The sequence below is a fragment of the Diceros bicornis genome, chromosome X (assembly GCF_020826845.1).
Source record: "Diceros bicornis minor isolate mBicDic1 chromosome X, mDicBic1.mat.cur, whole genome shotgun sequence".
NCBI lineage: Eukaryota > Metazoa > Chordata > Mammalia > Perissodactyla > Rhinocerotidae > Diceros > Diceros bicornis.
Genome location: NC_080781.1, coordinates 138,631,957 through 138,697,928, shown reverse-complemented (window position 1 = coordinate 138,697,928; position 65,972 = coordinate 138,631,957). Strand labels below are relative to the sequence as shown.

General features: G+C 42.5%; 1 pseudogene; it reads right to left on the bottom strand.

The window, feature by feature from the left end:
- Window positions 1-6,287: 6,287 nt before the first annotated feature.
- On the bottom strand, window positions 6,288-63,249 carry LOC131400417 (uncharacterized; annotated as a pseudogene).
- Between the last annotated feature and the right edge of the window lie 2,723 nt (window positions 63,250-65,972).

The following is a 65,972-nucleotide window of genomic DNA, read 5'->3' as shown; positions in this document are numbered from 1 at the left end:
TTTGTGAGGAAGATCAGCCCTGAGCTAACATCTGTGCTAATCCTCCTTTTTGTGCTGAGGAAGACCAACTCTTGAGCTAACATCTATTGCCAATTCTCCTCCTTTGTTTTTTTTTCCCCCAAAGCCCCAGTAGATAGTTGTATGTCATAGTTGCACATCCTTCTAGTTGCTGTATGTGGGATGCTGCCTCAGCATGGCCAGAGGAGCGGTGCGTTGGTGCGCGCCCTGGATCCGAACTCGGGCCGCCAGTAGCGGAGCGTGCGCACTTAACCTCTAAGCCACGGGGCTGGCCCCAGAATAGCAGTTTTATAATTGAAATCACTGGGGAAGAAAAGCAGAATAATAAAACAATGGAACAGAACTAATATTTAAAAGATTTAAAACTATAATCCAAGAAAATTTTCCAAAGTTAAAGACCTCAGTCTACACATTGCAAGGTCCCACTGGGTTCTTGGGAAAATTAACCAAAATGATCAACTCCAAGATATATCCTAGTGAAACTATTACACATGAAAGGTAAAGAAAATATATCCTCAAGTCCTCTAGGCAAAAAAAAAAAATCAAAAAATTTATGAAGGCAGATGAATTAATCTGGCATCAGCCTTTCCAAAAACTACATACAAAGCAAGACAACAATGATGCAGTATTTTCAAGAAATTCAAGGAAAGAAAGTGTGAACCAAGGATTTTATATACTGTGAAGCTGGTCTTCAAATATCAATGTTATAGAAAAAGAAAAAGTTTTAAACACACCAGAACTTAGAAAATTCTGGACCAGTGTGCCCAAAAGCAATTTTAAAAAGGTATAAGTACAATAGTTATGTAAACATTACTGCTGGGGGAAGCTATGTGATGGTTTTGTACCTGCTTGTACAATTTTCGAAACTTCTTTTGATTTTAAAATTACTTCAAAATAAAAAGTTTCAAAAAGGTATAAGTACAAAGGTAACCACTAGAAAAAAATCTTTCTGAAAGCACATCTTGTAGAGAAGGAAATATATAATATACATAATTATAAGATATTGTGACTAAATTGAGGCAAACATATCAGTTAGATCAATAAATGTGAATGGGCTTAATTCATCTATTAAAAGAAGATTTTCAATTTGACTCACAAAGAAAGACCCAATCATATGCTGCATGCAAGAGACCACAGAAAACAAAATGATTCAGAAAAGCCAAAAATAAAAGAAGGGATAAAGATGAGAGGATGGTGTAAAAAGACCAGGCAGAGTTTCACTCTGCTGTACACAGGATTGCTAGGAGTAGGAATCCACTCAATGGTATTAACAACAAAAAGATATACTAGGCTAATGGAAACAATAAGAAATCAGGGGTAGTGATTTTTATACCAGACAAAGTAGAATTCAAGCCAAAAAGCATTGACTGTGACAAAAAAGGGTGCTTTTTGATACTGAAATCCACAATTCAAAATGAATCAAATAATACAGCAACCAGTTTTATGAAGCAGAAAATACAGGAGATGCATTGAGTCATAGATAAAAACACACTAATGATATGAGACTTTAATATACCACTCTCAGTATAAGCAAGCATAAAAAATAAGTAATAATATAGAGGACCTACACAATATAATAATGTTGATCTTATGCATTTCACACTAATATTAAAGAATACATTTTCTCAGATGCCCACGAAACAGTCACAAATTTGATCATATGTTAGATCACAAAGGAACGATCAGTAACTTCCATAAAGTACAAATATTACAAACGATACTGTCTGATCATAATGCAATAAAACTAGAAAGTATTAACAAAATATAAAAAAGGGCCTTCTGGGGCCAGCCTGGTGGCATAGTGGTTAAGTTTGTGTGCTCTGCTTTGGCCGCCTGGGGTTCACAGGTTCGGATCCCAGGTGCGGACCTACACACCACTTATCAACCCATGCTGCGGTGGCATCCCTCATACAAAACAGAGTAAGATGGGCACGGGTGTTAGCTTAGGGCCAATCTTCCTCAGTAAAAAGAGGAGGGTTGGCAACAGACGTTAGCTCAGGGCCAATCTTCCTCACCAAAAAAAAATGGTAAAGATGGTGATTTTTGTGTTATGTTTTTTATTACAATTTTTTTTTTTTTTTTGTGAGGAGATCAGCCCTGTGCTAACATCCGCCAATCCTCCTCTTTTTTTGCTGAGGAAGACGGCCCTGGGCTAACATCTGTGCCCATCTTCCTCCACTTTATATGGGACGCCGCCACAGCATGGCTTGCCAAGCAGTGCGTCGGTGCGCGCCCGGGATCCGAACCAGCGAACCCCAGGCCGCCGCAGCAGAGCGCGCGCACTTAACCGCTTGCGCCACCGGGCCTGCCCCTACAATTTTTTTAAAAAGGATCCAAAAGGATCTGAGTGAAGCCTCCCCCCTCACAAAAACTAGAAAAAGTACAACAAAGTAAATGAAAGAGAACACAAGAAACGAACTAGTGGAAATTAATGAAATAGAGAATAGAAAAATAATAGACCTAATTAATGAATCAAAATCCTGTTTTTTAAAGATGAACAATATAGACAAACAACTAGCCAAGCTGATCAAAATAAAATAGAGAAAGCAAAAATATAAAAAATAAACAATGGGGAACTAGTAACTATTAAGCAGACGATATTTAAGACATAATAAGAGACTACTTTGCAGACCTCTATGCAAATAAATTTCAAAATCTAGATGATAGAGATAATTTTCTGGGAAAGCGAAGATTACCAAAAACAATTCCATTAGAGATAGAAAAATTAAAGATACCAATTTTCATAGAAGAAATTGAGTCAATTATTAAGGAACTACCCACAAAAAAGTACCAATGCCAGATGGTTTTGCAGGGGAATTCCACCTCATTTTCAAAGACCACATAGTCCCAATGTTTCATAAATTGTTCCAGTGCATTGAAAATGGAGGAAAATGTCCTAATTCGTTTTATTAAGTATATCATTGATAATTAAACCTGACAAAGATAGTACAAAAATAAAAACTACAGACAAATATCACCTTTGGACATTGATACAAAAGTACTAAATAAAACATTACCAGCATCCAATCACGTTAAGAAAATAACACACCATAGCCAAGTAGGATTTATTCCAAGAATACAAGGTTGTTTCAATATTAGTAATAATAATATATTCCTAATAATAGTAAAATATATATACACATATATTATTTAGATCTATTAATATGGTATATGATATTAATACATATGATTATCACCATAAATCCTGAAAAAGCCTTAGATTAAATATAACACCTAATAAAAACACTCAAGAAAGTAGGAATCAATAGTTATAGTCTTTTCACAATAAATTATATATACTTCAGTCCTAAAACCAGCATCTTACTTAATGGGAAATCACTACAAATGTTTCCACTAAGATGAGCAACAAGGCAACAATGTCCTCTATCTACTTCCACTACCATTAAACTTTGTACTAGAGAGGTTAGCCAATGAAAATATACAAGAGAAATAAATTATAGGCACAAGAATTGGAAAAGAAGTAAAACTATCTCTACTTACAGATGATATGATGGTGTACCTTTAAAACCTTAGAGGAAGAGTCAGCAAACTATGGCCCACTGGCCAAATTCAGCCCACTGCCTACTTTTGCATTTTTAAATGGTTGGAAAAAAATGAAAAGAAAATAATATTTTGTGAAATGTGAAAATTATACAAAATTCAAATTTGTGTCCATAAAAAAAATTTTATTGGCACATAGACACACTGATCTGTTTAGATTTTGCCTATGGATTCTGAATGTTGCACTTTTAAGGCACAATGGAATGTGGATTATTTTGTTATCAAATTAATGGCAAAGAATTGTGTTTATTATGTAATGAGACTATAGCTGTGCTAAAAGAACCCAACATACATTGATATTATCAGACTAAGCACTCATTACAATATTCCTGACTCATAGAAAAGCAACAGTCAGAAAAATCAGAAACTATAAATAGGAATATCTCATAACAACACAACTTCTTCACAAAAATTTTTAAAAATGAAAAGAGGCTGCAATCCAAATAAGCTGTTGAGTGGCTCGTTTGTTAGCCAAACAAAAAGGTAGGAGAAAAAAGGAACTGGCAAAAGTAACTCTGGAAAATAGCGTTTTCATTGGAAAACATAAGACTACAGACAAAAGAAACTGTACATAAACACTGCATCTAGTTTGCAAAGGGGATATGGTTAAACAATTCTGAAACAGCCATATATGTATACTAGGATTGAAAAATAAGTAATGGATGGTGAATGGAAGAAACCAGGTTTCTCACTGTTAGAGAGAAGTTACAAATAAGCAAGGGAGGGAGGCTACAATGAACCATGTGCTTTTAGATTAGATTCAGAGACATCAGAATGTACCTGCGTTTAGCTTAATGTAGATAGAGGTGAATAGATACAAAAATAATTATAGATATATGTGTATACCTGGGTCAGTATACATACATAAATGTCCTAGCTCTGATGGCTGAGAGAGTCCAGAAGCAATGGTACTCCAGTAGCAACATGCACACTCAGTGCCAAGATATTGGTTTCACACCATTCTCCAAAGAAAGGAATCAGGATTCTAGTGCTGGAGCAGGGAAAATACATGATGAGCCTAGAGCATCTTGTAGCACCAGAAAGGAAGGAAGTGCTCAAAAAACAAAAGTATGGGGGCATGGCAGAGGGACAGAGGAGCCAACCTGAAAGAGTTCCCAATGACAAAAAGTGGAACAATTTGAACAAAAATGAATACTGCTGTATTGGATTATAACCCAAAGTATAAAATAAATATCCATGAGTCCATATGGATATATATAAATGATTAAATAGAGAAGAGGCAAGTCTCCCATACAGAATAATTCCAAACAATTTATGTAGATACTGTCCCCTCAAGGAAGTGGAGCTTAACTCCCCAGCCCTAGAGTGTGGGCTGAGCTTAATTACTTGCTTCCAAAGAGTATGAAAGTGGGAGGGTAGGAGGAACTTTACAGTGGAGAAACCTAACAAACAATACCTCAAAACAAGTGTATTTGTCAGGGTTCTCCAGAAAAACAGAACCAATAGGATATATATAGATATGTATAAGAGAAGATTTATTATAGTAATTGGCTCACACAGCTATGGAGGCTGAGAACTCACAATCTGCCATCTGCAAGCTGGAGAACCAGGAAAGCCGATGGTATAATTCAGTCTGAGTCTAAAGGCCTGAGAACAGGGTTGGGGGCTGTGCACTAGTGTAAGTCCTGGAGTCTGAAGGCCCAAGAACCATGAGCTCCAATGTCTCAGGGCAGAAAAAGATAGATGTCCCAGCTCAAGAAGAGAGAAGGAATTGGTCCTTTTTTGGCCATTTTGTTCTATTTGGGCCCTCAATGGATTGGATGATGCCCGCCCACATTTGTGAAGACAGATCTTCTTTACTCAGTCTACCAATTTAAATGCTAATCTCTTCTGGAAGCACGCTCACAGAGACGCCCAGAAATAATGTTTTACCACATATTTTTGGCATCCTTTAGCCCACTTTGACACCATAAAATTAACCATCACAAGTCCACCTCTTGTCAAATCAGCACTTACATGCATCTCCTTACATCATATCTAATCTTCAAATAAGGGCAGTAACAAGGTCATAATTCCACCTCACATGATACAACCATCCTGATACAACATAAAGCTGAAAATGCACTAACAAACCCCTTCCCCAGAAGAGGAGTTAAAGTCATTGAGTGGTGTGTCCTCTTCCCCTGATATCCTATAACTAACTTGAATACAATGATGTAAAGTTAACAATACTTAAGTACTATGATATAAAGTCAATACATCTTATGTTACATGATAAAGGAATAGGAGAATTAAAACAAAGATATTTGTTTAATATATGTATATATACTCACAAACATATTGATAACAAAATAAGAAGGAAATACTCATGACAACTACAGTGCTTGTTTCTATAACACATGGTCCTAGCCGGTATTTATAACTACTTTCTTCCACTATCTGTTCCGTATTTCATTTGCCCTCAGCAAGCACCTCAACTGGTTGTGGTTTCTTAGCTGGTAGAGTGACCCAAGCTTCATTCCTCAAGTATAGTAGCCCTGCCTGAATTGGGTTATTATAGTTTTCCATTGGCTTTAATCATAGGGCATGGTAAGTAATCCTAGGAGATACCCTAAGAGACCTTCTATAATCCAGACATAGTCTTCGTTACCTCCATTCCCTAGTGTGGAGTAGCAGTCCAACGTCCCTTTGGTAGTTAGGATCAATCACTGCAGCCAGCACAGTAACTCCCTTCTTTGCCTGTTGATTCACAGAAGGGGCTCAAAGGGGCCGGGTGGCAGCCTTAACTTCCAGTTCAAGGGAAGCATTCCTTCCTCTGAAACTAAGATCTTTAGGCCAGCAGAGCATAGGGTCACAGGGACAGGAAGCAAAAGTTTTGCTAGTGGGTCACTAGGGGTAATAGTGAGTGGTCCCACCGCCATTTCCACCCCTTGGTTCCTGGACCCATGAATCCTTGTTATTGGAGAAACAGCCTTCCGGAGAACCTTGTCCCAGCCCTGTAAAGTATTGTCACCTAGCTGGCACTGTATAACTGAGTCTTCAAAAGGCCATTCCATCGTTCTGTCAAGCCAGCTGCTTCGGGATGGTGGGGAACATGGTAGGAACAGTGAATTCCATGAGCGTGGGCCCACTGCCACACTTCTTTTGCTGTGAAGTGAGTTCCTTCATCAGAAGCAATGTTGTGTGGAATACCGTGAAGAAGATAAGATATTTTGTAAGCCCATGGACGGTAGTTTGGGCAGAAATATCTTGTGCAGGGAAGGAAAATCCATATCCAGAGTAAACGTCTATTCCAGTAAGGACAAAACGCTGCCACTTCCCTGATAGAAGTGGTCCAATGTAATCAACCTGCCACCAGGTAGTTGGCTGATCACCCTGGTGAATGGTGCCATGTTGAGGGCTCAGTGTTGGTCTGTTGCTGGAAGACTGGGCACTCAGTGGCTGTAGCCAGGTCAGTCTTGGTGAGTGGAAGTCCATGTTGCAGAGTCCGTGCATCACCTCCATCCCTGCCACCATGGCCACTTTGTTCACAAGCCCATTGGGCAAACACAGGACTGGGGCTGAGCAAACACAGGCTGGAGAAAGGGGCAGACTGGTACCCACAGAACGGTTCATCCTATCCACTTGAATATGAAAATCCCCCTCTGCTGAGGTCGCCCTTTGGTGAACATTCACAGGGGACACAGATATCATCACACTTTTTGCCCAGAGAGGCCTGTCCACATACCTCTTCTTCAGACTTCCCTGTCACCCATTTTCCAATCGCGTTCCTTCCAAGTCCCTGACCTCCAGCCAGACCACTGGTCAGATCCCATGGACTGGTATATAATCACACATCTGGCCATTTCTCCTTCCAAGCAAAGTGAACAACCAGGTGCACTGTTCGAAGTTCTGCCCCCTGGGAGGGTTTCCCTTCACCACTGTCCTTCAGGGAGGTCCCAGAGTGGGGCTGTGGTGTTGCAGCTGTCCACCTGTGGGTGGTGCCTGCACATGGTGCAGAACCATCTGCAAACCAGGCCCAAGTCTTCTCTTCCTCTGCCAATTGATCAGGGGGAACTCCCCCACGAGGCCATAGGTGCAGGCTGGGAGAGAGAAAGTCGTGTGGCAGGAGCGGGGACCATGGCCGTTTGTACCACTTCTTCGTGGAACTCATTGGTGCCTTCAGGGCCTGCTCAGGCCTGGTTACGTCTATATCACTTCCATTTGACGATGCAGCACTGCCGTGTACCCCCAACTTCATGGCTTGGTCAGATAACACTCAGTTCATGAGGGGCAGCTCAAGTCGCAAGGTAACTTGGTGGCCCATGGTTAGGCGTTCAGTCTCTACTGAGGCCCAGTAGCTGGAGCCAAAAGCTGTTTCTCAAAAGGAGAGTAGTTAAGTGCAGATGATGGCAGTGCCTTGCTCCACAATCCTATAGGGGCCTGCCAGAAGCTCCAAACAGCATCCCTATTCGCCACTGATACTTCAAACAGCGTTGGATCTGCTGGATCACATGGCCCAAGTGGCAGAGTAGGTTGCACGGCAGCCTGGACCTGTTGCAGAGCCTGCTCTTGTCCTGGGCCCCACTCAAAGCCAGCAGCTTTTCGGGTCACTCGGTAAACAGACGAGGGTAACACATCTAAATGGGGAATATGTTGCCTCCCCAAATCCAAAGGGGCCCAGTAGGCCTTGTGACTCCTTTTTGGTATAAGAGGGGCCAGATGCAGCAACTTATCCTTCACCTCAGAAGGGATATCCCAACATGCCCCACACTGCTGGACCCCTAGAAATTTCACTGAGGTAGAAGACCCCTGAATTTTTGTTGCACTTATTTCCCACCCTCTGACACGCAGCTACCTTACCAGTAAGTCTGGAGCAGTTGCTACTTCTTGCTCACTAGGCCAAATCAGCATAATGTCATCAATGTGGTGGACCAGCACAATATCTTGTGGAAGGGAAAGGCACTCAAGATCCCTGCAAACTAAATGATGACATAGGGGTGGAAAGTTGATATACCCATGAGGTAGGATGGTGAAGGTGTATTGCTGCCCTTGCCAGCTGAAAGCAAACTGCTTCTCGTGGCCTCCTGGACAGGGATGGAGAAAAAGGCATTTGCCAGCTCAGTAGCTGCATACCAGGTTGCAACAGAGATGTTAATTTGCTCAAGCAATGTCACCACATCTGGTATAGCAGCCACCATTGAAGTCACCACCTGGTTAAGCTTACGGGAATCCACTGTCATTCTCCAAGATCCATCTGTCTTCTGCACCAAATAGGCCAAATAGGTGAGTTCAATGGGGATATGGAGGCAATCACCACTCCTGCCTCTTTCTAGTCCTTGATGGTGGCACTAATCTCTGAAATCCCCCCAGGTATGCAGTATTCCTTTTGGTGTACTCTTTTCTTAGGTAGTGGTAGTTCTAGTGGCTTCCACTTGGCCCTCACTCCACAGGTCAGGGAACCAATGTGGGGATTCTGCCAGCTGCTAAGAATGTCTATTTCAGTTATGTGTTCTGGGACTGGGGAAATAACCACAAAATGGGTTCAGGAACCCACTGGGCCCACTGTGAATCAGACGTAAGCTAAAACTCCATTGATCACCTGACCTCCATAACCTCCTACTCTGACTAGTGGACCAGAGTGAGTGACGCTTTGGGTCTCCTGGAATTAGCATCAGTTCAGAGCCAGTGTCCAGTGGTCCTTGAAAGGACTGATTATATCCCAGTAAACTGTTTCCCTAGTGAAATGCCATAGGTCCCATTGAAGAAGACTGGGAGAAAGAAAGATGAACAGTATACATTTTCAGTAATGTACCAGGGTTCATCCTCCAGGGGACCTTGCCACCCCTTCATTCAAGGTGTTCTGGTCTGTAAACTGGCTCAAGTCTGGGAATCAATTGAGGGGCCATGAATTTCTGTTTTTATGATTCAGGTTGGACTTTTGTTCACATGACCTAGATGTTTCTGCTTATATAGATTCATTAGGAATTTAGTAGGCTTCCTATTTATTTCACTTCTAGTCACACCATGCTCAATTAGCCAATGCCATAGGTCTGCACAAGTCAGACTCTTTTTTTTTTTTTTTGTGAGGAAGGTCAGCCCTGAGCTAACATCCGTGCTAATCCTCCTCTTTTTGCTGAGGAAGACCGGCTCTGAGCTAACATCCATTGCCTAAACCTCCTCCTTTTTTTCCCCCAAAGACCCCCAGTAGATAGTTGTACATCATAGTTGCACATCCTGCTAGTTGCTGTATGTGGGACGCGGCCTCAGCATGGCCGGAGAAGCGGTGCATCAGTGCGCGCCCGGGATCCGAACCCGGGCCACCAACAGCGCAGCGTGCGCACTTAACCGCTAAGCCACAGTGCCGGCCCAAGTCAGACTCTTCTGGTTGCTGCTTTGACTCTGCTGTCCATTATAGAAACCCTAATCACACCTTGCCTTTGGTGATTAAGTGCCACCTATCGGCCCCTGCCACCCTGGCATCCAATTACTCCCATTGCATTTAGGTTTCCCAATTCAGTGACTGCAGTTCCCACTATGAGGTCTGCCATACAGGGAAGAGGGATCATAGAGCTCTCCAGGGATGCTAGTGCTCCCCTCACAAATTCATTCCTCACAGTACTGCTGAAAGATATGTCTTCTGGACCCTCCCAGTATGAGTGAGCAGGTCTTAAATGACACATACAATCTAACATTCCAATCTCCCTAAGCCTTTGAGACCTTTCCTCTGTGTTAAACCAAGGCATGTAGAGCATTTCTGATTTGTTCACAGTGGGCCACATTTAGGTCCATGTTTCAGCCAAACAATCAAACAAACCGTCAGAGTCCTTTAATTCCCAGAGCTGCAATATTAAATGCAGAATCTCTGTTTAGTGAGCCCATGTCAATAAATTTGGCCTGATCCAACTTTATGTCCCTTCCACCATTATCCCACACACTCAGTATCCATTCCCACACATGTTCCCCCAGTTTCTGCCTGTATAAATTAGAAAACTCAGGTAGTTCTTTTGGAGTGTAGCACACATCCTCATGAGTCACACTTTGTACCTCACTTGTAAGGGCCTGCTGGGACTTGAGTCTACTTATAGTTCCAGAAGCGAAGAGGGGTGGTGGTGGTGGGTCCTGAGGAGAATCAGCATCCTCTTGCATGGCAACTGCCTCAGGGGAGTCCATTACAGTTTCCTCAGGCAATGTGGAGTTAATCCCTTCAGATGGAGTTGGAGAGGCTGCTGCCACTGGGGGTGGGTAGGCCGCTTCTGCTGGGGGGTGGGGAAGCCACTTCCACTGGTAAAGAAGACTCATCAGAATTTAGGGGCTCAGTGCCCCCAGCTTCATCAGTGTCTTCCCACACATCTTCATCTCAACTTACAGGATCCCATTCTTCCGATCAATGCCCTCAATTTAACAGTAGACAACCTTCAAGGCTGGGAGTTTAACTTGCATTGTACTTCAGCCAGTTGCAGGATGAAGTTCTGCATTTGATTTCCAGCAATTTTAGCTCTGTGGCTATAGGACGTAAGGGTCTCTTTCAGGGCATACATAGAAGCTCCTAGGTTAGTTATGCGGTGTTTGAGTTGGGAATTCAAATCCCTGAGCTCATTTTTTTCTTTCACCACTTTGTCCAGCCACATTAGGAGCTACCAACCAACGTCATTATATTTTCTAGTTTTCCAAAAATGTTCAAAAGTATCATATACAGAGTCACTTAGCTCCCTATTTCTTATAAGTGGTTGATTAGGAGCATCCAATGCAGATATTTTGCATATCTCTACAAACAGTTCATGCCATGGGCTATCAGTGTTCTCGTTAGCACTGGAAATAGTCATCAGCATCTTTAATCAGATTAGAGAGCCAATTCCAGAAGCCCCCAAACCAATTCAGAGAACTCATCCATAAAATTCTGTTCCTCTAGAACCATTCCTGGTACCAAATCTGTATTATTCAAGGTTCTTCTGTGTATATATGAATTGGCTCAAACGATCATGGAAGCTAAGAAGTCTCACGATCTGCTGTCTGCAAGCTAGAGACCCAGGAAAGCCGGTGGTATAATTCAGTCTGAGTCCAAAGGTCTGAGAACCAAGGGAGGTGGGGGTTGGTGTAAGTCTCAGTCCAAGGGCAGGAGAAGATGAGATGAGATGTTATAGCTTTTAAACAGTGAGGCAGGGGAAAGGGGAAAATTCCTCCACCTTTTGTCTTATTCAGGCTCTCAATGGATTGGATGATGCCCACTCAACATTGGGGATCTACTTTACTGAATCTATGGATTCAAACGTTAATATCATCTGCAAACACCCTCACAGACACACTCAGAAATAATGTTTAATCAGAGCAACCCATTACAAGTCCAGTTGACACATAAAATTAACCATCACACCTAGTGAGCCATCTGCTTTTAGGAGTGCGACCTCAACATGCCACATACTAACTACTCTACTTCCACAGAAGTGACCATGCAATGGGCTCAAATATTGCACAGAGCATCACTGTTTTTCTGTATAAAATGGGGGCCAAAAAAACAAGTGGCAAAGAAAAAAATAAATTCGACTACATCAAAATTAAAAAGTTTTGTTCTGCAAACAACACCATCAAGAAAGCAAGAAGACAACCCACAAAATGGGTAAATATATTTAAAAATCATATGTTTGGTAAGAGACTTGTATCCATAATATATAAATAACTCTTACAACCCAACAACAATAAGACAAGCAACCCAATTAAAAAATAGGCAAGGGTTTGGATAGACATTTCTCCAAAGAAGATATACAATTGGTCAATGGGCACATGAAAAGATGCCCAACATCATTAGTCAGAGAAATGCATATCAAAACCACAATGATACCAATTCACAAACTCTAGGATGGCTATAATAAAAAAGACAGACAACTAGTGTTGGCAACCCTCATACATTGCTGGTAGGAACGTAAAATGATGCAACCACTGTGGAAAACAGTTTGGTGGTTCCTCAATAAGTTAAACAGAATTACCATATGATGCGGTAATTCCACTTCTAGGTATAGATCAAAGAGAAATGAAAAGATACGTCTACACAAAAACTTGTACACAAATGGATAAACAAAATGTGGTCTATCCACACAATGGAATAGTATTCAGCCATACCAAAGAATGAAGTATTGATGCATGCTACAACATGGATGAACCTTGAAAATATCATGCTATGTGGATGAAGACAGACCAAAAAAAAAAGGCACAGAGTATATGAATCCCTTTATATGAAATGTCCAGAATAGTCAAATCTAGAGAGATTGAAAGCAGATTAGTGGTTGCCAGGGGCTGGTGGTAGCAGGGAGGGAGTGTTTGCTAATGGGTATGGGGCTACTTTTGGGTGTAGACAAAAATGTTCTCAAATTAGATTGTGGCGATGGTTGCACAACCCTATTAATATACTAAAATCATTGGATTGTACACCTTAAATGGGTGAATTGCATGGTATGTGAATTACATCTCAAAAGAACTCTTAACTGAAACTAGAGAAGCAACAGAATGATCTGATCTTCATGAAAGACCTGGTAGTATTCTGTTCATGGGATGAGTTTCTGGTCCGTATCTGTCAGAACTGTTTAGGGGAGGTTTTATGAGACTCTGAGCACCACCTGGGTTGCTGGGAGGTTTGGGGGAGTGGGGGAAGAGGGCCAAGGCAACATGATCTCTGGTTTGTCAGGAGGAGACCCCAACATTGCAAGCTTTACGAGGATCCTTAGCATAGGCATCAGAGCCATCACAGTGGAGAGCAGGCTTCGCCGAGTCAGCAGCACAGGAAAGTAGGAGTCAGAGTGGAGAAGGAGGAACAGGGCAAAGATGGTTATATTGTGTTGACCGTGACGGAGAGACTGATTTGTGGCACACAACTGAGGTAGACAGCATGTTGTGGGTTTCTGGCATAGAAACCAATGAGGAACACTGGGGTATAAAAAGGAATAATAATAACAACTAACATTTATATAAGCTCACAGGGGGACAGGCATTCCTCTTGGCGGCTCACATATGCTATTTTACTTAATGCTCAAAACGACCTTGTGAAATTGATAGCTTATCATTTTAAAGATGAGGAAAAGGAAGCACAGAAAGGTGAATAAACTTGGCAAACAACACATCAATAGTAAGTGGAGGAGCCAGGATTCAGATCCACGCAGTTTGGCCTCAAAGTCTGTGCTCTTTTTTAAGTTTTTTGAGGAACTTCCATACTGTTTTCCATAGGGGTTGCACCAATTTACATTCCCACCAACAGTGCACAAGGGTTCCCTTTTCTTCACATCCTCGTCAACACTGGTAATCTTTTGTCTTTTTTGATAATAGCCATTCTAATAGGCATGAGGTGATATCTCATTGCAGTTTTGATTTGCATTCCCTGATGATTAGTGATGTTGAGCATCTTTTCATGTACCTGTTGGCCATCTGTATGTCTTCTTTGGAAAAATGTCTATTCGGATCTCTCTGCCCATTTATTAATTGGATTGTTTGGGTTTTTTTGCTATTGAGTTGTATGAATTCTTTATGTATTTTGGATATTAACCCCTTATCAGATATATGATTTGCAAATATTTTCTCCCATTCATTAGATTGCCTTTTCATTTTGTTGATAGTTTTTTTAGTTTGATGTAGTCCCAGTTGTTTATTTTTGCTTTTGGTGTCAAGTCTAAAAAATTCATCACCGAGACTGATGTCAAGACTGCCTGTTTTGTTCTAGGAGTTTTATGGTTTCAAGTCTTACATTCAAGTCTTTAATCCATTTTGAGTTAGAAAGAATTTAAATGTAGCTATTGTCCTACCGCCATTGTATTGTCATGAGGAAGGGAAAAGATACTGATCATCTTTAGACTTTGAAAAGTGAAGTATACATGTTATAATTTCTAGAGAAACTACTAGAAAATAGAAAAAGAGTGTACTTACAAACTAGTAGAAAGAAAAATGAAAATATAAAAGTATTTGATTCAAAGGAAATCAAGAAAGAAGATAAAAAGAAATATGGAACAGTTGTGACAAATAGAAAACCAAAATAAGATGGTAAGATACGAATGCAAATATATCAGTAATTACGTTAATGGTATGGACTACATCATCTAGTTGAAAGGCAAATATTGTGATTCGGGATTAAAAATTCCAACCACATGCTCTTTGCCAGAGATATCTAAAATATAAATAAATTTTAAATCAAAGGGATGAAAAATATATACCAAACAGACTCTAACCAAAAGAAAAATAATAGAATGATAGTATATCAAACAAACTAGATCTTAAGGCAAAAAGCATTACTTGAGTAATAAAGAGTCTCTAACTGTAAGCTCCATGAGGACAGACATTTTTTTCTATTTTGTTCACTGTACCTAGAGCAGTGCCTGGCGTATGGTAGATGCTCAATAAATACCTGTTGAATAAATGAATGGATGAACTTCATAATGATAAAAGGTTAATTCATCAGGAAGATATGACAATTTTAAATTTATATGTACCTGGCAACAAACCTTCAAAATATATAAAACAAAAATTGACAGAACTATAGGGAGCAAAAGATAAATCCACACTTAGAGCGGGAGATCTAAGGTGTCTATCTAGGTGACCCATAGAAGGATCAGACAAGACTCTCAGTAGGATACAGGTTCTTGAGAAGAGACTACAAGGCTTGCAAGGATGGAAATAGGGAGAACAGGTGGGATGCCTTATAAAAGTCCTGATGAAAGATGGTGGTGTCTTGGACTGGGGTGGTAATAGTAGAGATGATAATAAGTGTTGAAAATCTGACTACATTTTGAAGGTAGAAGAAACAGGATTTGCTGGTGGATTGGATGGATGTCTGAGAGAAAGAAAGGAGTAAAGCATAACTTCAGGAATTTTGACCTGAGCAACTAGGTGAATGGTGTTGCATTTATTGAGATTGAGGTAAATGAGGAATTAGAAGGTTTGGACAAGGGGTGGTTGTGGTGGTAGGTCAAGAGATTAGTTTTGCATATATTAAGATCAAGATACTTATTAGATCTCTCAAGCAGGGATGTGAAGTAGTAAGTTGGCTATTTAAACCTAGAATTCAGGGCAGAGACTGGAAATCAAGATATAAATGTGGGACTCATCAACATGTAGATGGCATTTGAAGTCATGGCAATGGATGAGACTAACTATAATGAGAGAAGATGGAGAAGAGAGCCAAAGACTGAGTCCCAGGGCACTCCAACATTAAGGGAGCAGGAAGAAGAGAGGGGACCAGCACGGGAGACAGGAAGGAAGAGTCACAGAGGTAGGAGGAAAATCAGGGAAGTGTGATATTCTGGCTACCAAGTGAAAAGAAAGATCCTTCGAGAAGTGACCAACTATGCCAAGTGCTGCTCAGAGGTTGAGTAAGATGAGAGCTGCAAAGTAATCATTGGATTAAGCAAGATGAACATCATTGGCAGCCTTGACAAGTGCAGTTTCGTGAAGTAGTAGGGATAATACCCTGACTGAACCACTCTATTTTCAAGAGAGAACAGGAGTAGAGGAAGTGGAGACAATAAGTATAGACATTTTTCAGGCTTTTGCTGCAAAGGGAAGCAGAGAAAGGGTATGGTAAACTTTGAATATTTTTTTCCTTTTTTAAGATAGAAAAAAAGAACAGTATGTTTGTGTGCTATTGGGAATGATGCAGCCAAGAGGGAAAAATAATTATGTAGGAAAGAGAGAGGAGAATGGCAAGGGGGAATTCCTTAAGCAGATGAGAGAGGATGGGACCCAGCATCTTTGATAGGTGCCCAGGCACGTCCTGCATACAAACCAAGAGGGTAAGCAGAGAGTATTGGTCCAGGTGCAGGTAGGTCAGTAGATTTGGTGATAAGAACAGGGTGGAGAGTCTGTTCTGATTGCTTCTATTTTTTCTCAGTGAAATAAGAAACAAGGTCTCCAGTTCTCTTATATTGGATTCCTTAAAAACACAAACTGTCAGGCAAAATGTTTATTGAGGAGTGCTCTCAGATGATAACCAGGGAGAAAGTGAGGAAATAGAGAAGCTGCCATGCAATGCCCTTGCAGCCTGAGCCTCAGCCAATCCTGCTTGGGGTCGGGAGCTGGCCAGTCAGGCTTGTCCCACATTGAAGCAAGGGGCCTGGAATTTCAAATCCCTGCATCAGCCAATCTTTAGCCATGGGCCACCCCCTGGAAAGGGACATAATCTTGGACAAGGAAGTTCCCTGTAGCCGATATTAACCACTATGGTCTACTTCTGACTCCTTTCCTTGCCTGCTGGTGTCTAGGCATGAGGAGCCCAAAGGGACTGGATGATGGCCACCACCACTTAAAGATCAAGGAAGCCGTTACTGTGCACCCTGTTGAAAGTGTGCCCCTTTGGGAATCAATGCTCCACGACCTGCAGAGCCTAAAGTGCAAGGCTCCTGGCCAACTAGCCAGGCCATCTACCACTGCTCATGAGTTATGGTGTACTCTAAGTTCAGGACACTTCTCTTTCCACCCAAAGTGTACGGCCAGGTGCACCACCCCAGACTCTGTCCACTGTGAGGATTTCTCCTCACAGATGTCTTTTATGACCATCCCTGAGAGGAATGTAGTGTCACAAAAGTCCGTTTTGGGTTTGTACCCTCAAACTGGGTGACCAGTAAACCAGGCTTGTCCTTTTGTCATCTCTGTCTGCTCACAAAAGCCTTCCCTCCCTCACTAATGCCTTACCTGTCTCATCTCCCCTTACAAAGCCCTTCCCTCCCTCTCTTTCCCTCACAAAGGCCTTCCCTCACTCATCTCCCCTCAAAATGCATTCCTTCCATCCTGACTCCCCCATAAGGGCTTCACAAACTCATCTCCCTTCACAAAGTTCTAATGTCGCTTCCCTCACAAAGGTGTTGCTTTCTGTCATTAATGGATTTCTTGCCTCGACACCCCTTATAAATTTCTTCCCTCACCTCCTTCACAAAGGCCTTCCTTCCCTCACCACCCCCCTCATAGGCATCATCCCGAACCTACCCTCAAAAATTCCTTCCCTGTCTCCCCTCCCCTCACAAAGGACTTCCCTCCCTCGACTCCACTCACAAAGAAATAACATCCCTCACCTCTCCTCAAAATGTCCTTCCATTCCTCATCTCGCCTGACAAAATCCTTTGTTCCATCAACTCCCCTCAGAAAGGACTTCTCTCCCTCACTTCCCCTAACAAAGCACTAACCTCCTTCACTTCTTCTCACACAATACTGACGTCCAGCAACTTCCCTCACAAAGACTTTCTCTCCTTCATCTCTCCTCATAGTGGTCTTCTCTCTCATACTTCACTTCACAAAATTATTATGTCCTTTACAACCACTCACAATGTTCTTTGCTTCCTCCCCTCCCCTCACAAACACCTTGTTTCTCTCACCTCTGCTTAACAAAGGGCTTCCATCCTGCACTTTGCCTCAGAACATAATTACTTCACTCTCTCCTGTCCCAAAGGCCTTCCCTCACTCACTTCCCCTCACAAAGCCCTTGCTTCCTTTACCTCCCTTCACAAAGTCCTCACCTCCCTCGCAAAGGCCCTCTCTCCCTCACTTCCCCTAACAAAACACTCAATTCCTTCACATCCCCTCAAAAATATTATCCTCCATGACCTACTCTCACAAAGTTTTCCCTCACTCACAAATCCTCTCAAAGACTTCCCTTTCTCAAGTCCACTCACAAATTACAAAACTCTATCTCCTCTCCTTACAAAGTACTACCCTACCTCAACTCACCTCAGAAATGCCTTCCACCCCTCACCACTGTCAAAGTAGTCTTCCCTCCCTCACCTGCCCTCACAATGGCCTTCCTTCCCTCACCTGCCCTCACAAAACAAGAGTCTCCTTCACCTCCCTTCTCTAAGGCCTTTTCTTCCTCACCTCCTCTTACAAAGTTCTTCCATCTTTCATCTCCTTTCAAAGGGCCTTCCCTCCCTCATGACCTCTCATTAAAACCTTCCTTCTCTCACCTATTCTCACAAAGTACCAACCTCTCTAAACGTCCTTCATGTGGCCATCTCCCCCTTACCTCCCCTCACAAAGTCCTCAAGTCCCTCACCTACCCTAACAAAGGCCTTCCCTACATCACCTCGCTCTAATCTTCCCTCACAAGGGCTTTCTCTTTCCACATCAATGCCTGCCTCCCTCACACCTCTCACAAAGGCCTTACATGCCTCACTTCCCCTCACCAAGGACTAATCTCTGATGCCTTTCCTCAAAAAGATCTTTCCTCCCTCACAACCCTCATGAAGTCAACCCCCAATTTCTCCACACAAAATGGAGTCTTCTCACCTCCACTCACAAAAGTCTTCTGTTCTTCACCTCCTTTCACAAAGTAGTAACTTGCTTCACGTCCCCTCACATAAGCCTTCCTTTCTCATATAAAGGCCTCCTTTCCCTCACCTCTACTCACTAAGTACTAACCTCCCTACTCCAATCACGAAGGCCTTCCCTCCCTCACCTCCTCCAGCAAAGAACTTCCTTCACAAAGTATTCACCCCCCATATGTCTCCTCACAGAATACTATCCTCCCTCACCTACCCTCACAAGGCTTTCCCTCTCTCAAACACCCTCACAAAGGCTTTTTCTCCCTCATACCCCCTTCACCAAGGTCTCTTCTTCCTCAATTCCCCCCACAAAGATCTTTCCTCCCTCACCTCCACTCACAAAGTCCTAACTACTTTCACCACCTCTCAAAAAGTCCTTCCCTCTCTCACCTCTCTTTACAAAGGCCTTCCTATTCTTACCTTCTCTTCAGCATCTCCCTTTTCAAGGTCTTCCATTCCTCACCCTTCCTCACAACATCCTTACCCTGTCACCTCCTCTCCAAGGCTATGCCTCCCTCACTTGCCCTCACAGAGTACTAACTTTCCTCACCTCCTCTGTCGAAGGCTTTTTCTTCCCTCATTAACCACACCCTTGCCTCCACTTCCCTCACAAATTCCTTGCCTGGCTCACCTCCTCTTAAAAAGGACTTACCTCCTGAAAATCTTTTCCAAAGGCTGTTCCTCCCTTACCTTTCCTCACAAAGGGAGTTATTTTCCTCACCTCCTCTCACAAAGTACTAACCTCCCTCACAGTCCATTTATAAAGGCCTTCCTTCCCTCCCCCCAAATTCCTTCTCTGCCGCAACTTTCTCATAATTTCCTTCCCTCTCCTCACTTAAATCCCTTTCTTCTATAGTTTTCAGTCAAAAACCTTTCCTCTCTCACTTCCTCTCACTCTGTGCTATTCCCTTTCCACCTCACAAAAGCCTTCCCTGCCACACTTGCCCCGCTGAAGTCCTCCCCCCTTTACTCTAAGGCTTCCCATCACTCTTCACTCACTTCCTTGCAATGATCTGCCCTTGCTTATATCACAAATGTCTACTCTCCCTTCCCTCAGAGACCTCTCCTTCCTCTCCTCACAAATGCTTTCCTCCCTCATTCAATTATCTTCCCTTTTTCACCCCACAAAAGACTCTATACCCCTCACTCAAGACCTTCCTTTTCTCATCTCACAAACTTCTTCCTTCCCCTCGCGCAAGGTCCTTCCTTCCCTGTCCTCACAAAGACCTTCCCTACCCTCGCTGAAGGACTTCCCTCACTCATACCTCCACATAAAAGACATCCTTTCCTCCTCTCAAAAATCCTTCACTTCTCTCACAAAGGCCTTCTTTCCTTCACCTTACAAAGACCTTTTCTTCTACTCTTCATAAAGATATTTCCTTCCTCACCTCTAACGGCCTTCACTTCCTTATTTCCCCTCACAAAGACCTGCCTTCCTTCCACAAGTACCTTCCCTCCCTCACTTCCCCTCATAAAGGCCTTTCCTCCCCTCTTTAAAAGACCTTCCCTTGCTTTTCTCACTCAACGGCCCTTCTTCCCTCACCTCCCTACACTCAGAGGCCTTCCCTCCCTCACTTCACATAGGCCTTCCCTCCTCTCCCTCAGGGCCTCCACACCCTCACCTCCCTGGAATGACCTTTCCTCTCTTACTTCTAATGGCTTCTTTCTCCTTACTCAAGGACTTTCTTCCCCACCTCTACTTCAAAGGCTCAAGGAGGTCCTCACCTCCTAAAGGCTTTCTTTCCCTCATCTTGTATAGGACTTCCCTCCATTTCTCCTCCTCACCTTTCCACAAACCATTTAACAAAGGTTTTCCCTCCATTACCTCAGGAGGTATGTCCACTCCACCCTTCACATAGGCTTTCACTCCCTCACCTCTCTCAAATTCCTTCCCTCACCTCACTCAAGTGCCTTCCTTCTGTTTTATCAGAGACCTCTTCTCTTTCACTTACCCCAACTCAAAGGCGTTCTTTCCCTCTTCTCATAAAGGCCTTCCATTTAATATCTCCCCTCACAGTGGCCTTCACTCCCCTTCACTTTAAGGCCTCCACTCCCTCCTGTCCCTGCAATGACCTTCCGTTGCTCACCTGACAGACTCCCTTCCACACACAAAGGCCTTCCCATGACCTACGCCCTGCCCCCAGTTATGACTTTCACTCAATCACCTCAAAAAGCCTTCCCCTGCAGCACAGAAAGACTTCTCTTCCTCCCCTCACAAATTGTTTCCCTCCCCACACTCAAGGTCTTCCCTCCTTCTCCTGTCCTCAGAATGGCCTTCCTTCCCTCCCCTCACTGAAAGGCCTTCTCTCCCACACCTTGCCCAAGTGATCTTCCCTTCCTCACCTCACAAAGGCCTTCTTGCCACTCTCTCAAAAGCCTTGCCTTCCTCACTTCACAAACTCCTTCCCTCCCCTCATTCAATGACCTTTCCTCCATCACCTCAAAAGACCTCTTCCCTCCCTCACCTCCCTTTAAAAATAACCCCTCTTTCTCTTTCCTCGCATTATCCTTCTCTCTCTAACCTACCCTCAAATAGGCCTTCCTTCCCTTCACCAATGCTTTCCTCCCACAACTTTTTTTACAAATCCTTTCCTCCCTCACCTACTCTCACAAATTCCTTCCCTCTCCTCACTCAGAGGCCTTCTTTTCCTCACCTCACAAAGGCTTCCCTCCTTCTCACTCCAGGACTTCCTTCCTTCACTTTAAAATTCTCCTTTCCTCATTTCTAAGGCTTTCAGTTGCTCATATCACAAAGATATTCCCTCCCCTCACAAATGCCTTCTCTACCTCACTTGCAATAGCAAATTCCTCCCCTCCCTCACCTCCACTGACCATTTCCTTCTCTCTTTCACTCAAAAGAATTCCTTTTTTCTTCTCTCTCAAAGGCCTTTCCTTCCTCACTTCACAAAATACTTCCTTCCCTTCATGAAGGCCTCTCCTTCCTCACTTCCACCAACAAAGTCCTTTCCTTCCCTCTCAGATTCCTTTCTTTCCTTGTCTCTTCTCACAATTCCTTCTCTCCTATAACTCAAAGACCTTCCCTCCCTCTCCTCATGAAAGACTTCCCTCCTCTCACTCATTCAAGGTTTTTCCTCCCTCACATCCCTTAATAAAGGTCTTGCTTCTCTCACCTCATAAAGGCCTTCCCTTTCTAACCTCACAAATGCCTTTTTCACCTCACCACCCTTCACAAAGATCTTCCCTCCCCTCACTCAAAATCCTTCCCTTACTCTTCCCTCACCCTCCCACTCTAAGAGATTTATTTACCCTCTTCTCAGCCCTTCAAACCCCTACCTAGGAAACCTTCTTTCAATCCTCCAAGGTCCTCCCTATCCCCACTCCCAGGCCATGCCTCCCTCCCCACTCAAGGACACTTTTCCCTTCTTTCCCTCCCCGATCCAACGGTCTTGCCTCATTTCCTTCATTCAAAATCCTTCCCTCTCCCTCCCCCAAATCTTCCTTCCTCCCAACTCAACAACTTTCTCTTTCCCCACAGCCTTTTCTCCTTCCCTCCTCAGCTCCAAATGGCCTTCTCCAAAAGACCTTCTCTACCTTACCCTCCCCTCACCACCCCATGGCCTGCGCTCCTTCCCAACCTTCCCACAGTGGTATTCTATCTCTCCATTTGACCAAAGCATTAGCTTTCCCACAGCCTCTGTCACTCCCCCCAAGATCTAGCCCCAAGCCCAATGGCCTTCCATCCTCTCCATCTCCAAGCCAAGGTCTTCCTTCTCCCTGCCCACTCAGCAGCCTTCCATCCGCCCTAACCAAGGTCCTCCCATAGTCACACCCCCTCAGGCAAATATTGGGCAAGGGTATTCCTTGTAAAAGGAACAGAAACTTCGGTACTATGTCACATTTAGTGTGCTTATAACTTTTTGTGAGCAGTGAAATTCAAAGTTAAATAAAGTACATGCTGTCCTTTCCTATTAAACTATTTGGAGTAAGTTAGAAAAATATGATTCTTGTTCTTTGAAAAATATTTTAAGATCCTTCTTTATGATCTTTTACTAATTAGATTACCCCAAATTATGTATTCAGGTTTTTTTTTCCTACTATTTATCTAAAACCCCAAAGTATTCTGAAATAACTTTATCATGTTTGTACAAGTGAGTACAGCACTGAGACTCTTCTCATCCTCCGAAGGAGTGAGTTAAAAACAAAACTACAAATTTTCCTTAGTCCGTGAGTTCTTCGTTTTCTATTTCTCTTTTGAATAGACCTCTCAAAAAAAGAATGCTGTCTATTCAGTGTCATTATTTTTATTGTCATGAGGATTTTTTCCATTATAGATTTATCATATTTAGTCCTAAAAATCCATGATTCATTCTCTGTGTTGTCAGATTTTCCAGATTCCAGGAGGTAGTGTGTGACCGGACAAATTAAATATAATCTTGCATGCTTAAAATGATTTCACTTAATTAATGTAACTCAATGCACAGAGAAGGAAATACGCTGACCATGGCCCTGAAGTATTATGGTGAAAGCAGAGCCCATGGTCCTAGAGCTAAAAGATGTCCCTTTCTCCTTCCTAGACAGACCTGCCTGACTTTTGCTGCAAATAATGCCACCAAGGGACCTGAGGTAACAAGAGACACCTCCAGTTTGTATTGTCACTTGGACTCCTGAGCCACGTTGCTTTTCAGGCTATGCTGATGCAGAGGCATAGAAACTAGTGGCAGATAGGCCAAGGAGACAAGCAAATCAGGGACCAGGAGTTTGACCCCACTTCCTCCACCAATTCTCTCTAACCGTCCTTATTGCTCATCATTTTCAGGGGAGATAAAACAGATGAGAAATAAGGATTCGCCAATAGGAAATATTTTCCAGATGTTTTAGTTCCCTGGACCAAACCAAGAAGCTAGTTTCTGTTCATGATGTTGGACTACTTCACTTCATTACCCATAGGGAGAAGGCCTGGCTGCCTACCACATGCCTCGTGGAGCACCAAGCTTGCTCCTGCTTTAACCACGTGTGCATGTGGCAGGTGGAGGAGCCCTGAACTAGAGGGTGGAGGACCAGGTTGTTCTGATTCTGCCCCCCACTCGCTGTGGGACCCTTGACAAGTCACTTTATCTCTTCAAGCTTCAGGTCCCTTGTCTGCAACACGAGGAGATTTCATTAGACAAGTGTGTCTCTGGCCTCAGTTGTTTGCACACCTTCCCAACCCTCAGTTCTCTCCCGACTGCTACCAGAAGTTCATGCTTTCCCTTACACAGACTCCTTGTTTCTACAGCAATAGATTTATTTAAAAAGGAAACTGTAACAGCTATAAATGTATAATAGTATACTATAGTATTATATATATACAATATATATGTATAGTAGTATAAAATAATACTAAGAGAATTATTTTTAAAATAAATATTCTGAAAACAAAGTAATGTTGTTAAACAACAAAAATAAAGACATAAATCCAGATACTTGTTTTACATTGTACCAAGCACTTCATGTGTGACTATTTAATCCTCACAACCCTTCAAAATAAATATTATCCCGTGCAGATGAGTAAACTGAGGCACGGAGCAGGTCACTGACTTGCCCCAGTTCACCACCTGGTATGTGGCAGAGCCAGGGTGCAGATTCAGGTGTGTTTGAGGCCAAGGGCCAGAAAGATTGTGGCACAGGTCGACCTTGGACTCAACGAAGCCCCTGCAGGGCCCCGGACTTTTCTTTTCCCACACTGGTCCCATTCTCTCTCCTCACCCTTCCACCCTTGTCCTCCTAGGTGAGACTGCACCCACCCCAGAGCAGGGCTGGCGACATCATTTAGAAAACGAAAATGTGGGGGCTTTGTTCAAAATGTAAAGATTTGGAAAAGGTGACCCCAGAGCATTAAACCAAGCATGGGGCCCTTCTAAGAGTGGAGCCCTGTGTGACTACGGGGGTCACAGGTCCATGAAGCCAGCCTGCTCCAGAGCATACCTGACTCTGAGTCTGATCGTTTTCCCTTTGACATGTAGTTAGATTTCCAGTCCTTTTTTTGTGACAGGGAAATAAAAACAGAAAGATTCTTGTGACTGGGAACCATAATTGGTTCTTTCCCATCCCAGCTGCCATTTAAGGAAGCTGGCTGCTCATCCTTGGTTTGCTGAGCAGGTTAAGGAGTGTAAGGATGCAAATGAGGCCAAGAGGATGACATTATTCTGTGGGAGAGGGAACAGTCTAGAGGCGGCTGGGTGAGAGGAAGACCTGGCGTGGGCTGAGGGGAGTTTTAGGAAAGAGGGCGAGAGGAGAGAGGGGACAGTTGCTCCCAGAGAGTAAAGAACAGGAGGTAAAGGGCATTTCCTGAAGGCTTGCCATGGATGAGTGCTGGCAGCCCTGGTGGACTTCATGGCGGGAGGGGGCTTGGTGCGCTGGTCATGTACTTCTTCTTCTACACGTTTAAATAAATACATAAAGAACAAGGACAGAATGCATCCATAAATATTCATCTGTGCCCCACCTAAAATCATCTGATGCACTGCTAGTAGTACTGACATCACACTTTGGGAAATACTGCTCAAGTAAATTTTTAAATAACTATCTTGTAGGACAAAGAAGAAATCAGTGTGCATGCATGTTGCGGGGAGGGGGACAAGTTAAATAGGGTTGGGTCTTTTGGTTCAAGCTGGCATGGAAGGCGCTTAGCTGAGTAAAGATGTTTAATTCCCTGGCCCGTTTCAAATGCCCACTGAAGTAACCTACAGGTCTTGAATGGCTGAGAACTTGGAGAGCTGAGAAGGGCACCACCTGCCATGGGTATGCAAAAACTTCTCTCTTTCTTCTGAAAGAAAGAAGGAAGGCCAGATGCCACTGAGAGCAATTGCAGAGACTTGTGTTTCACCTCAGGCTAAGGCCGAACCTGCCTGGCAGGGACTGGAGGCCACAGCACATCCCAGGGGACCCTGAGTAGGGGTCAGTCTCTATCCTGGAGGGACCCCCGATACCACAGCTCAGGCTGAGGGGAACCACAGGCAGAGACTCAGGCCACAGAGCACTGCTACCACCAACATGTCTCTCAGCTGGGGTGCTGAGTCAAGGGGGCACTGCCTCAGCTGGCTTTGAACAGGGACAGTTGTGCCCTTTGGAGAAAGGGGCCCCAGGCTGGTCCAACTGTAGCTGCCTTCCCATGTTGCCAGGCAGCGGGGCCTCTACTCTGGCAAAGTGTGCCTGATTATATTCATGTCACTTGTTGTCCCCTGTACAGGAAGCACTGCTCCAGGCCCTTTGTGTGGCCGGCTTCTAATCTTAACTATGTTTTTAGCTTAAATATCATTTCCTCAGAGAGGCCTGCCCCTATTTAAAGTAGGTTACCCACTCTGCTCTATCCAGTTTCTTCATAGCAGTGACTACAATTTGTAATTATTTCATTTGAGAGTTCACTTCTTATTTGTCTGTCTTCTCCATCAGATGGTAAGATCCATGAGGGCAGGGATCTCATCCGACTTCTTTACTGATGCATCCCCAGCACCTATAAATAGTAGGCACTCAACAAATATTTATTGAATGAGTAGGAGTTAGAAGAAAAAAGTAAACAGGACAAAATAAGTTATTTTTATATTGTCAAGATATGTAATGTACAGTAAAGATAAACTGTCCTGAACGAACGTTTACACATAGTGTTGAAGTATATGAGACAAACAGCTTTAGAAGTTCAAGTAGAAATGGACAACACCACAGTCATGGTGGGAGACTTTAATACATATCTTTGTGAGTCCTTCTCAGAAAAACCCAAAGATATAGAGCATTTCAATACTATACTTTAGCTTGATTTAACATTTCTAACAGAGTTCACTGTATTCTACAGGCTGAAAATACACATATAGGGGACCATGGAAGGTGATCTCATTAAAAATAAGAAAGAGGATATAATCAATGATATAAAGGATGTAATCAATAAAAATTGTAAGTGAATAATCTTACGATTCCATCCTAATAAGGACTTTGAAAGTGAATGATTTCCTAGGGAAATGAAAATTAACAAAATTGACTCATGACCATGAAGAACTGAAAAAGTTGTTAAAGAACTAGCCCGCTCCAAAAAATAAAGACTCAGACTGTTTATGGGTGAGTTTTCCCAAACCTTTAATGGATCCAATAATTCCTATGCTGTTTAAACTGTTTCAGTACAGAAAAAAGATGGGAAGCTTCCTGACTGATTTTATGAAGCAGGTGTAACGCTCATGCCAAAACTTACAGAGATAGCACACAAAAGAAGACTACAGACACACATCACTTAACAGTGTGGATCCAGAAATCCTCCCGGAAGTATTAGCACTCATAGGATTCATTGCAGGAATGCAAAAATATTTTAATTTTGGAAAATATTTTGGTATCAATAGTTCAGAGGTAAGGGGCAAATAGGATTGTGGTAGTCAATTTTTAAAACATTTGATAAAATCTCACTTCCATTCCTTGTTAAAAACGAAACAACATGACAACAGAAAATTTGCAGTAGACTAGGACTCGTAAATCCTTTTCCCATAGTAAACTAGGAGGTCCTTAATTTAATGGAAACTATCTATCTGAAATCGGCAGCCAACATTGCATTTATGATGAAGGAGCGTATTCCCATTGAAGTCAGGATCCACTCCAGAACGCCCATTATCATAGCTATCATTCGACATAGTTTTAGAAGTTCTAGACAATGCAATGAGAGAAGAAAAAGAATTGAGCTATTAATACTAAAAAGAAAGACAGAACCATCTATATTTAGTGATAATATGATTGTCTGTCTGGAACAAAACTGGAGAGCAATGAGAACTAACGAGAGTCAGCTAAAGTATTAGGTTACAAAATATATGAACAAAAATCAATAGCTTTCTGAAATACCAACAGTAATGCTCTAGAAGCTGTGGTGAGATAAAATATCATGTTGACATGACAACAAATATATCTGACATCTGGGAATAAGCCTGATAAGAAACGTGCAGGCCCTGTATGAATACAACTTTAACCCTTATTCAGGGACACAAAAGGAGATTTGAATGACTGGAGAAACAAGCCAATTCTTGGATGAGAAGATTTTGTAAAGATGTCAGTTCTCTCCAAATGAGTCGACTCGTAACTGAATTCATGCTTGCCACATGGGACACACAGTAAATGTTTTTTGAGTGAACGTCCAATAACAAACATAATTATAATAAAAATCTCATTAGAATCATTTTGACTTGACAAATTGACTTGACTTGACAAAATGACTTGACAAATCATTTGACTTGACAAAAGGATTCTAATGTTGATTTTAAAAATACTTCAGGATTGTGAATAAAATTTTGATGAAGAAGACTACAAAAGGATTGCCAGATCAGTTATCAAACCAATTTATAACATTTAACAAGATAAATGATAACAGTGATATTGCTACATTAACAGATAGATTAGAGGAACAAAATAGAGTCAAGAAACAGACCTATGAAGAGCTAAGGACTTAGAATATGGTGATGAAGGCATAAGCAGGAACGGATGGATCATTTAGTAAATGTTATTGGGACAACTGGAAAAAAAGCATCTCTACTTCAGAACATACTCCAAAATATATTCTAGGAGGATTAAAAATTTTAATTTAACAAGTGGAACCATAAAAGTGTCAGGAGAGTATATTACAGTGTAGAATATCTTTCTAAACATGACCTAAAAGGCAGGAACAATAAAGGAAGAGAGATTGTTAGATTTGATTATACAAAAAAAATGTAAACTTCTGAACCTCCCCAAACACCATAAGAGATGTAAAGGTACCTGACTATCTTAAGAAGGATATTTGCAGCATATGTGGCAGATCATGGGTTAATTCCTCTACTATACGACAAAGGTACGAAAGATGTAAGCTCACCAATGATCAAAAGTGCTAGTTAAAACAAAAGAGATACCTCTACTTTGGCCATCAAATTGGCACACAAACCCCAAAAAGGGCAAGGGTGCAAGAAAACTGGCACTTGCCCGCACTGCTGGTAGATGTATACTTTGAGGCAGCCTTGCTGGAGGGTAGTGTGGGCAAAGTCAAGAGCCATTCCTTAAGAATTTATCCTAAGGATTTTTTCATGATGATCTGCAAATATATTGCTCCGATGATAATCATTGCAGTGTTCTTTATAATACCAATAAATTGGAAACAACCAAAACGTGTTACTATGGGGGAATAGTTAACTCGGTTATAATAGAGCAGTATAATGGAATACTGTGGCATTATTGAAGATAATGTTGGACGTTATTTAGCGAAATGGACATATCCATGCTGTGGGAAAGAAGAGGATATCCTTTCCTGTTAGACAGGAGGGAATCATGCAAGAAAGACTAAAAAGAGGTTCTTTGAAGTAGTGAGGAAGAAGTATATGGAAGGTGTTACTGTGTCCAAGGCCTGGATTTTTATCAGTAAAGAAGGAAGCCAACATATTTGCAAGAGTTTCTGTGATGGGATCTGGTTTATTTGGAATACATACTGTTTCTAAGATGTCTATTGATTAGGCCTCTAAATGTCAATGCTGTTTGTCAGAGGCAAGTTCGCTGTCGTAATTCGGTTTACAGGGCAACGATGAGGAGTTTTGGACTATAGCTTAAGCAACTGGAAACTTAATACTCAGGTTTTAAGTTGCACAGCAGAATTTCATTCCAATGAATAATAATGCCTCTGCAGTTAAGAGATGAAACTACAATATCTGTTAGCTATTAGACTTTCCATAATTATTCTAAATTCTTACTAAGCAATGATAATTACTACTAAAGGGACACTAAAAGTAATAAATCTTTACATGTTGGGATTGATAGTTTACTTCTTCTTAAGGATTCTCAAACTCTGTCTGCAAATGAATGTATTATGTGGAGCAGTGATAGCACTAACAGACAATCTCTGGAAGAAGCATCCACATTGGGAGCTCTGTTAAGTTTTTCTCTCCAAGTAAGTTCTTGTCTGATTTTTCCCCCTAATGTCCTTGTGTTGAAAACAGTAGATACAGGTTTAGGAGGCAGCATGGTGTATCAGCATTGGAGTGGGACAGACCTGAGTTTGAATCCTGGCTCTGCCCTTTGCCTCAGGCAAGGTAACCTCTCTGAACCTCCATGTCCTCATCATTAAAATAAGGATATCAGAGAGAAGTCAAGATGACGGCGTAAGCAGACTCTGAACTCACCTCCTCCTGCGGACACAGCCAATTTACAACTACTCTTGGAAAAATTACCCTTAGACAGAACTGAAAACTGGATAAGAGGAACTCCTACAACAAAGGACAATCCTAATTGAGGTGGAAGAGGCAGAAACTCCCTTCTGGAGAGGAAAAATGCCGCCTTCACAAGCCGCCAGCTTCATGGCCGCCCGGGAGCAGCCCACAGGTATGCAGCCTCCCTGGAGGAGCGAGGCCCTGAGCCGGGAGCGCCCCAACTGTGGGAATTTTGTGGACCCAGCACAATCGAGATGAGTGGCATAATATCTGACTTTACCTGCTACTAAAACATTGGGGAGTACCCCCAGAAAAGCTGGTTCACAAAGAAATTAAAACCGGCTCTTAAAGGGCCCACGCGCAAACTCACCCATTTCAGAAAGCATCCTAAAATCACGAAAAAGAAAGGTGCACAGTGCTTTGGTGAAAAGAGACTCACCTAATAGGCCTGAGTGCATCTCAGTGAGAGGTGAGACCTCTCCAGGGACCGGGACATTGGCGGTGGCCATTGTTGTGGCCTGGTGTGGGCGTGCTGACACAGACGCCATTGGAGTTCTCCCTGGGGCCTGCTAGCCCAGGGTCTGCCCCACCCGCTAGAGCACAGATTTAATCCAGCTCAGCCAGGGCAGGCAGCCCACCCTAGAGACTGGCCCCACCCAACAACAAGCCCTCAGGCAACTTGTGGGCCTGCATAGATTGGTGACTGGATTCTCAGCAGCCTGGCAACTGAGCCAGCTTCAGTGGGGCAGGGCATGCACAAGGAGCGGGTGGAGAGTGTGGGGCAGTGGTGGAGTGTGTGGGGCTCCCGCTGTGGAGAGACTGGGTCTGCTTTGGGAGGTCGGGGCATGCACACGGGGTAGGACTGTGTTGACCATGTGTGTGGACCTGTAGGCAGCAGGGCTTGTCAGCTGCAGAAGACTTGTGCTTCTCAAAGACCCACATAGGGGGTTTGCTCTACCTTCCAAAGCTTGAAACAATTGGGTGCTCCCGTGCCTGAGGCCAGCCCCACCCAGCTGCAATCCTCAGAGAGCTGACAAGAGACCTAAATGCTGGAGGCTTATAGCATTTGTAAGGCCCTGAGCCTAACAACCTGCCACGCTGGGGGCCTAATCACTTAAAAGAAATACTGCCAACACAAATGTGGTATTAGAAATTGCAGCCAACTGCGCTGGGGATCCACACACCTGATAAAGAGACTGAAGGGCCCACAACAACTAAAAGCAGCTGAGCATTACAACAGCTGGCCAGGAGCATAACTCGGCCTCCCTGGGCACCTACAGGGAGGGCAAACAGGCCACAACAGAAGGACACACGTAGCCCACATAGGGGTCACCCCTGGAACATTGAGAACTGAGGGAAGCACACTGCAGGCCGCCTAAGGCATCACTTATATAAGGTCACCTATCCAAGAACAGGAGACGTAGCTGACCTACCTAATACGTAGACACAAGCACAGGGAAAGAGGTAAAATGAGGAGGCAAAATAATACATTCCAAGTAAGGGAACAGGACAAAACCCCAGAAAAGGAACTAAGTGAAACAGAAATGAGAAACCTACCCGACAGAGAGTTCAAACTAAGAGTGTTAAGGATGCTCACTGATCTGAGGAGAAGAATAGATGAACTCAGTGAGAAGAATAGATGAACTCAGTGAGATTGTCAACAAGGAAATGGAAGATATAAAAAAGAACCAATTAGAAATGAAGAATACAATACTGGAAATGAAAAATTCACTAGAGGCACTCAAAAGCAGAGTAGAGGATACAGAAGAATGGATCTGTGAGCTGGACGAAAGACTAGAAGAAATTACCCAAGCTGAACAGGTAAAAGAGAAAAGAATTAAAAAGAGTGAGGACAGTCTAAGGGACCTCTGGGACAACATCAAGTGCACTAACATCCGTGTTATAGGTGTCCTGGAAGGAGAAGAGTGAGACAAAGGGGCAGAGAATCTATTTCAAGAAATAATAGATGAAAACTTCCCTAACCTAAGGAAGGAAACAGACATCCAGGTACAGGAAGCACAGAGAGCCCCAAACAAGATAAACCCAAAGAGGCCCACACCAAGACACATCATAATCAAAATGTCCAGAATTAAAGATAAAGAGAGAACCCTAAAAGCCACAAGAGAAAGTCAAGTTACATACAAAGGAAACCCCATAAGGCTATCAGCTGACTTCTCAGCAGAAACCTTACAGGCTAGAAGAGAGTGGCACGATATATTTAAAGTGCTAAAAGGAAAAAACTTACAGGCAAGAATACTCTACCCAGCAAGGTTATCATTCAAAATGGAAGGAGAGATCAAAACTTTCCCAGGCAAGCAAAAATTAAAGGAGTTTGTCACCAAGAAACCAGTGCTGCAAGAAATGTTAAAGGGACTGATTTAAGGGGAAAAGAGAAGACCACAAATAGGAAAAATTAGCTTTTTCCATGATAAGAGGGCAATGGATACAAATGCACAAAAAACAGGTTAGATATGATATCAAAAACATAAAAGGAGGGAGGAGAGGAGTTAAAGAGTAGAGCTTTCAGATAGAGGTCAAACTAAAGAGACCATAAATTCTGTATAGAGGAAGAAAGGAAGAGAAGGACTACTAAAACACTGAGAGAAAAAAAAAGTTAAAAAATGGCAGTAAGTACATACTTATCAAAAGCTACTTTAAACGTCAATGGACTAAATGCTCCAATTAAAAGGCATAGGGTGGCTGATTGGATAAAAAAACAAGACCCATATATATTCAGCATACAAGAGACACACTTCAGACCTAAAGACACTCACAAACAGAAAATGAAGGGATGGAAAAAGATACTCCACGCAAATGACAATGAAGAGAAAGCTGGGGTAGCAGTACTCATATCAGACAAAATAGACTTTAAAACAAAAACTGTAAAAATAGACAAAGAAGGGCATTACATAATGATCAAGGGAACAAGCCAACAAGAGGATATAACACTTGTAAATATCTACGCACCCAATGTAGGTGCACCTAAATATATAAAGCAATTATTAACAGACATAAAAACAGAAATAGACAGTAACACAATAATAGTAGGGGACTTTAAGACTCCACTTATACCAACGGATAGATCATCCAAACAGAAGATCGATGAGGAAACATTGGCCTTAAATGACACACTAGAACAGATGGACCTAGTAGATAGATACAGAGCATTCCATCCAAAAACCGAAGAATACACGTTCTTTTCAAATGCACATGGAACATTCTCCAGGATTGATCACATATTAGGCCACAAAACAAGTCTTCATAAATTTAAGAAGATTGAAATAATACCAAGCATCTTTTCTGACCACAACGGTATGAAACTAGAAATCAACTATAGGAAGAAAATCAGAAAAGCCACAAATACGTGGAGATTAAACAAAATTCTACTGAACAACGACTGGGTCAATGAAGAAATCAAAGAAGAAATCAAAAAATACCTGGAGACAAATGAAAATGAAAATACGACATGCCAGAATTTATGGGATACAGCAAAAGTGGTTCTAAGAGGGAAGTTTATAGCAATACAGGCCTATCTCAACAAACAAGAAAAATTTCAAACAAACAATCCAGCAATGCACCTAAAGGAACCAGAAAAAGAAGAACAAAGCCAAAAATCAGTAGAAGAAAGGAAATAATAAAAATCAGAGCAGAAATAAATGAAATAGAGACCCAAAAAACAATAGAAAAAATTAATAAAACCAAGAGCTGGTTCTTTGAAAAGATAAACAAAATTGACAAACCTTTAGCTAGACTCACCAAGAAAAAAAGAGAGAAGGCACAAATAAGTAAAATCAGAAATGAAAGAGGAGAAATTACAACAGACACCTCAGAAATACAAAAGATTATAAGAGAATACTATGAAAAGCTATATGCCAACCAATTCGACAATCTGCAAGAAATGGATAAATTCTTAGAATCACACAACCTTCCAAAACTGGATCAAGAAGAAGTAGAGAATTTGAATAGACCAATCACCAGTAAGGAGATCGAAACAGTAATCACAAACCTCCCCAAAAATAAAAGTCCAGGACCAGACGGCTTCCCTGGGGAATTCTACCAAACATTCAAAGAAGTCTTAATACCTATCCTTCTCAAACTCTTCCAAAAAACTGAGGGGAGGGAAGCTCCCTAACTCATTCTACAAAGCCGACATTACCCTGATACCAAAACCAGACAAGGACAACACAAAAAAAGAAAATTACAGGCCAATATCACTGATAAACATCGATGCAAAAATCCTTAACAAAATACTAGCAAATCACATACAGCAATACGTTAAAAACATTATACACCATGATCAAGTGGGATTTATTCCAGGTATGCAGGGATGGTTTAACATTCGCAAATCAATCAATGTAATACACCACATTAATAAAATGAAGAATGAAAATCACATGATCATCTCAATAGATGCAGAGAAAACATTTAACAAGATACAACATCCATTAATGATAAAAACTCTGAATACAATGGGTATAGAAGGAAAGTACCTCAACATAATAAAGGCCATATATGAGAAACCCACAGCTAATATCATCCTCAATGGTGAAAAACTGAAAGCTATCCCTCTAAGAACAGGAACCAGACAAGGATGCCCACTGTCACCACTCCTATTTAACAAAGTACTGGAAGTCCTAGCCAGAGCAATCAGGCAAGAGAAAGAAATAAAAAGGGATCCAAATTGGAAAGGAAGAAGTGAAACTGTCACTATTTGCAGATGACATGATTTTATATATAGAAAACCCTAAAGAATCCACCAGAAAACTTTTAGAAGTAATAAACGAATATGGTAAAGTTGGCAGGATACAAAATCAACATACAAAAATCAGTGGCATTTCTATACACTAACAACGAAGTAGCAGAAAGAGAAATTAAGAATACCATCCCATTTACAATTGCAACAAAAAGAATAAAATACCTAAGAATAAACTTAACCAAAGAGGTGAAAGAGCTGTACACGGAAAACAATAAAACATTGCTGAAAGAAATTGAAGAAGACACAAAGAAATGGAAAGATATTCCGTGCTCTTGGATTGGAAGAATTAACATAGTTAAGATGTCCACACTCCTAAAGCAATCTATAGATTCAATGCAATCCCTATCAAATTTCCAACAACATATTTCACGGAAATAGAACAAAGAATCCTAAAATTTATATGGAACAACAAAAGACCCCGAATAGCTAAAGGAATCCTGAGAAAAAAGAACAAAGCTGGAGGTATCACACTCCCTGATTTCAAAATATACTACAAAGCTATAGTCACCAAAACAGCATGGTACTGGCACAAAAACAGACACACAGATCAATAGAATAGAATCGAAAGCCCAGAAATAAAACCACACATCTATGGACAGCTAATCTTTGACAAAGGAGCCAAGAACATACAATGGAGAAAAGAAAGTCTCTTCAACAAATGATGTTGGGAAAACTGGATAGCCACATGCAAAAAAATGAAAGTAGACCCTTACCTTACACCATACACAAAAATTAACTCAACATGGATTAAAGACTTGAATGTAAGACCTGAAACTATGAAACTTCTAGAAGAAAACATAGGCAGTACGCTCTTCGACATCGGTCTTAGCAACATCTTTTCAAGCACCATGTCTGACCAGGCAAGAGAAACAATAGAAAAAATAAACAAATGGGACTACATCAAACTAAAAAGCTTTTGCACAGCAAAGGAAACCATCAACAAAACGAAAAGACAACCTAACAATTGGGAGAAGATATTTGCAAACCATACTTCTGATAAGCGCTTAATCTCCAAAATATCTGAACAACTCATGCATCTCAACAACAAAAAAACTACCAACCCAATTAAAAAATGGGCAAAAGACCTGAACAGACATTTCTCCAAAGAAGATATACAGATGGCCAACAGACACATGAAAAGATGTTCAAAATCATTAACTATCAGGGAAATGCAAATCAAAACTACAATGAGATATCACCTCACGCCCGTCAGACTGGCTATAATTAACAAGATGGGAAACAACATATGTTGGAGAGGATGTGGAGAGAAGGGAACTCTCATACACTGCTGGTGGGAGTGCAAACTGGTGCAGCCACTATGGAAAACAGTATGGAGATTCCTCGAAAAATCAAGGATAGAACTACCATGTGATCCAGCTATTCCACTGCTGGGTATTTATCCAAAGAACTTGAAAACACCATTGCATAAAGATACATGCACCCCTGTGTTCATTGCAGCGTTATTCACAATAGCCAAGACTTGGAAGTAACCTAAGTGCCCATCAAGGGACGAATGGATAAAGAAGATGTGGTATATATACACAATGGAATACTACTCAGCCATAAGAAATGATGAAATCCAGGCATTTGTGACAACATGGATGGACATTGAGGGTATTATGCAAAGCGAAATAAGTCAGAGGGAGAAGGTCAAATACCATATGATTTCCTTCATTAAGTAGTAGATAATAACAACAATAAACAAACACATAGAGACAGAGATTGGATTGGTGATTACCAGAGAGGAAGGGGGGAGGGAGGAGGGCGAAAGGGATAATTTGGTACATGTGTGTGGTGATGGGTTGTAATTAGTATTTGGGTGGTGAACATGATGTAATCTATGCAGAAATAGAAGTATAATGATGTACACCTGAAATTTATACAATGTTATAAACCAATGTTACTGCAATAAACAAAAAATTTTTAAAAAAATAAAAATAAAATGATCATGGTGGATGTCAGGGGGAAAAAAAAAGAAAATGAGGATCTCTACCACAGAAGATTTTGAGGATGCATTGAGACAATATTCATAAGGCATTCCATAAATGTTTGTTCCTCTTTATGAAAAGTTTTTCCTTCCCAAATATCTAAACCTTTCACAATTTACCTGAACGGCAGTGCTTGAAATTTAGGCCCTAACCCAGTGTTGTGAAATCAATGGCTTCGGTGGCCTTGAGCAAGGTACCGTGTGGCTCTGATGTTATGGAATATACCAGATGTTTTCCCATCTGTTTTAATGGTAAAAAGTTCAGGTTTTAAATCTCACTGTCTTTTTGTGATTCTACATTTAATGTATTTATCAGGCAAGTGATGAGCCCTAAGAATGACAAACCACAAACAGTCACGTTGCACTTTGTACAGTATGTGGTGCCCTCTCAAGGAGAGGCTTCATACAAATTGATATACGTGAATTATAAATATAAAGCTTTGATTAAAACTCATGCAGAATTTATTCTAACAAAATTAGGTAGACGTGGATAAGCACACGACCATATACATTGTTTAATTTCTATTCCAGACTCTACAACTGAGTTATTCTGAGGCCTTGCATAAATCTCTTGAGGTTTCTCTATACTTGTTTTCTCAGGTGCAAAATGGGGATTGCAACACGTACTACCAATGGGAATGGCAAAATAAATGAGTTCCTTATATGCATTCAAAATACGATCATAATCAAATTGAGTGGGGGAAAAGAAAAGAAATCTGAGACAGGGGTATGATGTGTCTGCTAAAAGAGTGATTCAGTGAGTGCCAGAGTTGGTCACAAACAATAACAGATGACAATTCAATCCTTAGAGCTTATGAAGTGTAGCAGAAGTACACTGTCCCGTAGTCACCTGCGAGAGCTATGTTATACAAACACTGAAGTCACCTTCAAAAAAAAGTCTAAATAAGAATCTGCATTTCCAAAATACTCCTCTAACCTGGCCCAGTAAGTTGAGTCAAAATCTGTTGTATGAGATCATGTTTGAGCCCCACCTCCAATGAAACTGTTCCATTTTAAGAGAAACATCTGGCCTAGGTTGATTCAAATCTTTGAAAACGATGATTAAATATTTCCAAAATATACACACTGTCTTCTACGAAGAACCACTACAGACTTATAAAATGTGTGATAATTTTAAGCAATTTATTCCCTTCCTTGTATAATTGAAAATGAACGCTCTTCCCACTCAAGCACTAAAAATAAGTCTGTTGTTTCATGCAGAGGCTGTTTGTGAAAGGTTCATCTCTCGCAGATTAAAATGCTAACGTTCAGACAGACTGGCCGGGAAACTTGAGAAGTCATTGATCCTTCTCCCACTGGACACAATTATATACTTGAACGTAATAGAAATTGTTCTACCCTTTTTTCTTCAAAATCACAAGTGTCTCCTAGTGATTTTAACCTGAAAATTCATTATAATATCTAGCCTCAAGTTCATCAGATGCAAGTTAAATGTAACATCACAGAAGCTCAGCATTAGAAGGGACCTTAGAGATCATCTAGTCCTGTCTATTCTATGATTTCAACCCTCTCTTTAGCATTCCTACAAAGTCGTGTTAGAACAATGCCAATGGCATGCAGGGAGTCCATCCCACCTCTGACCAGGACCTGACTGTTTGTTGTCACCCTTTTCTGGGGGTGTAGCACCCAGAACTGAACACAGTATTCCAGATGCAGTCCAGTCTGGGGAAGGAGACTCACTCTGGGCCTGGAAGTCTTGAAGAACAGATTGCTTAGAGCATATACCAACAATATCAGCTAAACTCGCACAAACATAAAGTGCTTGGGAAATGAATATCCCAGCCAACAAGTAAAGCATTAAATTTGTGACCTTGCACAAGTTGCTTGGATTCTTCATTTCCTCATCTGTAAAATGAGGTTGTAAAACAAGGTTTGGGAGGTTGTTGCGAAGATGGAGTGACAGTGTATGTAAAACTTTGTGCCTGGCCCAAATAGGTGCATAATGAATGGTAGCATTATAATTTTTACCTCAGTTTCAGAAATTGCCAATCTTTAAAGAGGAGGCATATGATAAAATATACTAAGAGGTAAAAGCCTGCTTAAAACAGTACACTGTTCTTTTTTGATGTCGAAGTGCTTTAGAGTGATCAAAAACATCAGTTATTACTTTTCTAGGTCTGTGGTTGTTGACGATACAGGAGATTGAACTGAATCCATGCTGACCTTTAGACATACTGGGAAGGTTTTCCTTTTTGAATCTGATATCAGCCCTTTTAGCTGTAATTTGTTTGTCTTATAAAGGCAAGATTTTTAAAACAATTGGCTATTTGAGCTTACAAGCCTTTTAGAATCAGATATGTGCAAAATTATTGCAGTTACCGGAATCTTGGCATTCATGACATAAATCATTGCCTATTCAAAATTATAGAGATGTAATCTAAGGCCAAAAGGAAGAATCTTTTTTTTATTGAGGTGAAGTTAAAATAACATAAAATTCACCATTTTACAGTGAACCATTCAGTGGCAGTTAGTACATCCAAATGTTGTACAACCATCACTTCTACCTACTTCCAAAATATTTTCATCACCATGAAAAACAAAACAAAACTAAACACCATTAAGCTGTCACACCCATTTAGCAGTAGCTACCATTAAGCAGTCACAACCCATTCCTCCCTACCCCCAACCCCTGGCAAGCACCAATCAGCTTTCTGACAACTATGGATTTACCTATTTTGGATGTTTCATATAATGGAATCATGTGATATATGACCTTTTGTGTCTGGCTTCTGTCACTTGGCATAATTTTTTATTCCTTGTGTGTTTCTTAAGTTTTCTGGTCTGGTGGAGGTAACAAAAAAAAAAAAAACAAATCAACCCACCACATCAAGCCTGGTAAACTACACATAACTCAGATATCTTGGAATAAACCTGGATCTGATAATAGGATAGAATTTGTGATAGGGTGGGCTATGTTCTTCATGGGGAAAAAGAGAGCACATAAATGTCTGAAAGGCTAGTGAAGCGAAATGTAATGGGAATTAGTAATTGTTCCCCACATTCCATTCACTCTCTATTTTTAGATGCCAAATTTTGCATGTACACATTAGCTTCCAGCTAAGGATAATAACTCAGTTTTCTAATAGTTCAGTGAAACCAGGTGACTAACTTTCAGCAATTGAATGTAAATGATAATGACATGGATTATTTCTGGGTCAGCATAATGTTTTTGAGGTTTTTTCCATGTTGTCACATGTACTGGTACTTCATTCCTTTTAGTGGCTGCCTAATATTTCAAAGTTTTGATTAGGCCACATTTTGTTTATCTATTCATCCATTGTTATGTTGTTTCCACCTTTTGGCTATTGTGAATAGTGCTGCTATGAACTTTGTGTTCAAGTGTTTGTTTGAGTACCTGTTTTAAATTCTTTTGGCTCTATACCCAGGAGTGGAATTGCTGGGTCTGTTGACCCTTAAAAATAAAACAAGTCGGTTATGTTACCAGCAAAAATGGGTTTATTTGGGAACAGCAAAGAACTGCAATTTGGGACATGCGATCTACGGTGAACCACAGGCAAGTCCAGAGAACAAAGGAGAGGACCATTGTTTTATAGAGGAGAAGGGAGAGTTGGGAGGGGCTATTATAAACAAAGAGTCCATTGAAGGAAAACTGGGAGTTGAAGTGTAGTGACTTTTCATTGGCTGAGTTGTAACAGTCTCTCTTGACTGGGCTGTTGCCAGGCAAGGAGAAAATCTTCCTTCCTCACGCTGGAGTAGCAAAGCAGGCTTCTTCCTATTGGGTCTGCAATTGATATTGAGTGGTATGGTGTGACAGTGCCCCCTTCTGGCCTCCTGGCTCCATTTTAAATGAGGTTTCTGTTTATTAATTTTCACATCTTCTCCTTCTGATCAAGATCTTTCTCTGAAAGCATTGCTGATCAAGAGTCAGGTTTTTCCAGATTCAGTGGCCTTTTGTCCCTCAATGCTTGGGAGGACCTTTCCTGGGCATCATGTCCCACGTTGGAGAGAAATTGTACAGATTGGAAACCTATTGAGGTCGCATTCAAGTAACAATGAGGGGTAGGATAGAGAACTCTCAGGCATTTCCCATCTATATTCCATATTTATCAAGATCATAAGCACTGGAGATCGTCTTCTTATTGGGTACATTGTTTTTACAAAGATTTGGCAGGCAACAAGTATAGAATCAAAATTAATATGACAGTTCCAAACTGTATGATGGTTCTAAACCAGAACCCTAGGCCTGAAGGTAGCCAACTGAACAAACATTTATTGGCACTTATTCCAACTTAGGGGAGAAAAGATCTCCCTACGGAGGCAAACTTGAGTCATGTATGCCTCCTAGAAGTCCCCACTTAAAGCAGCCATGAAAGCAAAATAGAACAGTGAATACAGCAAGAGCACACTCAAACTGAAAGAATTAACCAAGCACATTTGGGAAGATACAGTGCAGGAATAAACATGAAGCAATAGCTGATAAACTTTTTGCAAAAATAGCAAAACCTCAAAGGCATTTTAAAATAGTATTATTATCAAAGAGAACTGTTTGGAATCAAATATGTTATCCATAATACAGCCTGTCAGGTTGCAAATCCAGAGACTATGAATTTGGATTAGAATCCAGTCAGTTAATAGTCCAGACAGAAGAAAAATTTATGTGAATTCTGAACTTTCTAACCCTTCAGAAAGGGCAAGTGAAAAGATTAATTTGTCACAAGATCATGATGAGGCTGTTTCCAAAAGGCCATAATCAAAAGAACAGGGTTCCCCCTTTTGCAAGGGATTGGGAAATGTGGATAAGAGTATTGCCTGTCCAAGAAAGAGAGGGAGAAAACAAGGTAAGAAGCAACAGCAAGTAAAAAGTATACAGGCCTGGTCCAGTCATCTTGGGAAAGCTGTCTGGCTCAGACGTTGGCTGCTTCTCTTCCTAGTCAATTTGATTTGGAGGTCTACAGGACCAGATGTCAGGTGGAGCCTTCTTTAGCTGTGAGATGTGTACCCAAGGTTTAAGTCCCTGAAATTTGGCTGCCATCTGGGTAGTGTGAAAAACCTGGTATAGTCCCTTCCAAGAAGGGACTCAAGGGGACTCCAAGAAGATTCAAGGGCAGTAAGAAAATTGGAAAACATTAGTTTGGAGAGTCATAGCCAGACATTTAAGGAAACTAGAACATTTTAGGATCCAGTCCAGCTTATTAAATAATTAATAGAACTAGAATTTAATATCTACAATGGTGCAAACATAATTTCTCTCTCCATGATTACCCCCCATTTATCAAGGATAATCATAGTGAATATCTAAGTCTATGTATATCTTTCTCGAATATAACATTCCAGTCAAAGCCTTGGTAATAAAGCCAATATTTCCAATTGTGTCCTGTTATATGGAAAATAGATTCTCATTGAATTTATGTAAACGCATACACAGTCATGAAAAGAATACTTAAGAGTTTCCAAATTCTGGAGGGATCAGGTAGAGAGAAAAGATAAATGTTTTAACCTTTGTTGTAAAGATACATTTTCTCAAAGGACAGGAGAAAAGGGAGTCCTTTAAATCTGGTTCAGTGTGGTGACCTGCATTTTAGAGTATTTGTCAGGATCTTTTCCATGAATTTCTCTGAAGATAAAACATATTTGTAAAAGCACCAGAGTATAACAATGACTGTGTGTAAATGACAAAACTCTTAAAAATAGCAATGGTTAAAAATATGATTGACAGGTATATTTGGTCATTTCTGTGCAAAGATAAAAGGTTACACCACTGTTGGATATTTATCCAAAGAACTTGAAAACACCAATGCGTAAAGATACATGCACCCCTGTGTTCACTGCAGCATTAGTCACAATAGCCAAGACGTGGAAGCAACCTAAGTGCCCATCAAGGGACAAATGGATAAAGAAGATGTGGTATATATACACAATGGAATACTACTCAGCCATAAGAAACGATGAAATCCAGGCATTTGTGACAACATGGATGGACATTGAGGGTATTATGCAAAGTGAAATAAGTCAGAGGGAGAAGGTCAAATACCGTATGATTTCCTTCATTAAGTAGTAGATAATAACAACAATAAACAAACACATAGAGACAGAAAAAAAAAAGATAAAAGGTTACATACCTGTAAAGAGCCTTAACTATTCTTAGTAGAAAAGACTCAGCTTTTAACATAAAGCACAGGAAATAATTTTGATAAAACACAAAAAGATAAGAAAGAAAACCTTTCAGGCCGGCCCCGTGGCTTAGCGGTTAAGTGCGCGCGCTCCGCTGCTGGCGGCTGGGGTTCGGATCCCGGGCGCGCACCGATGCATCGCTTCTCCGGCCATGCTGAGGCCGTGTCCCACATACAGCAACTAGAAGGATATGCAGCTATGACATACAACTATCTACTGGGGCTTTGGGGGGAAAATAAATAAATAAATAAAATCTTTAAAAAAAAAAAAAAAGAAAGAAAACCTTTCTAACTTTTGTCAGGATCAAGTAAACTTTGTCCTCTTAGCTCATGAATGAAAATTGTTTCAGTTTTACATTGTACACTATTGATATTAAAGCTTATTTTAAAACGTTTATAGCAATGTTATTTAATCTTATCCAGCTTGATCAAATATAAAATTTTTTCCAAAGATTTCTGTTTCACAAACCTTTCACAACTTTCTGTTTCCGCAACAAAGCTGTATCTCTGCACCTCCATACCTCATATCATTTTTTAACCAAAAAAACCCCATCCTCCTTTCTTAGCATACAGGGATGTTTCTCTTATTATTTTCCCATAGCTTTAATCACATATATTAACTAGAATTCTTAACCCTTAGAAATCTTGATTCCTAGTGAAAACTAGGAATTAAGCAATTGTGGACTGGCAAATTTATAAATACATTTCACAACTTTTAGAAGCATATACCCCTTTAAATAATGCAATCTTTCAATGTGACACAGGACACGGTTACTAACAGACCAAAATTTATCTTTAGTTTCTTTGTAAAGAAAGCCAAAAGTGGATAAACTTATCTGGAAATGGTTTAGACATTCAATGAGTTCCCATTGTTTAATTTAACCTAGCAAAACTGTAAGGTTTCAGGTTACCTAAAAAGATTTGGGGAATCTATTTAAAAGGTTCACCTAGAAGCTTAATCCTATTTACATCCACTTTATTTGTTTTCAATAATTATGTTTAGATTTCTTATGAAAATTTCATAATATTAAGTTATTCTTCTGGCTGACAAATTTTGTAACAGAGATAACACGAACTTATTTGACTAATAAACCCAGGCAGAAGGAAAGATGTATGTCTGCATTACATTCAGCATTGATAACTCTAAAGACATGCCTGTTTTAACTAGACCAACAACCTTAAACTAGCTTTTACTTACTAAAATTAATCCTAGAACATGTAAACTTGAAAAGCATTTGGGTTAGTGTCCATTATATTATAATTCATATAAGCACTTATTTATTTTTAAGCCAATTAAATAGAGGTCTTTTACAAATCAATTTTCGGAATACCATTCACAGGCAGAAGAATATCACATCTCTATAACATACATACATGGATATACATAACATACAGACAGGCACAGACAGAGATCTCATAGCTTTCATTTAAAAAACTTTGGCCACGTCTCAGGTACAAAACTCAAAAGAATAGTTGGGTCCAAATTGTACTTTTGGCAGATGGATTAAGTTAATGTAAGGTTACCTGTTCAGATGGCCAAAGTCTTTTACTAAAGATTTTCATTTGCATTCTGTAAGGATCCTTTTAGAGCTGTTTTTGGAGTCATTTTGTCTTTTAGAAACTTCTGCATGCCGATCAAAGAGTGCATCTTATCGTCTCCCAAGAGGCTTGGAATCCTCTCTTTTAAGGGTGCCCCCTGAGGTGGGCTTATTTAAAACAAAACTTCCCCAGAATGGCCATTACAGTTCCAAATTATCCAAAAGTTCACCCATTTCCAGAAAGGCACAAGACCCTGGTCCATAAGCCAAGTGAAACCTATCTTGCCTTTGGATTCCCAAAAATGTCTTAACTGTGAGGGGCCCTGTTTTCCAACAGCTGTTCCAAAACACGGGGAATCACATGTTTCCCCCCTTTTGAACAGGAGGTGTGACTAACCAAGAAGCTTCAAGAGACAGACAGAAACAGAAAGCAAGTTTTCTCCCAGGAGTTTTGGAGTATATTTGTCTATTATCAAAAGTTATTGCTATTTAATTGCTATTTAATTTTTTCCTTCTAGTTATTTATTTGTTCCAGTTAACCTAGAAATAATAATTTGAGGTTTACCATTTGTATTAAAGGGGCAGGTTTTAACACATTTGTGGGAGGAGAAAGCAGAGAGAGGTTTGGAGAGAAAGAGAAATTTTGTGAGAACATTAGAATGGGGAAACTGAGGGTATAGAGGTGGTGGGGGCTGTGCAAAAGGGAAGGAGGAAGATGGCACTGGAGGCAGGGCCTGAGCACAAGATGGCTGCCACACACCCAGAGACAAAGAAGATGGGAGAGGGGAAAGAGAGGCCTCAGAAGCCATTTTGTCTTTCTTCAATTGTTTGTTTACCTCAGTTAATTTAAAAATTGTATTTTTCAGAGAGGCAATATTAGACTCCTGATACCATTTGAAAGCATCAAAGTACCAATCAATTCCCTCATTAAGTAGTAGATAACAACAAGAACAAACAAACACATAGAGACAGAGATTGGATTGGTGGTTACCAGAGGGGAAGGGGGGAGGGAGGAGGGCAAAAGGGATAATTCAGCACAAGTGTGTGGTGATGGGTTGTAGTTAGTATTTGGGTGGCGAACATGATGTAATCTATGCAGAAATAGAAGTATAATGATGTACACCTGAAATTTATATAATGTTATAAACCAATGTTACTGCAATAAACAACAACCAAAAAAAGAAATCAACCTAAAAAAAAAGTACCAATCAAAATAGGCGTCCCATTCAGTTTTGACAATTTTAGAGCCATGGCTGTCCAATTCAGTTTTAAGAAAAGCAAGTTTAGGGAGTTCAAAAGTTCTCCATTACAGCCATCTGTGTTCTAAATTACTTTTGGTTAAGTTGGTCCATTTAGTTAGAAATGCGCATGAGGAGGGATCATGGTTTTTAAACAAAACCAGCTGGGGGCCTTGAAGAGAGGATGCCCTCAGAGCATTTAGATGACTGGTATCCCATTTCTCAGAGTTTTGTTTTGTTTTTTTGTTTTGTTTTTAGAGCACAGGAAAAAATTCTTAAATAGCACAGTTCCAATAGGGACAGCCTGGTTCCAAAGGAATCAGAGCAAAGGCTAGCACACAGTCCCAAGAGGAACAGCCCAGTTCCAAAAGGAATCAGACCAAAGGCTAGCACAGTTCCAGTAGGAAGAGCCTGATTTCAAAGGACTCAGGCCAAAGTGCCAAAGAAGTACTCACAGAAAGGACAAAGCCTTTAACAGAAAGGACAAAGCCTTCAAAAAAAAAAACCCAGATCCTGATTAAAGCGTAGAGAGCTTCAAAATGCAAAGAGAGCAGAACTTGAGTCCAGGAGAAAACTTACCCTCAAACTCCAGGGTCGACGAGATTGCAGTGAGCTCAATGGACTCTGTGGGTACCAACACTTGTTGGCTCACCAGCCTCAGAGCTATCAGGGGTGAGGGGGTCTTCTCTAGATCCCACATCTGACACCAAGTAATGTCAGCTTTAAAAATAAAACAGCCAGTTATGTTACCAGAAAAAAATGGGTTTATTCGGGAACAGCAAAGAATTGCAATTTGGGACATGCAATCTACGGTGAACTACAGGCAAGTCTGGAGGACAAAGGAGAGGAACGTTCTTCTATAGAGGAAAAGATGTGTTGGGAGGGGCTGTAATAAACAAAGAGTCCATTGGAGGAATCTGAGAGTTCAAAGTGTAGTGGCTTTTCGTTGGCTGAGTTGTGACAGTCTCTCATTGGCTGGGCTGTTGCTGAGCAAGGAGAAAATCTTCCTTCCTCCTGCTGGGGTAGCAAAGCAGGCTTCTTCCTGTTGGGTCTGCAATTGATGTTGAGTGGTATGGTGTGACAGCACCCCCTTCTGTCCTCCCAACTCTATTTTAAATGAGGATTCTGTCTATTAATTTTCACAGGTCATATTGCAATTCTATGTTTCAATTACTGAGGAATCACCACACTGTATTCCACAGTGGCTGTACCATTTTATATTTCCACCAGGAATCTAAGAGGGTTCCAATTTCTCCACATCCTTACAACACTTGTTATTTTCCGTGGATTTTTTGTTTGTTTGTTTGTTTGTTTGTTTTGGATTATACACATCCTAGTGGGTGAGAAGTTGCATCTGACAGTGGTTTTGATTAGCATTTCCCTAGTCACTATCAATGCTGAGCATCTTTTCACGTGCTTGTTGGTTACTTCTGTATCTTCTTTGTAGAGCTATCTATTGAAGTCCTTTTGCTCATTTTATAGTTAGATTGTTTGTCTCTTAGTTGTTGAGTTGTAAGAGATTTTTATATACTCTGAATACTAGAGTCTTGTCAGATCTATGATTTTCAAATATTTACTTCCCATTCTGAGGATTGTCTTTTCACTTTCTTGGTAATTTCCTTTGAGGCACAAAAGTTTTTAATTTTGATGAAGTACAATTTATGTTTCTTTTTTGCTCATGATTTTGAAGTCATGTCTAAGAATCCATTAGTAAATCCAAGGTCATGGAGGCTTATCCCTATGTTTTCTTCTACTAGTTTTATGTTGTTAGCTTCTATATGTAGGTCAGTGGTCCATGTTGAATTTTTTTTATTGATGTCATAATAGTTTATAACATTGTGAGATTCCAGTGTACATTATTATTTTCAGTCACCATATAAATGCACCCCTTCACCCCTTGTGCCCAACCCCTAACTCCCTTTCCCCTGGTCACCACCAAACTATTCTCTCTGTCTGTGTTTTAGTTTATATTCTACATATGAGTGAAGTCATACAGTGTTTGTCTTTCTCTGTCTGGCTTATTTCACCTAACATAATACCCTCCAGGTCCATCCATCTTGTTGCAAATGGGACGATTTTGTCATTTTCATGGCTGAGTAGTATTCCATTGTGTGTGTGTATATATATATATATATATACACTGCATCTTCTTGATCCAATCATCTGTTGCTGGAGACTTGGGTTGTTTCCACTTCTTGGCTATAGGGAATAATGTTGCAATGAACATAGGGGTGCGTAAGCCTCTTTGGATTGTTGACTTCAAGTTCTTTGGATAAATACCCAGAAGTGGGATAGCTGGATCATAAGGTAATTCTATTTTTAATTTTTTGAGAAATCTCCATACTGTTTTACGTAGAGGCTGCACCAGTTTGCATTCCCACCAGCAGTGAATGAGGGTTCCCTTTACTCCACATCCTCTCCAAAATTTGTTATTTTTTGTCTTGGTGATTATAGTCATTCTAACGGGTGTAAGGTGATATCTTAGTGTAGTTTTGATTTGCATTTCCCTGATGATTAGTGATGTTGACCATTTTTTCATATGCCTATTGGCCATCTGTATATCTTCCTTGGAAAAATGTCTGTTCATACCCTCTGCCCATTTTTTGATGTGGTTATTTGTTTTTTTGTTGTTGTAAGAAGATCAGTGGATTCAATCGGAGACGTAAAAAGGAACTTTCCAACCCAAATGAATGGACTGAGTGCACACTTTATTATATACAGAAGGGTAAAGGCGAAAATTAGCAAATAGATATGGAGAATACAGGAAGTAGCTATATACAAAGAAACATCAGACCAGGTACTTATAACATCCAAATTAGTCAATAAAAAGAGGAAACAACATCAGATTGATCAAAACAGGGAAACATCAGATGGATCGAGAGAGAAACGTCAGACAGTGTACTTACAACATCCGCACCCTTACACCAGGGAGATTCCCTTTAACTGACACGGCTAGGCGGGAGTACCGATCGAAAGAGGTCCTGGGCAAGGCGTCCCCCCCACAGGCGACACTCTCACCAGGCCTCAGTTTTCAGCAGCTTATATAGTATGAGTAATCTTCAGAGTAAGCATTTGGTGTTCTCATGCACAAATGGTTATCAGTTGTGTACGTGCATTGAGCTCCTTGGTTATCATCCTAGCGTGGCACAGATGGCCAGTCCATCCTGGGCTATGACGCCCAAAGAGTCTCACAACTCTCTCTGTGGGAGAAGGGCCAGTTCCCACCACACAGAAAGCCACTTTATATTTCTTTGTGTGCTGGTGGCTGTAGGTTCATGGACGGGCCAAACATGGCTGTACTCATGTCAAGACAATTGTTCAGTTGTGTGAGTTCTTTATATATTATGGAGATTAACCCCTTGTCAGATATATGATTTGCAAATATCTTCTCCCAGTTGGTGGGTTGTCTTTTCATTTTTATCCTGGTTTCCTTTGCCTTGCAGAAGCTCTTTAGTCTGACTTTTTTCTTTTGTTTCCCTTGTCTGAGCAGACATGGAATTCAAAAAGATCCCTCTAAGACCAATGTCAAAGAGTGTTCTGCTTATATTTTCTTCTAGGAGCTTTACAGTTTCAGATCTTACCTTCAAGTCTTTGATCCATTTTGAGTTAATGTTTGTGTATGGCAAAAGATAATGGTCTATGTTCATTATTTTGCATGTGGCTGTCCAGTTTTTCCAGCACCATTTATTGAAGAGAATTTCCTTTCTCCATTCTATGTTGTTAGCTCCTTTGTCGAATATTAGCTATCCATATGTGTGTGGTTTTATTTCCGGATTTTCAATTCTATTCCATTGATCTATGTGTCTGTTTTCGTACTAGTACCACGTACTGTTTTGATTACTGTAATTTTGTGGTATATTTTGAAGTCAGGGATTGTGATGCCTACAGCTTTGTTCTTTTTTCTCAGGATTGCTTTAGCTGTTCAGGGTGTTTTGTTGCCCCATATGAATTTTAGGATTCTTTGTTCTATTTCTGTGAAGAATGTCATTGGGATTCTGACTGGGATTTCATTGAATCTGTAGATTGCTTTAGGTAGTATGGACATTTTAACTATGTTTATTCTTCCAATCCAAGTGCATGGAGTATCTTTCCATTTCTTTATGTCATCCTCAATTTCTTTCAATAATGTCTTATAGTTTTCATTGTATAGGTCCTTCACCTCCTTGGTTAAAATTATTCCTAGATATTTTATTATTTTTGCTGCGATTGTAAATGGGATTGTCTTCTTGAGTTCTCTTTCTGTTAACTCGTTATTAGAGTATAGAAATGCAACTGATTTTTGTAAGTTGATTTTGTACCCTGCAACTTTGATGTACTTGTTGATTATTTCTAATTGTTTTCCGATGGATTCTTTAGGGTTTTCTATATATAAAATCATGACGTCTGCAAACAATGAGAGTTTCACTTTTTTTGGGGGGGAGGAAGATTAGCCCTGAGCTAACATTCAATGCCAATCCTCCTCTTTTTGCTGAGGAAGATTGGCCCTGGGCTAACATCCATGCTAATCTTCCTCTATTTTATATGGGACGCCACCACAGAATGGCTTCACAAGCAGCACATCAGTGCGCACCCAAGATCCAAACCCGCAACCCCCAGGCTGCCGAAGCAGAGCGCACGCACTTAACCACTACACCACCGGGCCGGCCCCAAGAGTTTCACTTCCTCATTGCCTATTTGGACTCCACTTATTTCTTTTTCTTGCCTAATTGCTCTGGCCAAAACCTCCAGTACTATGTTGAATAAGAGTGGTGAGAGTGGGCACCCTTGTCTTCTTCCTGTTCTCAGAGGGATGGCTGTCAGTTTTTCCCCATTGAGAATGATGTTGGCTCTGGGTTTGTCATATATGGCCTTTATTATGTTGAGGTACTTTCCTTCTATACCCATTTTGTTGAGAATTTTTATCATAAGTGGATGTCAGATCTTTTCAAATTCTTTCTCTGCATGTACTGAGATGATCATGTGGTTTTTATTCCTCATTTTGTTACTGTGGTGTATCACATTGATTGATTTGCACATGTTGAACTATCCCTATGTCCCTGGCATAAATCCCACTTGATCATGATGCATGATCTTTTTAATGTATTTGATTTGCCAATATCTTGTTGAGGATTTTTGCATCTATGTTCATCAGTGATATTGGCCTGTAATTTTCCTTGTTTGTATTGTCCTTAGTCTTCTTTGGTATCAGAGTGATTTTGGCCTCATAGAATGTGTTAGGAAGTGTTCCATCTTCCTCTATTTTTTGGAATAGTTTGAGAAGGATAGGTATTAAATGTTCTTTGAACGTTTGGTAAAATTCTCCAGAGAAGCCATCTGGTCCTGGACTTTCATTTTTGGGGAGGTTTTTGATTACTGTTTCAATCTCTTTTCTTGTGATTGGTCTATTCAAATTCTCTATTTCTTCTTGATTCAGTTTTGGGAGGTTGTATGAGTCTAAGAATTTATCCATTCTTCTAGATTGTCTAATTTATTGGCATATAGTTTTTCATAGTATTCTCTTATAATCCTTTGTATTTCTGTGCTATCCATTGTGATTTCTCCTCTTTCATTTCTAATTTTGTTTATTTGAGCCTTCTCTCTCTTGTTCTTAGTGATTCTGGCTAAGCGTTTGTCAATTTTTTTTATCTTCTCAAAAAACCAGCTCTTAGTTTCATTGATCCTTTCTACTGTTTTTTTGGCTTCAATTTCATTTATTTCTGCTCTAATTTTTATTATTTCCCTCCTTCTGCTGACTTTGGGCTTTGTTTGTTCTTCTTTTTCTAATTCTGTTAGGTGTAGTTTAAGATTGCTTATTTAAGATTTTTCTTGTTTGTTAAGGTGGGCCTGTATTGCTATGAATTTCCCTCTCAGGACCACTTTTGCTGCATCCCGTATGAGTTGGTATGGTGTATTTTCATTTTCATGTGTCACCAGATATTCTTTGATTTCTCCTTTAATTTCTTCAATGATCCATTGGTTGTTCAGCAGCATGTTGTTTAGTCTCCACATCTTTGTCACGTTCCCAGCTTTTTTCTTGTAGTTGATTTCTAGTTTCATAGCATTATGATCAGAAAGGATGCTTATTATGATTTCAATCTTCTTAAATTTATAGAGGTTTTCCATGTTTCCCAACATATGGTCTATCCTTGAAAATGTTCCACGCATGCTTGAGAAGAATGCATAATCTGCTGTTCTTGGATGGAGTGCTCTATATATATCTATTAAGTCCATCTGGTCTAGTTTTTTCTTTAAGTCCACTCTTTCCTTATTCACTTTCTGTCTGGATGATCTATCCATTGATGAAAGTGGGGTGTTAAGGTCTCCTACTATTATTGTGTTGTTGTTGATATCTCCTTTTAGGTTTGTTAATAGTTGCTTTATGTACTTTGGTGCTCCTGTGTTGGGTGCATATGTATTTGTAAGTGGTATGTCTTCTTGGTGGGGTGTCCCTTTTATCATTATATATTGCCCCTCTTTGTCTCTCATTACCTTTTTTATCTTGAAGTCTACTTTGTCTGATATAAGTATGGCAACACCTGCTTTCTTTTGTTTGCCATTAGCTTGGAGTATTGTCTTCCATCCCTTTACTCTGAGCCTGTGTTTGTCTTTAGAGCTGAGATGTGTTTCCTGGAGGGAGCAAATTGTTGGGTCTTGTTTTTTAATCCATCCAGCCACTCTGTGTCTTTTGATTGGGCAATTCAACCATTTACGTTTAGAGTGATTATTGATATATGCAGGTTTAATGCTGCCATTTTATTGCTTGTTTTTCAGTTGTTATGTATTTCCCTTGTTTCTCGTCTCATGTATTTTGTACTGCTAATTCAGTTTGCTGGCTCTCTATGATGGTTTTCTCAGTTTTCTCTTTATTTATCATTTGTGTCTTTGTTCTGATTTTTTGTTTACTGGTTACCGTGTGGTTTGTATAAAAGTTCTCGTAGATGAGATAGTCTATTCTCTGATAGCCTCTTGTTCCCTTAGTCTAAGCAGGTTTCATCCTTTTCCTCTTCCCCTTCTAAGTTGTTGTTGTCACAACTTATTCTGTTATGTGTTGTGAATCTGTGGTTAAAATGAAGTGATAATATTTATTTTTGATGTTTTCTTTCCCTTTATCTTTAGAGTTATAATTAAGTGTTTGCTGATCTGTTCTGACAGAGAGTTGCAATTTCTGATTTTATCTGCCTATTTATCTTCTTTCTCAAGGCTTTGTAAACTCTTTTTTTTTCAGGTATGAGGGCCTTCTTGGTCAAATCTTGTAGGGGGGCCTTGTGACAATGAACTCCCTCAGCTTTTGTTTATCTGAGAAATTTTTTATTTCTCCATCATATCTGAAGGATATTTTCACTGGATATAGTATTCTTGGCTGAAAGTTTTTGTCTTTCAAAATTTTGAATATAGCATTCCACTCTCTCCTAGCCTGTAAGGTTTCTGCTGAAAAATCTGCTGAAAGCCTGATAGGGGTTCCTTTGTAGATTATTCTCTTCTACCTTGCTGCCCTTAATACTTTTTGTTTGCCATTGACTTTTGCCAGCTTTACTAATATATGCCTTGGAGAAGGTCTTTTTACATTGATATAATTAGGAGTTCTGCTGGCTTCTTTTGTGTGTAATTCCAGCTCCTTCTCCGGTTTGGGAAGTTCTCAGTTATTATTTCTTTGAACAAGCTCTCTGCTCCTTTTTCCCTCTCTTCTCCCTCTGTAATACCTATAATCTTTATGTTGCATTTCCTAATTGAGTTGCATATTTCTCAGAGAATTTATTCATTTCTTTTTAGTCTAAGTTCTCTCTCCTTCTCTATCTGAAGCATTTCTGTGTTCCTATCCTCCAGATTGCTAATTCTATCCTCCATATTGTCAGCTCTGTTGTTTAAGGACTCCAGATTTTTCTTTATCTCATCCATTGTGTTTTTCATCTCTAATAATTCTGTTTGATTTTTCTTTATCAATCTCTTTTGTGAAGAATTCATTCTGTTCAATAATTTGGTTCCAGATTTCATTGAACTGTCTTTCAGAATTCTCTTGTAACTTATTGAATTTTCTTATAATGGATGTCTTGAATTCTCTGTCATTTAGATTGTAGATTTCTGTGCCTTCAGGATTGATTTCTGGGTATTTGTCTTTTTCCTTCTGGTCTGGAGTATTAATATATTTCTTTATACCATTTGATGGAGTGGATTTGTGCCAGCACATAGTGATAGTTTCTGGACACAGGTTCCACCTGCCACCACTTGGGGGGGCAGGAGCTGTGTAATCTGAATCTGCTGCCATGATCCCTGTCAGCTGTGCCTGTCCAAGCCTGGGTCACTCCTTGGGATCACTGCAGCCCTGTGGCCTCTCCCACCAAATGGGAAAGTAGTCACAAGGAGGGCTCAGGGCTGCTGTCACCTACTCCCACAGACCCTCAGGATTGTGCTCCCCACTTTGGGGTTGCAGCAGTACTATGAGCTTTCACAGCATCTGGGGGCATGTTCAGTTTCTGCTGCCCTCTGCTCCTAGGTCACACTAGCTATTGTGCTTGGTGGGTGGGACCTCCCCTCTCAGACTGAGCCAAAACCACTCCCTAGGACCCTGGTGCGATTGTGGATTCTCCCACTGGATGAGAGAGTGATCACACAAGAGCTCAGGTCTACTGCCACATGCTCCCACAGATCCACAGAGTTGTGCTCCCTGCTTCAGGGCTGCAGTGGTACCATGGGCATTCATAGCAGCCAGGAGCTTGTTCACCCAGACTTGGAGCTCAGCCACCCTCTGCTCCTAGGCTGCACCACCCATTGTTCTTGGTGAGTGGGACTTCCCCTCCAGGACCAAGCCAAAACCACTCCCTGGGACTGGGTAGGGTTGTGGATTCTCCCACCAGATGAGAGTGTGGTCACACAGGGGTGCAGGGCTACTGCTGCCTGCTCTCGCAGTCCCACCAAGATACACTTCCCCCACTTGGGGCCGCAGCAGTACTATCGGTGTTCATGGCAGCCAGGAGCTTGTTCGCCTGGACTGGGAGCTCAGCCACCCTCTGCTCCTAGGTCGCACCAGCTGTTGTGCTTGGTGGGTGGGACTTTGCCTCCAGGACCAAGCCAAAGCCACTCTCTGGGACCGGGTAGGGTTGTGGATTCTCCCACCACATGAGTGTGGTCACACGGGGGCTCAGGGCTACTGCTGCCTGCTCTCACAGTCCCGTCAATATATGCTTCCCCCTTCGGGGCCACAGCCGTGCTATGGGTGTTCACGGCAGCCAGGAGCCTGTTCGCCCAGACTGGGATCTCAGCCACCCTCTGCTCCTAGGTCTCACCAGCCATTGTGCTTGGTGGGTGGCACCTCCCCTCTAGGACCAACACAAAGCCACTCCCTGGGACTGCAGTGGGATTGTGGATTCTCCCACTAGATGAGAGAATGATCACACGGGGGCTCAGGGCTACTGCCACCTGCTCCCACAGTCCCACCAAGACATGCTTCCCCTCTTCAGGGCTGCAGCAGTACTACAGGCATTCGCAGCAGCTGAGAGCTTGCTCGCCCAGGTGGCAGCTCAGCCGCCCTCTGCTCCTAGGTCGCACCAGCCTTTGTGCTTGGTGGGTGGGGCTTCCCCACTGGATCCAAGCCTGTGCTGCTTTCTGTGGGCCACGTGCCCCTGAGGGCTGTCCCACTAGGTGGGGAAGCGATCACACAGGGGGCTCAGGGCTGCCATCACTGTTTCCACAGTCTCGCTGAGGCATGCTCCTACCCTCAGGGCTGCAGTGGTGCTATGGTCGCTCCAGCCGGGAAAGCAGTCACATGCGTGCACTGGGCTGCCTGGGGTCCAGAGTGTGCTCACCTATCTCCACCACCTCCTTGGGGGGTAGTCCATCCACATTCAGATGTATAGCTGCTTGGGTCTCTCAGGCATCCTGATGTGCTGTGTGGGTATCCTCTGCTGATCAATGAATTATGCTGATGAATGAATTTTAGTTGTAGTTCGAAGGGGGAGAGACACAGGGAGCAGCTCACTCTGCCATGTTGCTGACGTCACTCTCCTAGAACTAGAGTTAATTTTTATATATCATGTAAGGTACAGTTCCACCCTCATTATTTTGCATGTAGATATCCTGTTATCCCAGCACCATTTGTTGAAGAGACTATTCTTTCTCTAAATGGTCCTGGCACTTTTGTTGAAAATCAGTTGGCCTTAAAATTTTGGGTTTATTTTTGGAGTCTCAATCCTATTCCTTTAGTTTATATGTCCTTACTTATGCCAGTACCACATTGGTTTTTTATTACTGTAGCTTTGTAGAAAGTTTTGAAGTTGGGAAGTGTGACTCCTCCAACTTTGTTCTTCTTCTTCAAGATTGCTTTGGTGATTCAGGCTCCCTTTCAATTCTATATGAATTTTAGATTCAGCTTTTCCACTTCAACAACAACGAAAAAAAAAGGCCATTGGAATTTTGACGGGATTACACTGAAGCTGTAGATCACTCTGGGTATTAGAAGACAACAATTTTGTCTTCCAATTCATGAACACAGGATGCCTTTCCATGTATTTAGGTAAGGTTCTTTCAGTAAGGTTTGGTGGTTTCTACTGTACAAGTCTTTCACCTCAGTTAAATTTATTCCCAGGTATTTTCTTCTTTTAGATGCTGTTATAAAGGGAATTGCTTGATTTTCTTTTCTGATAGTTTATTGCTGATGTATAGAAATGCAACTGATTTTATGTGTTGATCTTGTTCTCTGCTACTTTGCTGATTTTATTTAATAGCTCTACTAGCCTTCTTGTGGATTCTTTGGAATTTTCTCTACATAGGATCATGTCATCTGTGAATAGCAATGGTTTTACTTCTTCCTTTCCAAATTGGATGCATTTTATTTCTTTTTCTGGTTTAATTTCTCTGGCTAGATCTTCCAGTACAACGTTGGCTAGAAGTAGTACATCTTAAATGTTCTCACCACACACAAAAAAAAGGTAATTGTGTGAGGTGATGGAGTTGTTGACTAACCTTATTGTGGTAATCATGTTGCAATATATATGTGTATTAAGTCATCACTTTGTATACCTTAAACTTACACAATGTTATATGTCAATTATATCTCAATAAAGCTAGGGAAAAAAGGAGTGGTGAAAGTGGGCATATTGATGTCTTATTCCTGTTCTTAGGGGAAAACCTTTCAGTCTTTTGCCATTGAGTATAATGTCATTTGTGGGATTTTTATAAATGCCCTTTATCATGGTGAGGAAGTTCCCTATATTCCTAGTTTCCTGAGAGCTTTTATCATGAAGTATATTTTCAGGCCATTAACAGTGGTTATGGTGCTTGTGTAAACTTTCACTCTATGGTTTATTCATTTCCGCAGCATTTGAATTATTTTACTTGGAGTAAGATTATTTTGGGAATCAGAAAAAAAGAATCAAGTTGAATGCAACTGAAAGGATGCTGTCCTGATCTGCCTCCTGATCCCAGGCCCTGACCGAGGTCTAGGAGGCCCAGCAGGTGGTGCTTCTGTTCTCTGGCTGCTGGTTCCTCCATCATACGCCTAAGACATTAAAGCTCCCTGCATAGTAGAAAGTGACACAGAACAGGACAGACAGAGACAGTCTGAACCCCAGGGTCAGGCTCTCTTTAGTGACTTTGCTCAATGAGATGCTTCCTTAAGCCACAAGCCATTCTAGACACCGGTCACCCTCTTGCTTCGACACCTTTGTCACAGACAGGACAGGTTTGTCTTTATTTTCTCAATTTCTTCAGAAAGACCTATTTATAGACACATAGATAGGTAAAAATTCAGAAACATACAGTTTCTTCAACACAGCTCAGTCTCTTTCTGCAAACAGTGCTGATTCTCCATCAGGCAATGCTTTGTTCCTCCTCTCTCCATCTCAGGGACTCATGTCTCCGGGTGCTTGCACTGGGGCCTTGCCCATTCCCCATCCTTGCCATTCTGGTGCCCAGTAAGCAGCCCCGTTGTGGTGTTAAATAGGGGCATCATTCAAGGGAAGGCAGAAGAGGGAGAATCTACCTCATCTCTCCTCTCCACCTCAGGGAGACCGCCTCCCCTTTTTCTTGTGCTCGAAGACCCTTGTCATAACTTGAGGGAAGAAAGGGGCACCATAATAGTTTGGAAAACCACCTTTGAGTAGGATGATGCAACGTGATCTTCAACCCACTAAGGCTGATCTGGGTACTTCTGCTGCTGCATGCTCAACTTATTGCAACCCCTAATAGATTATCACCACAGAGGGACCAGCCAGCTACCTGGTGGAAGGTTGATTATACTGGATGCCTTCCCTCAAGCAGAGGGCAGCAAGTTTTTCCCTCTGGATTAGAGACTTTTTCTATATATGTACCTGCCCTCCCCTTACCATGGTTTTGCCAGCAATACCATCCACGGACGTACTAAAGTCTTATTCACCATCACAGTCTCCACACAAAGGTTCTACTGAACTGGCTTTGAGGAATTTCCCTGGCCATTTGGGGCTCCTGGTGCTATTGAGCCAACAAGCCAGAGGGGGTTATTGTGTTGGCTGGAGGGAGGCATCCTGATGACCCAGAGGAGAGACAACTGCTGCTACACATTGAGGTTGGGGAAAGTATGCCCGAGACCCACAGAATTTTAGGGAGCAACTCCTAGAACTGCTATGTAGGAAGGTGAAGTTTAGTGGAGGATGGCAGCAGGTCCTTATGGACAGGACCAGCAAGGGCGCAGCCCCCTCAGGAATGAAGGCTTGGGTCACCCCGTCCTAACCAGCTGGGATGTCAGCTCGGGGCAAAGGGAACAGGGAACGGGTAGTAGATGAAAGAAATGAAAAATACCAACTCTGACCTTACGTCTAACGTAGAAATCAGGACTGCAATGCTCACGTTCATTTTATTCCTTTGTTATTTTACGTATCTTTTCATTCGTATTAGCCAATTTCCTTAGCTCCCCACCTTCTGTCTGCTATGTTATAGTGGTTGTGTTGGTAGAAGTTAACTTTATAATTTAGTCCCTAGCTTATTATTGGTTCTCCACATGACATCAGGAAGGAACTAGAGATGGACGGAACATCACCCTGAGATGGATGGGGCTTTGAGTCTCCCCTGTTGTGGAGAGAGTGAGTGTATTTTTACTTGTTTGGAGGACAGCTGCGTTATGGCAGGCAGGAGAGTGTTGTTGCTATTCTCTGAAAACTTACATAATGGATTAACACATGTAAAGCCCTTGAAAGAGGGCCTGGAACATAGGAAGTGTTAGCTACTATTATGTCTTGGAAGAAAAGTACGTCTGGGTGCCAAGTAGCCAAAGGGAAGGCCTGTGGAGGATTCTGTGGTTTGGCTCCTCACCATCTGTTCCAACTTTCGTCTAGTGAGCCTTCTCCTGCACACGTTGGAGAAATAAAAACTGCATTCCCTTGGCTCCTTTTAGAACTAGCATTCTGGATGTGGTTCATGTTTGGCCAGTTTGTTGCTCTTGCATGTGTTTTGGAAGGCCAAGTGAAGTGGAAGTCTGCTTTTAGCTACTCTTTCTGCAAGTTACAAAAAAGCGGGTTTCCATGTGAGTATTAGCAGAGTGTCTGTGTATGGTGAGAGGCAGGGTGCAAGCCTGTGGTGTGCTGGGGCCACCACCTCAGACTTGCTGGTGTGGCAGCATCTTGGTAGCATCTATTCGTAGGTCGGCATTCAGTGACGTCATGTCGGTAGCTTGAAATCGGCTGTGGTGCGAGTGTGTACACCATGGACATCAGCAACTGCTACAAATCAGGGCTCTTCCCTGCCTCTCGGGAGCCCATTGTTAAAGATTCATCAGCACACCACTGGGTCCAAGGCATCCTTTCTTGTGCCCGGTGCACATCTAGTAGCTGCAGTGTGGCTCTGGAACCAATAGTCACAGAGGAAACTTCCTGATGCCTGGACCATAGCAAGGAAGGTGTGTTCCCAGAACCAACGGTGGGGTCAGCAGCTTCCTGATCCTCCACATTCCTTGTGGCCTGGGTACTGGCTGGTTCCCTTGGCAGGTCAGGTCTGTGATGTTCTGGGTCATTCCCCAAGCTCAGCCTACATTCTATTCTTCCAGCTCTTGAAATGATTTTGTAAGCACCCAGTTCTCTGTGTTAAATTCCCCGTGTAAAACTAGCCAGAGAGGTTTGCAATATCTGCAAATGAACCCTGACCAATGCATGAGGATGCCCTAAGTAATTCTAAGATGCCTGCATCTACCCTTGGAGTGCAAGTCAGGGTGAAGCAGGAAAGAGGTGGAACCTTTAAAGTATTTGCCTGAGGAGCACTTAATGAGAGGACTGTCGAGAGGGGTGTAAGGAGAGGAAAGGGACCAATAAGCAGTGGTGAGCGGGAGCCGGCTCATATGAGCTCCGGAGAGCTGAATGTTAAATTGTCAGAAATTTGGGAGCTGAGTGTTAAACACAGCCAATAGTAAAAAATTATTTTATTTTTTAAATCAGTTTATTGAGGTGTGTTGGATGTGTAAAAAGCTGTCCATATTTAATATATACAACTCGATGAGCTTGGGGATGAGTACACACCCGGGAAACCATCACCACCATCAAAGCCATAGACATATGGGTCATCCACCAAAGTTTCCTCTCGCCCCTCTTTATTATTACTTGTGTGTGTGTGTGTGTGTGTGTGTGTGTGTGTGTGTGGTAAGAGTGCTTAACATAAGATATACCCTCTTAGCACATTTTAAGTATACAATACGCTATTGTTGACTATAGGCACTGTGCTGTATAGTTGATCTCCATAAGTTATCTTGCATAATTATTAAAATTTTGATTATATAAGCTTAAGTAGTATTTTTAAATTGTATTTTTAAAAGGTAAAAAAAACCCATCGCTTTCTAATTATTTTACTACTTGTCACTGTTATCTATGCTTTTGGGGTTATTTTTGTCTATTGGATCTGGATGATGGAAATTCTATACAATGGTGAGGGAGTACACATCTCTTCCCAAGTGTGTGTTCAGTTGACATCACACTGGTGGCTGGAAATCGGCCAGGCTGCAAGCACTGACAGCACGGAAACTGGCAAATCCTGCAAGTCAGGGCTTGGTTTATTGTTTCGTTGATTGCCTAGACTTAAGGAAGTGATGGAGGAAATGTTAATATTGCAGATTAAGTGCACTTAAAATTGTGTGTCGTGTCTGTAGCTGTTCCATTGTGAATAGCATAAAACTTTGAGGAAACGTTTTTCCAGTATTCAAACACTATTATTTGACTCAGAAAAAAAGTTTCTCGTGTCACTGATGAACGTGTGAAGTTCTGACATACGTCTCCGTTGTTTCGGTTTTGCCTTACTCATTAACATGAGTGAAAATATCACCCAACGTTCATGTCAGGGCCACACTCACTCATTCATCACTTGCAACTGCAGACTGGCTACAGATACAAGAGTTTGGCAAAAGTCAACTAAAGACTGTTGAATCTTTAGCAGTTCTAAAAGACTCTGGAGAATCCATGAGGTATAAGGGATTTACAATAAAGAGTATTTTATATTTTGTGATTATTTGTAAATTATGTGCTACACATTCTGTATGTGAGTCAGAATTATAACAGAGTTAGAATTATAGTAAACTTAATATATATGTATATACATACTTTCCACCTTCCCTCCTCCTAGAGAACCAGTTGTCAGTCATTTACCAGCAGGTGCCACAGCTAACAAGGGATGGTCAGGCACCAAGGGAAGCCATCTTCTCTATACCACATCTAGGCCTAAAGGGGCAGGGATAGGGGTCAGTGCTACTGTAGCCTGGTGAGAGCCGAAGGAATGCAGCCACTCCCAGAACCGCAGGGAGGCACAGAGGGTGCATCAGGGACAAATACCCTTGGTTCTCACTCCTCTCCCGCTCTGGTCTCCTGCCAGTGCCTTCTATTGGCTGAGTCCAACTGGCAGCCTGAGCAAAGGAGCCTCCTGAGTGATGCCATCCACCTCGGGGCAGCCTCTGGGGCAGAGAGCAGGGCTGGGGAAGGACAGTGACCAGCACAGCAGGTAGAAGAGTGGCCTGGAAATAGCAGAGAGGCACCTAGACATGGCCCGTGTCACCTCCTGGCCCTGAGGTGTGAGGGGCGTGGCCCGGCACAGGAGAATGAGTAGTCAACACCACTGGTGAGGACAGCAGGAGAAACACTATCCCCCAGGCAGGGAGCACAAGGAGGGGGAAGGAACACACTGAGAGGAAGTTGAGAGGAAGGAGAATAACCATCATCACAGGTCTTGACCTCGATAGCTCCTTTGACTCCAGGAGCTTAAATAGGGCGTTTGGATTTGAATTGCTTTAAAATTTTTAAACAAAATCTTAGTTTACTGTTTCCATCCTGTCTGTCAGCTGGGAGTTCCTGTGAGACCTTGGCTTCTCCTCCTGTCATACCTTCCACAACAACTAACATGGATGCTCAGTCAGGAAAGATGCTGTTTCTGTTTGGTCACATAAATCATTGGCTCCCTGTTAACGATATGCATGTAACATAGATGGGGTAAATGAGGAGCACTCTCCTATGGACTGAATGTTTGAGTCCTCTCCCATCCCACCCCGCCCCCAAATTCATATACCATATTGAAGCCCTGACCCCGAACGGCAAGGTATTTGGAGGTGGGGCCTTTGGGAGGTAGTAGGGTTTAGATGAGGTCACGAGGGTGGAGCCTCCACGGTGGGATCAGTGCCCAGCCATGAAGACATCCATCAATAAGAGCCTCCCAATTTAGGGGAGACCCCTTTTCTTGGAAGTCATATACTTGCCCTGATGTTTTTATTTTACTGTGGCTTTATTTGGGGGAGGGGCTGGAGGGGTTGTTGGGGTGAGGCGGTAGCCCTTATTGCCTGGAGTGGCGTGGTGTGGGAGATGCTGTTGTGGCCTTGGGAGTGGAAAGCTACAATTAATCTCTTGGTGGTGTATCCGTGGGCACGTGGGAGGTTTCACAGCCCATCCTTAAGGGAAGTGAGTATTTTCGGCTGGCCCGAGGGAGCTAGCTGGCTGCTTGTGGGACAGGAGCTCATTAGTACGTTGTTTAGAAATGCTTGTTATTCTTGGAACCTTAAAAGTTTGAGACTGGCAGAGACTTTTTAAGATGATCCAGTTTTCCCCAGCTTGCCAGCCTTACATTGCCATTTATGGATAGGGCCACTGAGACACACAGAGGGATCATAGGGATATTGACAAAATTTCTTTCCCTCAGTGCACACCTCTCCAAGTCCTGACCATGGTGGCCAATGTCCCCTCAAGGCTAAATCAGCCATGGCTTGACCCCATTTCCCCTGTCACATTTGCCCCATCTTTCTGCTCCCCTTCATTTGGACTCACTGTCTTCAATTCCTTTCCTCCTATTCTTTCTTAATCCCACTCCAGTCAGGCTTTTGCACGCACCCTCCCCCCAGCCTCTCTTGTCCAGGTCTCCATGATCCTGTCACCAAGCCCCAGCGAGCGTTTGGGGCCTCATCTCCCTTGACTGTTGGCAGCACCGGACAGAGCCGACCACCCTCTCCTCCCTGACCCCCACCCCCCGGGGGTGGGGGCCTCACTCGTGTTCCAGGACCCACCCAGAACTCTTTAGGTCCCTCCCACCCCTCCTCAGTCTCCGCTGCTGGCTCCCCGGCTTCTCAGCCACCTCTGAGCGTCCCAGGGCCCCAGGGCCCAGTGCTGGGGCCGCTTCTCCCTCTACAACCACTCGGCGGCCCTTGGTGAGCTCAGCAGGGCTCGGGGCTTTCAGGGCCATCTTTATATGCTGAGAACTTCCAAAGCTCTCTCTCCAGACCAGACTCTTTCCAGAACTCCAGACTCCTTGTCCACCTGCTCACTAGATGTCTCCGCTCAGATGGCACCACCGGCCCCTCCAAACCTCCTCCTCGTCTCAGTGCAGCGCCCGGCAACGCCGTTCTTCCGGGTGCTCAGGCTCAATCTCTCGGAGGCTCCCTGACTCCTCTCTCAACCCCGCATCCCGGCCATCCACAAGCCGGGTTGGCTCTACCTCGCAAACAGGTCCCTAATCTGAAGACTTCTCCGTTACACAGCTAGCGCCCTGGTCCCAGGGACCTCCAACTTCCCGGGCTCTGCTGGAGCCTCCTGCCAGCTGCCTAGCTCACCCCTCGCCGCCTGCACCTTGGAAGGTCACCTGTTCAGTGCAGCATTTGGGCAACCTTGGGGAAATTCAGTGTCTGCAACTTCCCACCCACCTTCCCAGGACCTCACACCACATTCCCTGCTGGGCGTGTCCCTCCTCAGCACACCAGTGCCCTTTCTCCCCAGGTAGTCAGCTCCGCGGGGGAAAAGGCTTTCTGCCGGCTTCCTTCCCTGCTCTATCCTCAGTTCCTGGAACAGGGTCGTGCGCAGAACAAATACTTGTCCAAGGAAGCAGCTCGAGGTGGGAGGCCTCCCCACTCCTCCACCCCAGGCCCACCCCCTACCAACCAGACAAGCAGAGGTGGATCAGGAGCCAGCTTTGGAAAATGGCATGTTTTTATTGCTATGTTTGCAGTGGCTTCTTAGCACAGGAAGAATGTCCCCGCTGGCCCCCTGCCCTCACCCAGCCCCACCACTCCAGCGGATGTCAGAGTGTGGTGGAAGCCTTTCTGGGGTCCACTCGGCTGCCTGGGGATTGGACGTGACACAGACGTGGGTTTAGTCAAGCTGCTACATGGAAGACTTGAGACGTGGAAAGTGCATCAGCCTTAAGCTCACAGGTGGGAGCCATGCCCGGGATCCCTTGCCTGGCTGGTGCCCACCTCAGATCCCTGCAGTCTGCCCAGCCCAGGGGGCAGGGTGTGGGAAAGCCTGAGCAAGCCAGGTGAGCAGCCCCAGATCCCCCCGGATGGAACACCGCATCCGCTCACCCCGCCCAATAGTGGTCAGAGGGGGAGTGTGGGGACAGGGACGCCCCTCCCCCAGGCAATGCTGCCCCCAGCCCTCCCGTCATCCCCAGCCCTGCCTGCCTCCAGCTGTCCCTTTTCTGTTGACTTGACCCCCTTCCAGACACAGAAGTACACCAGCACCCAGCAGGCCAGCAGACACAGGGTCACCTCCCAATTGAGGGCCCCTGGCACCTCCAGCCCCCCAGAGAGCCACCAGGCTTTGTTCCTGGGGGAGGGAGAGCCCATGAGGGCTGTGCCAGCAGAGGGCAGAGGGACAGGGAGCTGTCCCATGGGTGGTGCTCCCCCTCGTGCAGCCCAGCAGTCCAGCTGGTCCCTCCTGGGCCCCGATACCCGCAGACTCGGGCCACATGTGGAGCCCAGAGAGAGGCACAGGTAGTCCCGGCCCAGAGGTGCCTGACTCCCTCCCAGAACTCGAAGACAGGGGACCACCGGTCAGCAGGCTGGTCACAGGTGAGGCTGGCCCGGCTGGCACCGGGCTGGGCTTCGAGGTGCTCGGGGCATGCTTGGGGCGGGGCAGGCTTGGCGGAAAACAGTCACGTGCCTGGCGGCCTTAGGAGTTGAGCCCATGCACACTGCAGAGCTTGAGCTGCACCGAACTAACGGGATGAACGTCGAGCAGAGACCTCATTGGCTAAGCAGCCTGTGGGGTGTCTGGGGCCTGCAGCAGGGCCGGCTTGGAGGGACCCGCCCATGTAGGTGTCTCTTTGCACAGGCGCACTGGGGTTACACAGTGCTCTAAGGGGCGAAGCTTCATAAGGGAGTGTTCATTGGCTAGAGAACCTGTGGGGTCTCTGGGGTCTCTGGGTGTGAACCAATCAAGAGTCAGGAGGCATTACCTGGTGTGTGTTTGCGCAGGCGCTCTGCGTATTCCGAGTTGAATTGCGTGCTAAGGGGTAGAGTCTTGTGAGGGGGCGCTTTGTGCTTCAGCGAGGCACGGAGAGGGTGGGAGAATTCAAGATGGAGTCTGGGGCGGATGGAGGAGGAACAATGAAGGCAGCAGAGGAAGGAGCAGGTGTCACGGCCATTGTGGTGGGTGCAGCAGGTGGCGGCCAGGGCGCACCATCCTGTCCTGGTGGCCCCGGTGGCCTTGGTGACTCTGTCGACCTTGGTGACGCCGGAGGTACGGGTGATCCCCGAGGCCCTGGCGTCACGGGAGAGGCAGGTGCCGCAGCCGGAGGTGTTCCTCAGATCGAACAGGCACCCCACGCACCAGGGCCTGCCAGAGACGCAGTACCCGTGGCTGGAGGTCCGGGTAACTGACTGCTCCAGTTGTATCCTTTTGTAGGAGCTCCAGTGGGCTGGGCGGCTGGGGGATGGGCTGGAGGTGGTTTGAGGGGGGCCGCAGGTAGGTGGGAGCTGAAAGGGAAGCAGGAGGAAACTCTGGGCGGCTGGAGGATATGGGCCAGTGGTGGCCTGGGCTGACAGAGGATGGCAGTGGTGGGGAAAAGCAGCCTGTGGAGAACCAGGGAGCAGAGGCAGTGCTGTCCAGGGTGGCCTAAATGTATAGGGTGGGAGATCGTGGACTGCCTGAGGGGTGGCCTGGGGGGAAGGTGGGCCTCAGTGAGGAGGA